At 44.0% G+C, this 72,089-nt stretch overlaps 1 protein-coding gene across 1 annotated transcript; it reads right to left on the bottom strand.

Annotated features, from left to right (window-relative positions):
* Positions 1-50,444: 50,444 nt before the first annotated feature.
* LOC148780063 (uncharacterized) lies at positions 50,445-51,137 on the bottom strand. The gene has a single exon (XM_088850541.1). The coding sequence runs from the start codon at positions 51,135-51,137 to the stop codon at positions 50,445-50,447; it is 693 nt and encodes a 230-aa protein (XP_088706667.1).
* Positions 51,138-72,089: the final 20,952 nt, after the last annotated feature.

Raw genomic sequence — 72,089 nt, 5'->3', positions numbered from 1 at the left:
ATGGACCCACCCTTGTCTTAGGGCATTTCACCTTCATATGGATGAGAAGATGAGAAATTAGGGTGATAATAAGAATAGGGGACTTGACAAGGGGATGAGACTAACATGATAGTTGAACTAGTGCAATGACCGACTCGGGGTGGCAGCAAGACGGGCATGATAACTTAGACCGGCACGATGACAATACTACTCAAAACCATGATCGGCATGACTATCATAATTTGTTGTGGCAGCAAGATGGGCATGATACTCAGGACCAATACAAAAAAAATGCTGGTCAACAGCCAAACCGCTATAGCAGTGCTAGACTGAGTCTACCCTCAGTAAAGTGAGGAGAGAAGAGAATGGAAAGAAAGCATGAGATGGTAGGGAAGTGGAATCTTGACGGCACTAGGCATCACCACCCTCAATCATAAAATAGCAGTGTCACAACCCTTGGAAGGCACTAGAAACTACTAGTCACTGCTAGAGAGTGAGCAGTGAATTACAGACGATGATAGGCATCGCTGTTTGACAACACGTGAAGGTAGCACACCCTATTGCAGGTGGAGATAACCTCTCTTGAAGCACACGGCGATAGCCACTTGTGAAGCGCGTGGCGATAGTTCCATCTGAGGCAGATTACGATAGGCACGGGACGCAAGAATGAGGCTTGCAGACGATGATAGGCACCGAGCGCACGAAGGAAGCTCACGAACAGCGACAGGTACCGAGAGTGCAAAGGAAACTCACGGACGACGATAGGCACCAGGCAGGTGAAAGAGACTCGTAGACGGCGATAGGCATTGGGCACATGAAGGAAGCTCACGAATGGTAATAGGCACCAAGCGTGCGAAGGAAGCTCGCAGATGGCGACAGGCACCGAGAGCGAGAAGGAAGCTCGTGGATGGTGATAAGTGTTGTCGTGACCCCTAGCGGATGGCGGTTGACATTACCGTCTCCCATAGCTATGCAATAGGGGGAGACCCCTATAGGCGGTAATAAGTTTTGTCGTATGTGCTCTTCATTGAGACGTCGAGGACACCTCTACGCATGGCGGTGAGCAGCGCCGTCTACGAGCCTCGTTGAGAGATAACGACGAGAAAATAGAAAGGCCATGCAGTTCGCACATGGCGCTTCCATCTCCATGCGCGATCTATGAAACCATAGAAGGGAGAAAAGAGAAGAAAGAGGCATGCATGACACGACCATCACCGTGCAAGGCCTCTGGGAGGAGTTTTGACGAAGAAGATGAAGAAGAAAGAAAGGAAGAGAGAGAAAATTTACCTTGAGCATAAGGGTACCGATCTAAAAGTTCTCTCTCCTTTCTCTCTTTCTCTCTCTCCAAACGTGACTCAACAATGAGAAGAAAGATAAATTTTATTAAGAAAAACTCTCCTTCATCAATGAATGAGCTTGTACAATGATAGTACGTGGTATACCTCGAATTGTGCCCAAACTTGGGTGGATTGAACAAAATTAAATCTAATTGCTAGAAAATAAGATTTAATTGAATTAAAAGAAATAGCAAAATAGGGTGCAAAATGATAGATTTGCCCCTTCTTAACAATTTATAGAATTTCAAAACAGTCCCTGTGCTGCCCTAGAACTTGCATGATCTTTCATGGATGATCCGGGGTTGTTTTGATGCCCCGTTTGATTTAAAGATGACTGTTTTCTTGTAGGGCTCGGCATGACGATCGATTTGATACTAACTTCGAGCCATGGATCATGTTTTTAAGGCACGATCATGTGTCTTGAAATTTGGATGACTCTTGAAAATTTGGATCGATAGTGTGCTCGTTCCTTGATGGTTTTATGTGATTTCTTCATTGGATCACATTGCGCATGTTGTCACAATCGTGTGGCAACAAACATAGCTCGATTTTGTGTTCAGACAAAGATTTTACAGCTTTGAAATTTTGATCGAAATCTTGAATTCGGTGCCAGAATTTGAAGTTAATTCATTGGCTTCGTGTGTGGAGTCCGACTGTTCATCATGTATAGGGTTCGGGCTAGAGATAGCCCTAGATCGGAATTGGTTTCACGTCGATCGGGCTCGAGAGCTGTGTGATTTAGTCTCTTGAGTGAGGTGCGATGCTGATGATTTTCCTGCACTTTCTTCATGGATCGGCAACTTCTCTCTAGATTTCGTTTTGCTAGGGCATCATCATAAGGCGTGTCACATATCAAAATGCTCGTCTTGACTCCATCAAGTTTGAGCGTGATCGGATCTCAGACGAGGGAGATATAAGCATCGAAAGTCACTGTTCATGGCTGCCCTTTTAATGGAGTTGAGTTGCAAGGTGGCCGCACGGGAATAGCGTGCGGCTCCTCCTGTTTCACTCTTTTGCTAATAACTTCCTATCCTGGAATGTTCGTTTACGTTGAAATTTGACCCTTGTGGGTTTTCAACCATGCTGGATCCAATGGCAGTAGTCCTACAACAATTTGATGCATCAAAAATATAGTTCTAGTTATAGGGGTTCGTTTTAGGGTGCTAAAGGTGGATTCTACAGAAACTATTTCTTTGTCTGCACTGCCTTAGTAATATCGAAATGAGAAAAAACTTGATAGGATAATTTTAGGAGTCCTCAAGATGATCTTGAGCAGTTCTAGGGCCATTCTAGGACTGTTAAAATTTCCACTATATGTTAGGCTTTATTGACAGGGGACCCATAATGATGAAAAATATCTTCCAATAACATTCCCTATCGAATGTGACCTTTTGGGGTTTCCACCATGCTCGGGTTTTTGTTTTCATGGAACTCTTTTACTCATGATTTCGTGATCATGCCCATTCGTCATTTTTACTCATGGTGTTCCCTTTGTCCAGGTGTACACCGTTCCCTTTTTTTGTAAAGGCATGTTTAGGGTCATGCCTTCGAGACCTGTGCGAAGCCTTGTAATGTCATGTGGCCAGGACATGTACTATAGTTCAAGGCATACAGCTGGACCATAGTGGTGATGAATGACAGTCAGTGAGTATGGTGATGGTTTAGACTCACTTTTGGGAGATGGTACGAGGCTACTTATGAAAGATGGAAGATGATGAATGGTAGGTGAAAAGTGGTGACCCACTAGCTGATGGTGAGTATGGACAGTGGAATGGTTTGCCGTTTTATGAGTGTGGGTCAAATTCACTGAGGAATGATGGATGATGGTGATGAAGTGGATGGACTCACTAGGGAAGCAATGAAGGTGGTGTGTGCGAATGAGGGGGTCGGTTAGGGAAGGCGTGCGTAAAGATGCTCGTAAAGGGCATGTGCATACGTGTGGGGGCATCTTTAAAGTCATGCCTCCTGGACCTATGCAAAGCAGTTTATCGTCATGCGGCCAAGACGCACATTATGGTTTAAGTTCATATAGCTTGAACTGAGGTTATGCACTTTAAAGTCAAGCGACTAGGACCATGCAGTTTAAGGTTGTGCAACTAGACCTCCACTACAGTTTAAGGTCATATAGTTTAGACCATGCAGTTTTAGAGTCATGCACCTGGACCATGGCTGCGCAGTTTAAGGTCATGCAGCACAGACCATGGCTGTGCAGTTTAAATTCATGCAGCATGGACCATTGCGTGGGTTATCATGTAAGTGAAGCTGCATGAGGATAGGCCTGTGGATAACAATCTGACTCCCTGGGGATAAAGATAATTGAGGCTATACACAAGCAGAGAGATTTAGATGAAGATGATGGCCCTAAAAGAAGTGGCAAGGGAAGAGAACTTCATTGGGGATTAAAACGGTAAGTGTGACTCCCTGAGGATGATGAGTAATGGTGTGCATGTAAATGTGTTGAGAATGATAGGTTATAGCTGGGGGTTGAAAAGATAAGAATGACCTTAACTCCCTGGGGATAGTGGGTCATAATACGATGTGATTTCTATTGGGGATGAGGGACAGTGGCCTGTTTCTAACTCCATTAGGGGTGACCAGTCACGACCTAAGTGGAACGGTTGGATGCAACTTGACAAAGGATACGACTGTGGTGCAAATTCACTAGGTATAGTGGTAGAATATGCTTGGCTGTAACAGTGTCTTGCATAAGGGTACGCATGACAAGAAGTGGGTCATGAGCAGTTAGAGGTGTAGGATGGAGGCGTAAGAGGGCTATGAGTGGTGTGACTCAACTAGAAAAATGGAGGCCAAGAGGGTCTCGAGGTAATGGTGATGCGTGAAAGGGGTACAATGGGTGGTGAAAGCACCTCATCAAGTGTAGGGATATACGGTGGAGACTGTGGTGCACCTCTTTGAGATATTGCTTTGTAGAGGCTGGCGCATGCCATGCATGCTTTGCTTTAAAGCCTCACAGGCAAAACTGTGGTACATCTCTTTAATATATGGCTTTGTAGAGGCAAGCGCATGCTTTGAAGTGCATGCTCTGCTTCGAACCCTCACAGTCAGAACTATGGTACACCTCTTTGATATATGGGTTTGTAGAGGCGGGCACATACCTTGACGGTTTCATGCTATGCTTCGAAGCCTCACAGTCGGAATTGTGGTACACCTCTTTGATATATGGCTCTGTAGAGGCAGGTGCATGCCTTGACGATTGCATGCTCTGCTTCGAAGCCTCACAGCTAGAACTGTGGTACGTCGCTTTGTGATATGGCTTTGTAGAGGTGGGAGCATGCATTGAAGTGCATGTTATGCTTTGAAGCCTCATAATCGGAACTGTGGCACACCTCTTTGATATATGGCTATGTAGAGGCAAGCGCATGCTTTGAAGTGCACGCTCTACTTGGAAGCCTCACAGTCGCAATCGAGGTACACCTTGATTAGGGAGGACATGTCGGAGGGGTGGTGTCCTTTCATCGGGGCTAGTAGAGAAGGATGTAGTATGGGATGTGTAGGAGGGTGTCATGCGGTGACCCCATGGAAACATGTTGGAACAGGAAGCAGTTTATAATCATGCAAGTGGACTATATGCCGTGCAGTTTAATGTCTTGCTATAGGGACGTTTGACATTTTTACTTGTGATTACCTGTAGGAGCGGATCAACACGCTTATCGTTTGAGAGTGAGTGCCCCGAAGGGTTTTCACCACGCCCCCTTTAAGGTCATCCACCGAGACCTGAGGGCATGTTTAAGGTCTCGCCTTTGAGACCGTATGTTATGTCGTTTACTGTCGTGCCACTAAGATGTGTTCTATAGTTTAAGGTCGTATAGCTTGGACCGTGGCTTATGCAGTTTAGGGTCTTGTAGCTCGGACCGTGTAGTTTAAGGTCTTACATTTAGACCTCCACTACAGTTTAAGGTCATGTAGTTTGGACCATGCAGTTTAGGGCCGTGCATCTAGACTGAGGCTGTGAAGTTTAAGGTCATGCAGCACGAACCATGCAGTTTAAAGTCATGCAACTAGACCTCTGCTACAATTTAGGGTCATATAGTTTGGACCATGGCTATGCAGTTTAAAGTCATGCAACGACCTAGGCTGTGCAGTTTAAGGTCATGCAGCACAGACCAAGGCTGTGCAGTTTAATGTCATGCAGCACAGACCAAGGCTGTGTAGTTTAAGGTCATGCAGCACGGACCAAGGCTGTGCAGTTTAAGGTCACACATCATAGACCATTGTGTGGGGAGAATGTTACTCCAGAGGGGGAATAGAGTCATAATTGGCGACTTGACTCCTCGAGGAGTGAGCCTATGGTGCAAGGAATGAACTTCCTGAGGACATAGGACGAGGGTCCAGATGGGAGTTCCATGGAATGCACACAACAGTAAGTCTTGGATGGCTCATGTGACATTAGGCCTTGAGTGAAGCACACGGTGTTCACCACTTGGTGAGGCGCGCGGCGTTAACTTCTTGACGAAGCTCGCTATGATAGATCCTTGACGAAGCCCTCGGCGATAGCCCTTAATGAAGCATGCGGCGATAGCACCTTGACGAACTTGACGAAGCGTGCGACGATAGCCCCTTCCAGGTCTCTGGCGTGACCCGCTCTGGCCTGGTCTTATTTCCGTCGGAAGCTCAGCATTAGGGCATCCTTCCGGTTTTGTCAATTTGTGGCACTGTCTAGTATAAAAGGGGGAAAAACCCCATTTCACAGTTTTGCTGAAGGGTAAATACTGTTGAAGAGATTTTTAGAGAGAGAGAGAGAGCCGGAGCTTCCGTCAAGAGTTTCTCGGCTAGAGTTTCGTGGCCAAAATTTGTAGTACCCAGGCCTTCATGAGCTTTCTGACTGGGTTGAGCAAGTCGTGCGCCTTCGCAACGTGCTTGCGAATGTTTCAAGAGAGTGTCAAGGTTCTCTGAGAAGCGAAGAGGGGCGCCTTAAAGCTTCACCGAGACCTTTCAGGTGTCGCAGTGGTGCTTTGCCGGAGTTCGAGAACATTTTCGGTATCTCCGCGATGGCGGGCAAGTTGCAGAAGGGCCAGGGGGCTCTGACAGTCCTTTGGTTATCAAAACAGATGGAGGGGGAGCAGTTGTTCTAAAGAAGAGAACCCGCAGGGTCACAGGGGAGCTTTCTAGGGATTCTGGTGGTTCTTTTGATATTTCCGATTGTTGATAAGGGGAAAAACATGGTCATAGGGGATTCTTGACGGACGGAGGGAGTTTTTGACGAAACCCGATGGGTTACGAGGTGGAAAAAGGTCAGACTGTCGGCGAAGAGTGACGATTGGGGAAACCAAAGAGGCGTGGGAGTTAATGCCTCCCAGGAATTGGAAACAGTGGGAACCGAGGCACCGCAAGGGCATGAGCGAGGTTAAGTGGCATGCAGTGGTTCTCACATGCATGTTTAGGCTACGTATAGTAATAGCCACGCCCGGGAGCTTGCCACTCACGACAGTGGTCTCACGCGACGTTGGGCTACCTGTGATGGTGGTAGCACACGACATTGAGCTACACACGGTGTGGTCACCTACGGCGTTAAGTCACACACGACGATGATCACGTACGGCATTGAGTTGTGTGTTGCGATGACCATGGACGGTGATGCCTTGTTGGGGTCAAGAGTGATGCCAAATGAGAAAGCTCAGTTACTGTGGTCTGTTGGGAGCCAAGTCCTCCAGCACAATAGTGAAGTCCATGTTGTTTTGGAGGAAGGGAATCCATCATGGGCCAGCTCCATACCAGAGAAGTCTGCTTTGTATGTTAGATGGATTAAAGCTGACTCAGAAATGGTTGGCTTCTTCTTTTGGCCTACAACCATCCTCTTTAAGAACACCCATCAGGTTAATTGAAGCTGACTTCCAAGTGGTTTTGCTTCTTCTTCATGATGAGGGCGTTTCTTTTTTGCCTGCAACCGTCCTCTTATCCTCAGATGCAAGAGCTTTGTAACATTTTCTAATGTAATGAAAGAAATGAACTTCTTTTGAACCAACTTAATGCTCTTCTTTTCCATTTCCTTCTTTTTACTGTATGTGCCGCGTTTTAGGGGTATATCAGAAATAATACTTCTTTAAGTATCGCCCGTTGATAGGGGGCATCGTCTCTCCTCCATCCGAGTTTCTGAGTATATAGGCCTCATTTGGTGTGACCCTTTTAACTATGGATGGACCTTCTCACTTGGGTTCGAACTTCCGTTTGCGGTGCCCACGCATGACAATTGGTCGCTAAGACTAGATCTCCATGGGTGAATGAGCGAACCTTGACAGGTTTGTGAAAGGCTCTCTTCATTCTCCCCTGATTGAGCTCGAGGTTCTGCTGGGCCTTTAGTCTCTTTCTATCAAGGGCATCCAACTCCTAGTAACGGAGCTTAACCCTCTCTTATTCGGCTAGTCCTGGATGTATAGTGACATGGAGTGAGAGTTTCTAAACTTTGAGGGGTAAAACTGCTTCCCCTCCATAAACCAAGGAATAAGCGGTAGAGTTTGTAACATTGTGAGTAGTGGTGCAATAGACCCACAGAGCCTTGTAGACACTCCATTTTAAAACTGGAAAATTCTATGATTCCTTGGACTCTTAAGATAACACTTAACCTAGTAAACCCAAATCCATAGTTCACACAACCTATCTTGTGACCTGGAAACAATCTGCCTGCAAAAGAACTGTTTTTTACTTAGATTTCTGTAAACGCCGTATTTTACCAAAAAAATCATTAAAAATAATAAACAAATCCGTTTTGATCTAAAGTTTCTTGGAGAGCTTCATAAGAGGCTACAAAAAGCATCCAAAGTGAAAAAATGACATTTACACAAGTTTTGTGTTGGACGACACTAGCAGTGTCGCTCGAGTCATTTCAGTAAATGTCATGTTTTACCAAAACAATCATTAAAAACACTAAATAAATCTGTTTTGACCCAAATGTTTTCTGGTAGCTTCACAAAAGGACAAGGAACATATATAAAATAAAAATATAAATTTGTAGCATTTTTGAGTTGACACTGGTCGTGTCGCCCAACCTGGACTCGACGACACGCCCAACTCGCTCAAATTTGGGAAACACTATCAGTGTCACCTGGGCGACACAGGACCCGGGGGACAAGGGACACGGACGACAAGGGACTGTGTCGCCCTGACCATTTTGTCCGGAACCAGAATTTTTGCCTTTTTGGATTATTTTTTACCTTTTCTCGGGTGACACTAGGTGTGTCGCCTGGGCGACAGGGCCCCTGTCTCCCAAATCCGTGACCCTCAAAAGGTGGATCTTTGACCGAGGGATTTATTTGTTATGGGAAGATATTCTCCCCAACAATTTTGGCCCCCTTTCTAGCATCTTTTTGGGACTATTTAGAGGGGCACGGAGAGAGAAACAGGAGGGACTTCAGAGATAGAAACCCTAGGAGAGAGAAAACAACCTAGAAGATAGAAAAACCCTAAGAGATAGAGATCAGAAACCCTATAGAGAAAAAGAGATAGAGACTTCAAATATAGAAACCCTAGGAGAGAGAAAAAATCTAAGATAGTGATGAAAAACCCTAGAGTGCTACAGGAGATAGAGATATGCGAGAAAACCTCAGAGAGAAAACCCTATCTAGCCTAAGCATGAGAACCCTAGTTCTAAGCCATTTTCCATGGCACTACCACCCTACTCAATCAAAATTTGTTGGCTAACATCTGGATAAGAGAGGCAAAAGAGGATCGGTTCTGATACAGGCGAGCCCCAGAAGGCTCGGGAGTCCCAAGCCATCCGGCCAAGTTCGATATCATTTCTTTCTTTTCTTATTATTTTATTATTTTAATTTTATTTTGATATTTTTTGTTAATTTTATTTAAGATCACATTTTGGATGCTTTGGATCATGCTGGCCCTACCACAAATCTGAAAACAAATGTGCTGGTTTTCAGGTAGATCTGGCCTCGCATCTGATTTGTCCCACTTTCTTTACCATTTTATTTCTTGATTTTTCATTTAGTTTAAGGTGTTAAAATCCATAGATCTTCATTGTAAGATCTGTTTGATTTTCGTCATAAACAGTTTGGCGCCCAACGTGGGGCATTTCGAGATTGATCTGAGCGCCAAAGTACAATTTTATTTCACTATTTTTCACTGTGATCAACACAAAAAGTCCCAGGAATCTACGGGGATCAGGATCCAAGGTTTCGGTGCTCCGAAACCCTGTCTGATTTAGGCGAGACCACTAGTGACGCCCAGATTCAGGCGACACGAATTCAAAAGTTTCATAATTTTCGGAAACATTTCAAATATATTCTAGGTCCATTTTTATGGCTGTTCACAAAATTTCCGAGCAAAATAAACTTTTTAAAAATACCAAAAAAATATTTTACTAATCTATTTGCATTATTTTCTTTACTCTGTTTTAATTTATTTCATCATAAATATAATTTTTTCCTACTTCTTAAAATTTTAAATTAGGCTTATTTCACCAATTTTGATGAGAAAAATATATCAAACAAATAAAAAATAATAAGTTTTTGGGAGACACTAGTAGAGCTACCCTGGCGACACCAAACATGTCGCCCAACTGAAAAGGTCTCAAAGCACATCTGAGACCCCACAAAACCTGTTCTAAATCCTTTGGGATTCTTTTTCACCAAATTTTGGCTCAAAATAAAAATTTTAAAAATATAAAAGAAATATTTTTCCTAAGATAGGTTTTCTCTGTTCTAGCTATCTGATTTTATTTTAGTTTGTTATTTTTCATTTAAGTCATGGTTTCTTTGCTTTCACCATGCTTAGTTTAATTGTGATTCATCAAAGTTAAAAAATACAAAAAAAATGTAAATATATATATATATATATATATATATACATCGAGGGCTGCTTGCACCCTCCCTGAACCATGTTCTATTCAAGTCACCCTCAACTCGGGCAACACTCGACTTCACACGAACTGTGTCTGGTCTCATTGTTTTGACTTTACCTTCTTATGGGTTGCTTATCCCTCCATTTAGACCGTGCTTCAAGCAAGTTTTGCCTCGAATCGCGCATCGTTAAGCATTATCCTTAACTTATTTCCCCCTGAATTGTCTCGTTCGAGCCACCCTCACTCGGGCCGTGCTCGACTTAAGTCCAAGTCCAGGCTCGTACCCAGCTTAGACTAGGTCCGAACCAGGTTCACACCCAGGTCCGAACCTAGGCCCCCTCTTGGTCCGAGCAGAAAGCTCATTCCTGGCTCATCTTTGATCCATTCCAGGTCCTGGTTTGATCATTAAAAATCTTTGGGTCCAAGTTCTGGCTTGTACTCAGCCTAGCCCAAGTCCGAACCAGGTTAACACCCAGGTCTGAACCTAGGCCCCCTCTTGGTCTAAGCCAATGGCTTTCTTCTCGTTTGATCTTGATCCAGTCCAGGTCCACAAATGGCCTGAGTTTCAAAACCCTCTAGGTCCAAGCCCAGGCTTGCACCCAGCTCAGTCCAGGTCAGAACCAGGCTCACACCTCGGTCTGAACTTAGACCCACCCTTGGTCCTAGCCGAGACTCATGCACCATCTAGTCTAGATCTTAGTCTAGGTTCTAGCATAGATCTAGGCATAGAGTTTCCTTTAGAGCTAAACTAGGCTTACCCTAGTTTAGGGTCCGGACAAAAACCCATTGGGTCTAGCAAGTTTAGGTTCCAATCTAATCATATCTTAAATCTTAGTTAGGGATTTTCCCCTAAAGTTAGGATAGGTCTGCTTTAAATCATTGAGTTTAGATCTTACTTATGTCTAGATTCTAAAATGCCACCAAAGAGAATCACCATGTCTGTTATCAAAGTGACTATGACGATCACTCCATGGCCGACTCTAAGTCTAACCTGCCTAAACCTAAGGACCAATATGCTGCAATCCCTTGGATTATCAACAAACCTCAGGCCAATCCATTATCCAGTGCCCAGGTCTTTAGTTAGAGACAGAATCCCAAGCATCTAATCTTAATCTTGAAATTGGTGTGATCTGAAAGGCTGATTAAACCAGAAAGACTCTGAATAGTCAAGGGGTTCGACCTGGAGTTGTCTTGGAAGGGGTCTTAGGCAACCAAAGTAGGAGTCAAGTGGGGGAAGAAATTCATGCAGCATCTAATGCCAATTCCCACAACTCGAACCGAGATAACTCTGGGGTGCAGCGGTCTGAAGACAAAGACCCACCTATGTCTAAGGGATCCAACCCTACCTCGAGTTGTCGTAGTACAGCTCATAATGTCCTGAACACTGCACGAGGTAGAGGTATCAACCCAAACCGACCCCTAGGCGAGATACATATCCAAGCTGCCCTTAAAAGTCTAATTGACTTAGGTTACACTTTTCATGCCCCAACTTACCGGTCGAACCCAAATCAAGTCAGTGGCATAGGTCTACCCTTAGCGCAATCGAGTCAACCGATTGTTCAATCCGTCCCTCTAGTTCATCCGGTTCAAAAACAGTGCAATTTTTGCAATCGGTGACACTCAATACAATAACCTAAGGCGAGAGGATAATTTCACTCCACTCAAAGACTTACTAGAAAAAGTGCTAGAATTATTCCTGGCAAGAAACATGGTTTATCTACTGCCACCATCTGAACAAGAGCAGGTGGTGCAACTGGCATCAAAACCATGCACATGATACCCAAAACTACATGTATTTGTAACGGGTAATTCAGGGGTTAATCAATAGGGGGATATCACTATCGCACCGAGAAATCAACTCGTTGAAGAGCCTAATCAAAAGATGGGTATCTTCACAAACCCTCTGCCTAAAAATATGATCACAACTACTGAAAAAGCTGGGAGCTCAGGACAAATCAAAATAAAATGTTGTCATTCACATGGTTGAGAGTGGAGACGAAGAAGAAGATCCCTGTCAATTCATATTGTCTTGTGATCATCACTTTCAAGAACTTGAAGAAGATCTATTAGATCTTTTAAGAGGAAGCTCTTCATCTCCAAACCCTGACAACCTTCCCAAGTGGGACCAATATGATGAAGAAGACACATTAGAGATCGATATGGTTAGAACCCATGAAAATGCGTCATCTCCCAAACAAGGGGCCAACACCCCAAAATCTTCCATTACTCTTGCTAAGGTTGACCCTATCAAGCTTCAAGCTGGCGAGGTTAGTTCCCTAAACTGAAGAGGTCGATTGTTCAAACCCATTCAATTAATGGCCGACACACTCAATGAAAGGACAGGAAACTCCTCAAGAGCCAGACAACCAACAAGGATTCTAGATCACGACTAGCACCAGTGAAGATCCAGGCTCAAATCTCCATCTTGGAGCTACTCGCCAACTCACCAGCACACAGGGCCCAGATCGAGCAACACACATCCCGAGCAACACACAGTCGGATGCGTTTTGCGGTATGATCAACCAACTAATGGCACCAACGCCAATCATGTTCACGAACGATGACATCCTGGTCAGCTTCAACCGCTTTCATTTCCAACTTATGCACATCACTGTTTTCATGCAAGGATATGAAATACGGAGAGTGCTTGGTGATAATGGGGCATCCCTAAACATATGCCCTATGAAAACGGTGAAGTGGTCTCGGATGACTTCGAGCTGTGTTCAAGTGATAAAGTTTTTTGTCCTATACATAAAACCTTCATTCAACATGCTTCTAGGAAGACCGTGGCTGCACAAAAACCTCGTGGTCGCCTCTACGCTCCATCAATGCCTCAAATTTTCAACGAAAAATGGCACCGCGAAGGTATGCGCTAAACCCCCTGCTTTTCTCAATCCTAGCATACCGCTAGCCATAGCGGTCGAGCTTGGAGAAATCCCACTCTCTTCCTTCGAGCAAGCTAATTGTGCCACCTTACGCCTAGAGGCCGGTGACCCTGTTTCATCAAATTTTGCAAACTTCTGCATCGATGTAGGACATTATCCAATGTCAACATCGATACGGTTTTGGGTCCCTCGAAGCTTTGCACATGCTCCTCTCCCAAGGCTTCCAACTAGGCCAAGGCTTGAGGAGTCGAGGGCAAGGCATAACGGAGGCGATTTCTAAATCACCTCAAGCCAAAACTGAAACTGAGGATCAAAGAGAACTCGGGTGTTCTCTCACTTTATTCCAAAGCCGGATGAAGCCTTCAAACTATCCAGGCTTTGTATCCGAAGGCATTAAAAGTATCGATCCTCTCGATGCCCGTCCTTCAAAACGGATAAAGGTGATCCTTGATTCCCCAACAAAGAATAACTCTTCTTCCACATCTCAGAATACACAAGAACTAGGAATTGAAGACCTTTTCGCTGGCCTGGATTTAAAGGTATGCACAATCGGCTCTAACACAGCCAAGCGTACTCATCTGCCTACTCAAACTCAGGAACAGAATTGGTCGATCACTCCTCTTTCTCGAGAATCGCTGGAAGCATACCAGCGGCACCTCCACGTCCTGGTGCCAAAAAATGGATAGGTGCATGGTGGCCATCTAACCGCCCTACGTGTCCGATCCCCAACATTCTCTCTCGAGTCCCATAAGGTACACCACTTGTGACATTTCAAAAACTATGGAAAATTCAAAACATGATAAAGATGATAATAATGAAAAAGAATTTTAAAAAACGACGCTCACTTAAGATAGCCCAATAATGGTGCATAATACTCAAGACAATGAATTGGATGACCAAGATGAAGATCAAGAGTCCTAAGAAATCTCTCAACTTGAGGAACTTACTTCCCATGTTGAGCAATTCAAGAAGAGGTTCGATGGTGACCCAACAACTATCATTGAAGAGACGATTGATGTAAACCTAGGAACTGAGAATAACCCAATGTTAACCAAGATTGGAACGTCCTTATCTTTTGAGGAGCGGGAAAGTGTGATTTCCTTTCTCAAGGAATATCGCCATGTCTTTGCCTGGTCATACGATGATATGTCAGGGCTAGATCCCACATTGGTGCAACATCACCTAATATTCAATAAAGGGGCGAAGCAAAACGTCATTCTAGTCAAGTCAAAGACCAAACCAGGACGTCATTCATAACGCAATGGGGAACCTACTGTTACAAAGTCATGTCCTTCGGTCTCAAAACCGCAAGAGCAACTTTAGTATCTTCCATGATCTAATGCATACCATTATGAAAGACTATGTTGACGACATTCTGGTCAAGTCAATGACCAGGTCTAATCATCTTACCAACCTGAGAACCATTTTCGAAAGACTCTGGAAATATCAACTCAAACTCAATCCTCAAAAATGTGCCTTTAGAGTTGAATCCGATAAATTACTAGGCTTCATAGTAAGCCATAGAGGCATTAAGGTGGACCCATCCAAATGCTAGCCATCACTGAAATGTCTCCTCCCCGGAACATCAGAGAAATTTGTGGGCTTCAAGGTCGCATACAAGCCATAAGGCGTTTTATTTCACAGCTGGCAGACAAGAACACGTCGTTCAATAGACTCCTTAAGAAGGATATCCCATTCATATGGGATAATGAATGCTGTGAAGCATTCAACCATTAAGGAGTACCTCACCAAACCTACCATCCTTAGTCCTCCTAGTCAAGATAAACCCTTATTCCTATGCATATCTGTGAAAGACAAGACCAAGGGGGTAATGTTAAGACAATACGATGACCATGGAAAAGAACGATATACTATACATCAGCAAAACCATGGTTGACTATGAGACAAGATACACGGATGTGGAGAAGTACTGCTTAACACTTGTGTGGTCTATGAAAAAGTTAAGACACTATGTCTTATCTCATACAGTTAAGCTCATCTAAAAAATAGACTCACTCAAGTACCTATTGGAGAGACCAGTCCTTAACGGGCGTTTGGCGAAGTGGAGAATGCTATTGAGCGAGTTTGAGATCGAGTACGTCACTCAAAAATCAGTTAAAGGACAAGCCATTGCTGACCATTTACTTGAACACGTACTGTCAAATAACACTCCCATCGACACGGATCTCCCTAATGAGAACCTCTTCACAATTGAGGATTCAATTTGGGAGCTATACTTTGTGGTGCAAAGAACAAATACAGGTCAAGTATAGGAGTCATACTATGCTCACCTGAGAAGAGTTTAATGCCAATAGCCATTAGGTTGAATTTCCCATGTACTAATAACAATGATGATATGAAGCCTTGATAGCTAGGCTCGAGAATTCCATGGGAATGAAAATCCAAAAAATACGAGTGATTGGTGGCTCTTTACTCGTCATAAACCAAGTTCAAGGGATTTGGAAGGTGAAAGAAGAAAATCTCAAACCCTATCAAGAAAAAGTGGAAAAGATGATTCCATATTTTAAGAAAATCACCTTTTAGCATGTAACTAAGGAAAATAATCGATTCTCCGACACCCTTGATATTCTTCCTGAAATCACCACAATGTCATTCTATGTCAAGAACAAACATGACCCTTTCCCACCGAGGATCGAAAAAAGAAATAGAGCAAGAGAATGAGAACGATGGGAAGGCATCTTTCGTGGTTTTAGATGAGTCTAAGCAAAACCGTGGTTCCATGATGTTTTGTCCCTACTAAAAGATGGTTTATACCCCGAAGGAGCCATCAAAAAGGATAAAGAAGCCCTTCGAAGGTTTTCTATGGGATTCTTAGTAAGAGATGATCTCCTATTCAAAAAGTTCTTCGATGACATCATTCTACGGTGCCTCGATCAGTCAAAAATTGAACAAGTACTAACAGAGTTGTACAATGAAAGAGGTCATTCTGAGGCAGCGCCTTAGCTCAAAAAATCAGGCGCCAAGGCCATTACTAGATCACCATTACTGAAGATTGTTAGAAGTTCGTTAAGAGGTGTCCCAAATGTCAACTCTATGGAGACCTCATCCATGCATAGTCCATATCACTCAACTCCACACCATCCGTATGGCCCTTCGCCATGTGGGGTCTTGATATCATTAGAATGATATCACCAAAAGCCTCAAACAGCCACCATTTTATATTAACGGCTACAGAATACTTCACCAAATGGGTAGAGGCCCCATCATTTGTTAAAATTCAAGGCCAACATGTTTCCCATTTCATAAAGAACAATATCGTATTCAGATTCGGTGTTCCTGAGTCAATCATCACTGACAATGGATCCAATCACAAAAATGAAAAGGCCATTATGGTATGCAAAAGGTTTGGTATAACACATAAATTCTCCACACCTTACTACCCTCAAGGAAACGGACAAGCAGAAGCCACAACTAAAGGACTTCTCAGAATCATAGACAAAATAATAGAAGGTGGGAAGGATTGGCACAAAAATCTAAATGATGCCCTATGGGCTTACCAAACAATTGACAAGACTCCTACTAGCATGACCCCATACTTATTTGTGTATGGTATGGAACCAGTGCTACCCATTGAAGTTGAGATACCATCTCTTCGAGTCCTTATTCATAAAAATTCAGATAAGGAACAAAAGATCGAAGCACGAATCGCTACCCTCATTAATTTGGATGAAAACAACTATGAGCAATACAGAATATCATTGCTTATTAGCATAGAACCGAGAGGGCATACCAAAGAAAAGTTGTTCCTTGACAATTCAGAGAAGGAGACATGGTACTCAAGAAAATATTCCACACTCCTATAAATCTGCACCCTTAAGGCAAGTTCAAACCTAATTGGGAGGGGCCATTCGTGGTTACCCAAGTGCATGCAGGCAATTCTTATAAGATAAAAAATCCTGAAGGGTACAAAATCAACGAATGTATCTCAAAAAATACTACCCGTAATGGACTAAAAAATGTGGTGAAAAACTAAAAAGGCATCACAAAGAAAAAAATAAAAATAAAGAAAAAAAACAAAAAAATGGATGTGATGAAAACCTGAAAAGGCATCATAAGTAAAAGGAATAAAAAGATCTCCAAGAAGGAGCTTTCAATGCAAAACACTCAAGTACAAACAAGTACTTGCAAGTTCCAATAATACTGCACAACCAGAGCTTGAGGATGAAGACTCTTCCTAAACCCTACAGGTTTCCAACAGAACCAACTCAGAAAGATGCAGGAGGGTGACATGAATGGAAAACCAAAGTGATTTCGGTGAACCCTGAAAAACATCTAGACCCTCTAAGATGGAAGCCCTGTAAGAATCTAGAGGGCTCTTCATGGATCCTTGAAGTAGAGGATGAAAGCGCCAAAGGTAAAAAGACAACTTCATGATTTCTGAGTTTTCACGATCCCACAAGGGAATCTTTCATCATCTTTGGTTAGAATATAACAAAGAAAATGACCACCAAAGGGGCCACGGGTGGCAAAACTATAAGGCCCATCCCTTTTGAAAATGTTATTTCAATTTGAATGTTAAAATCGTCCATTTTCAAAAGCTTTCTCCTTTTATAAGGGACTTCCTCCATCACTACAAGAGGTTAAATTGTTGGTCAACCTGGCCTCCTTCTCGAACCCAACATCCTATGAATGTTATGAAGGCTTGAAACTCGCCAGACACTTCATGGTTGTGTGAGTATAACTATCAACTATCACATATAGGAGACGGGTGAACCTCACCGATGATGAAATTGGCTAGTCTGGGAGTGTTTTTCTCTCGACTGGGTCTCCTGAGGCAAAATGAAGCAAGCTCATCCCTTTGTGTGCATATCATTACCCAATAGCCAGAAATTCAAAACGAAAACCCTACTATTAGGGGGCTGAATTTATAAAAATTTAGTTTGAAAAGATGTGTGCTAAGAGAATATCTCGCCATGCTTCGATAAATCAATTGCACACATACAAGTTAAGAGACCCCCCACAGAGGCAATAAAAAAAAAAAGAGAACAAGCATAACAGAAAACAAAATTTTGGGTATCTCAAAACTCTGATTTTATTCATCCATTAAAATGGGCTTCTTACATGCATTCACGTCATTAAACGTGGTCTTATGACGCAAATTCCTATTGTCTTAATAGACTTCAACAAAAAAAATAAAACTACTGAAAAATAACGTTGATCATGAGTTCAAATTACTCATGCCAAAAAAGAAATAAAGAAAAAAATATATATTTTGGCTATTCAGTCTTTGACTTCGGATCAACATCCTTCTCGTTGAGTTCCGCCACGAAGGCAGCCCATGGAGCCAACTCGATTTCAGCCTCTTCCAAGCTGATGTCACATGTGTCCTCATTGGACTTGATTCATTTATTAGAACAAGAGGCACCATTTCCATGATGAGGCATGAGATCTTGTGTAGGAGCAAAAGACTCGCCCCGAAGTCTCGAAGATCTGGGGCATAATGGAAGAGGACAGGCAGGTTCCCACCAAGAATCATAGTTCGAAGTGGTTGTGAGCTTGTCTTGCTTAGCGACGTCACTAGAATAGGACTTCTTCCCCTTCCATGACAAACTTTCCTTTATCAAAAGAGCTAAAGAGTGCCAACGAAGTGGAAAGATAGGGCGACGATCGATTGCCTCTCAGGAAGCAGTGTAATTTTGAATGTGGCGAAACTGGCGAAGAACCCTTTGAGGGAAATGCCCCTCTGTGAAGAATTGCCCCGCCAGTATAACACATGAATGCCCCATGGCAGATAGAAATAGGGACATGTTCTCAAGGCCCCTAATCATCCAATCGAAAGACGACAACTCGTCCAAAACTCGTCGACAATAATTGTCGTCGAGTGGAGTCATTAACATATGCTAGTCCCAAAGCAGCATATATAGCCATCGTTGATCGAGGAGGACAGATAATGGCGATGTGTTCATAGGCCCAAACTTGCAAAAAACAGAGCTCAAAATTACCCCAAAACTCACACAACAGAAGCCCTGAACCCCGGAATCATCGGGGGAAGCTTGGCTTGGGAGACACTAGTAGTGTTGCCCAGCCTATGTGGGCGACACTGATAGTGTCGCCTAGCTTGTATGGGCAACACTGGTTGTGTTTCCCAACTCAGAACGTCTCGGATTGAGCAGGGAGTTTTCCAATAAATTCCTATGTTAAAAACATGAACTCTAGAGCCCAAAACAGGACAAAATATTGAGTTTTAGGAGAAAAATAAAATAAAATTGTGTTCAAAATATACTTGAAAAATCATAACACTGCCCTCAATAAATCTATCACCTCGTGTGACCCGGTCGTTAAGACCAGGGTATATGCCCGCCAACAAGGTCGAAACCATGGTGTAACTTACTGATTCTCAAAAGGCATGGACTAAAGGAATAAGGGAGCTACGAACCGTCTTGCGACCGCATGGAAAAAGGATGGAGCCCAACAGTACGAAAAGAAAAATACGGATCTGTTCCGCAGCTCGAGATTTCTCTCGATTCCGGACCAACAACTCCATATCAATCCACTGGCCATGAGAAGAAGAAGCAGCCCCCAATAGTCGTGCACCCACGATAGAATGGTCCTCGGTGGCAGTGGAAGGTTGATACATGATCCCAACTAGGTTCAGGTAAGAAATCCATGAAACGTCCTCCACGGTGGGCGTTGTCTCGCTCGTAGGAAGAAAGAAGGTATCTGTCTGATGATTGAACCTTTCAGCGAAAGCTTCGAGGAGAGAAAATTTGACATGGCAAGAGGCTATGTTCAAAATACCCATCATCGAAATTGAAGCCAGAAGGGCCATGAGCTCGGGCCACTGTCGAGCATAAAGAAACCAATCTCGAAACCAGGGTCCGATAATAGGAAAGCCATTGACGTGTCAGGGAACTTCACTTGACCGAAGGCCCTGAGAAATATGAGAGGGTAGAATTTCAGGGAAGTGTCTAACCCTAGGGAAAATAGGGGAATCCTCCTCCTCTCTTCCGTTGTCAACTCGCTCGAGAGCCTTCCCCTTGCCCGCAGAGATTGCGTTGTTCTTTCTAGGAGCCATGAAAATCAGAAGATGAGAGCAAGAAGAACCTGTAAAAATAGAAGGAAGATGATGAAGAAGGGAGAGGATGAAGATGAAAGAATAAACATGAGTTTGGAAGATGAGAAAAGAATGGGAGGGGGATGATTTTTATAAAAAAAAGAAAAGAAACCCGACCCAAACCCTGCCTTATAGTTATCTACGTCGTCCAACAGTGGGTTTAGATAACCCCAAAACCAAGAAAAAAAAAATTTGAGGGTCGAAGGTCAGGGCTACCCGCCCGTGTCGCCCATTTCCGTACTCAGACTTCGGTGAATCTACCCGTGTCGCCTCAGCATCACCACCCGTGTCGCCCACATATTTTTTTGAAAAAACCCCTTTTAATCCCTCAAATTTTCCAATATATTTTTTCTTTTCCTTTTTTTTTTTTTTTTTGGCGACACTAGCCGTGTCACCTAGCCTGTGAGGGCGACACCACTAGTGTAGCCCATACATTTTTTCCAAAATTTTTATTTTTACGTTTTCCAGCAAAATACACTTAGTAAATAAAAAAAGAGTTTTTTTTAGGTGGTCACCATCAGCCGTGTCGCCCAAAAATATTTCCCCAAAACATTCCCCACTCAAATTTGGGGGGCTTCCGGGGATCAAACTTGGTTTGTCATGGTTTTTTATGATCACTTTCAAATATTTTTATTAACTTTTAAAATAAAACGCTCCTCGGTGGCATGAGCCTAAACTGCCAACCAATTTTCCAAAAAATTTCAAAAAAATCCAAAACAATAAAAACGCTCCGCTGTGGCATGAGCTTAAACTGCTAACCAAGTTTCCAAAATTTCAAAAAAATTCAAAAAAAAAAAAAGAAAAAAAGAGAGAACACTCCTCGGTGGCATGAGCCTAAACTGCCAACCAAAGTTCGATCTAAGGTACAACCACCCTATTTCAATGGAAAGACATCAAACTCGTGCGACGTTAAAGAGTCGAGGCAGGAAACGTCAAACTCGTGCAACATAAAGAGCTGAGATAGGTAACGTTTAGCCCCATATGACATAAAATGTTGGATGTGTTCAGGGCACAATCACCCTGTTCAATGTGATCAAGGCACAACCACCCTGTTCAATATGTTTAGGGCACAACCCCGTTGTTCAAATGTCTAGCCTCATATGACGCTAAAGGTCAGGTATATCCAGTTCAATGTTACACTTGTTCTACGTAAAAGAGCCGAGACAGGTAACGTCTAGCCCCGTATGACGCAAAATGTCGGATGTGTTCAAGACACAACCACCCAGTTCAATGATGTGTAGGGCACAACCACCCGGTTCAATGTGTTCAAGGCACAACCACCTTGTTCAAACGTCTTTCCCCGTATGACATAAAAGGGTTAGGTGTATGGTCCATCATTGTATGACGCTAAACTTCTTAGAGGACTCTATGGTTGCAGGAGTTAAAACTGTTAACTAACTTTGTTTTTCAAAATATCTTTCTCTTTTCAAAATTTTCACTATATGTTTGTGATTTCAAAAACTTCAATTTCTTTGTTAAAATTGTAAATTGTGCCTGCTCCGAGTTCTATTTCAAATCTCCCCCTATTTTCAAAATTGATAAGGGACTTTTAAAAACGAAGGAGATTGGACACTCGTACATGATCAATACCACGTTGCCGCGTTTACCACATTCCTGCCTCGTCTCTCTCTTCAGATTCAGCCAAACAAGTCTCTTCCTATAGAAGCCGTTTCCTAAAGATAGCCTTAAGAAACCCTAAGGAGATCAAAGAAAATGGCAGGGATAAAAATTTCAAATGAAAAACCCCTAAAGTTAAGTCGCATAGCTAGAAAATCCAACTCGATTTTCAAGCTTGTGTAACTCACCGACAACATCGGAAACCCTACAAGAAAAAATGCCCTAGGTGGGTGAGTTCGGTGAGTACAATGACTTAGAGGGATAGTTGGTGTGCCCTCTGAGCACGTGGTGTCCGCACAAAATTTAAAATGTCTACTTTATCTATGATCTTCACTTACCCCTTGAAGGATAGGGAATGCCAGAGTGTCTACTTCTTTGCCACTCGCCTGTCCCTCATAGGACAAGGAGTGCCAAAGAGGGCAACTGTAAAGACCCCATTTTAAAACTGGCAAATTCTATGATTTATGGAACTCTTATGATCACACTTAACCTAGTAAACCCAAATCCATAGTTCTCACAACCTATATTGTGACCTGGAACCAGTCTACCTGCACAAACCTTGTTTTGACCTAGATTTCTTTAAATGCCCTGTTTTACCAAAAAATAAGTAAAAAAAGTAAATAAATCCATTTTGATCCAAATTTTCTTTGAGAGCTTCATAAGAGGCTAAGGAAAACATCCAAAGTAAAAAAAAAAGGAAATTTTGGCAAGTTTTGAGTTGGGCGACACTGCCAGTGTCGCCCAAATCATATCAATAAATGTCCTATTTTACAAAAACAAATCATTAAAAATAATAAAAAAAACTCCTTTTTCACCCAAATGTTTTCTGGTAGCTTCACAAAAGGGCAAGGAACATACTACAAAATAAAAATCTCAATTTGAAGCTTTTCTGAGTTGGGCGACACTGATCGTGTCACCCAGCATGGATTGGGAGACACAGCCCGTGTCACCCAGACCATTTTGTCCCGAACCAGAATTTTCAGGTTTTTGGATGATTTTTTACCTTTTCTTGGGCGACACTAGGCGTGTCGCTGAAATCCGTGACCCTCAAAAGGTGGATCTTTGACTGAGGGATTTTTTTGTTGCAGAAAGATATTCTCCCCAACAATTTTTTCTCCCTTTTAGCATCTTTTCGGGACTATTTAGAGGGGGACGGAGAGAGAAAAGGGAGGGACTTCAGAGATAGAACCCCTTGGAGAGAGAAAAAAACCTAAGAGATAGAGAGAGATAGATATCATAAGCCATGCAGAGAAAAAGAGATAGAGACTTCAAAGATAAAAACCCTACGAAAGAAAAAAAACGTGGGATAGAGATGAAAAACCATAGAGTGCTGCAGGAGATAGAGATCTGAGAGAAAAACTCAGAGAGAAAACCCTATCTAACCTAAGCCTGAGAACCCTCATTCTAAGCCATTTTCCAGGGCACTATCACCCTACTCAATCAAGATTTATTAGCTGACGTCTGGATAAGAGAGGCAAAAGAGGACCGGTTTTGATACGGGCGAGCCCCAAAAGGATCAGGAATCCCGGGCCATCTGGCCCGATTCGGTATCATTTATTTCTTTTCTTCTTATTTTATTATTTTAATTTTATTTTAATGTATGTTTTTAATTTTATTTAAGATCGCATTTTGGACTCTCTAAATCATGCTAACCCTGCCACAGATCTGCTCGTTTCCTGGAAAATCTGGACTCAGATTTGAATTCGATTTGTCCCACTTTCTTTACCATTTTATTTCTTGCATTTTCATTTAGTTTATGGTGTAAAAATCGAGAGATCTTCATCGAAAGATCTGTCTGATTTTCATCATAAACATGCCTTAGATAGCTTCTCATGCCAATTCTTCCTTGACTTCGAAATCAACTTCCGGAGCCTCTAACAATGGGTTTTGTTGAATGCCTCAGCTAAACCGTTGGCTCGAGGGTAGTACATGGACGAGTATTTCCACTAGAAGACGAACTGATTGACTAGCCGATCAACGTGATGGCTTCTTAACTGAGGGCTATTATCAGAGATTATTCGGTCCAGAACCCCGAACCGGTATATGATGTGGTGACACACAAAATTGGCCACAGTGGTCCCTGAAACCTGCTTGAGAGAGACTGCTTCAGCCCACTTGGGAAAGTAATATGTCGCTGCTAGAATGAAGGCATGACCCAAAGCAGAACGGGGGTCAATAAGTCCTACGATATCCATACACCACTGGGAAAAGCATCATGATGTCACTGTAAGATGGAGAGGCTCCGGGGGCTGATGAACGAGGCTTGAGTGAATTTGGCACACTTGGCATCTATGTCAGTTTGAGAAACCCTTTGAGAAGGAGAGCTGTCTTGGGAGATCGGTGGAGGAGTTTACCTGGGAACAGTGTCCTCACCAGACGGAGGATCGGTCTCATGGTGAGAAGAAGGGGACCTGGAGGCTTCTAGGCATTCCATCTTTTCGAGGATGGGTTGCATCATTACCTTGAACATGTTTATTGGCTCTTTTGAGCATCTCCTGGCTTGTTGATTACCATGATACTGACCATTTCTTTTGGAGGGTCAGAGCCAGGTGGAGTAGTGGATGGTTGGGGTTGGCGAGTCATCCGTAGAAGGTCGACCTGCCGGGGCTCGCATGCCCTGACTGGACTCGATCCTTGTGAGCTGACCGTGTGACGATCGGTTATTGACGGTCTTGGGACCGTGGCTTCTTGACAGTGATCACTGAGCAATATTCTTGGACTTGCTCGGGTTCTGAGATGTTCAGAGGGAAGAAGGGATTATGAGGGAGGAGGTTACTAAAGGTGGCAACCTTCAGTGCCTTAGGGGCTTCTTTGATTAGGATCTGCAAACCGTTCTTCTGCTTAATCTTGTCACAACTATGGACTTCACTCCGAAACCGAACCTGAGGCTTAGACTGCCCCATATTTCTTAAGCTGGTGAGGGCTGTGTCAATTAGCTGGAAAAAAGAATGGGGAAGAAGGACAGAGGGAAACTGGGTCGCTGCCTTGGAGGCTGCAAGCTCCTGTCTGACATTAGGCCATTGTCATGGATTCCCTTGTGAGGCCCGGGTGCATGCCGGACTTGGGGCAGCTGACTCAAGATGATACTCTTAGGGAAAACCTTTGAGTACTAGGCCTCGAGGTGCTTGCTTGGTGCAGGAAGAGCGACAAAAGAAGAAGTTGGTTCGTGACTCCGCCTGAGCCAAGATCGAGGAGGAACCTACAAAGTTGGCGTGTGTGCACCTTTAAGGTTAGCCGTCTGGGTGACTTGGGGGTCAGCCTCGACTCGGTCACCTAGTTCGACCCTAGGACGTCGAGACCCACAAGCTTGTGTCAAAGAAGGACCGGGTAGGAACCTATCTCTCACAGAGTGAAGCTGTGTGTGGTGAGAGGGAGGATAGAGCAGTCGACACTCTTGTGCGAGCTGGTGCAGAACTAGCATTGCCATGAGCTGTGGGATGCATGGTGCTCACATGGTTTAACCTGAGAAGGCCTAGCCTTGAACGCGAGTTTGAGGCAGCACGAAAGTTGCCTCCAGGTGTGGCTCGAGTGGTTGGACCACGAGCCTTTAAGTGTGTGCGAGAGGTGGAGGTCGTAGGGTCTCCGCCTCTGTTTGTCGAGCCTCCAGGTATAGAGGTTCGGAGTGGTGAAGAGGTTCAGAGTGGTGAAGGAGTTCGGGGGGTAGCCTTGCGGCGACCCTCTGAAGCGATGGAAACCTACTTTCCTTTTGTGAAAGTGGTCGGTGCAGCCTTCTGGCGTACCTCAGCAATATGACCAGCAAGGGACTTGCCGGTAGTAGGCTGTGTGTTGTGTGCGGCAGTAGTTGTGCTACCAATGCAAGGGGTCTTAGGGGAGGGTCCACTTGGGCGAGGAAGCGGGGAGCCAGGGACCTTTAAGTTCCTTCTCACATCAACCCATGAAAGAACTTGAGAGCTGGACTGTGAGTCCCAACTCAGAAGGAGCGCAGGGAAGGAAGCTTCAACAATTCGCTTCCTTGGGACAACCAAGAGTGCGGAGATAAGAAAGTCCCCAACTCGGATGAACAGGTTGAATAACCCAGATGCCATAGAAAGTAGTGCAGAAAGTAAAAGGTGATACTGATCAAACAAGAGCGAACCGAAGAAGGGGAAATAAGTCCCCAATGGAGTCGTCAAGCTGGTTAGGTGCCTCGATCTCTCGTCCCCGGATCTAGGTGATCGAGTGATACGTATCTCTGGTTCGAAAGACTTGGGACCTGAGATCGCTTTCTCGGGAAGCTCGTTCACAGAATAAGGGCAGGTGTCCAACTAGTGAGAGAAGAATTTTGGATGTGAGTTAGGGACCAACCTCACCTGGGTCTATGACTTACTCGGGCTAACTCGCATGGGTGCCCTCTTAGATCATGATGGAAAGCCCCCCAGCTGGTTCAGAATCGACTCCCTTGACCTGCAATCTCCTTGTTTTCTGCACAACATTACTATGGTTAATTTGTAAGACAAATGAGCCAAAAGACCTACCCTTGTCTTGGGGCAATGTGCCTTCATATGGATGAGTAAGTGAGAAGTTAGGGTGATAAAAAAAAAAGGGGACACGACAAGGGGACGAGACTAGCATGATAGTTGAACCAGTGCAATGACTAACTCAGAGTGGCAACAAGACGGGCACGATAACTTAGACTGTCATAATCTGGTGTGGCAGTAAGATGGGCATGGTACTCTGGACTAACACGACGGCAATACTGCTTGACAGCCAAACCCCTATAGCAGTGCTAAACTAAGTCTACCCTCAGCCAAGTGAGGAGAGAAGAGATGGAAAGAAGGCACGAGACGGTGGGGAAGTAAAATCCTGATGGCACTAAGCGCGCGAAGGAAGCTCGCTGATCGCGATAGGCACCGAGCGCGTGAAGGAAGCTCGTGGACAGCGATAGGTGTTGCCGCGACCCCTCACAGGCGGCGGTTGGCATCGCTGTTTGCGATAGGCGTGCAACAGGAGGAGACCCCTACTGGCGACAATAAGTTTTGCCATCTGTGCTCTTCATTGAGACGTCGAGGACACCTCTGCGCACAGAAGTGAGCAGCGTCGCCGTCTGCGAGCCTCGTTGAGAGATAACGACGAGCAAACAGAAAGGGCAAGCAGTTCACACATGGCGCTGCCATCGCCATAAATGATCTATGAAACCACAGAAGGGAGAAAAGAGAAGCAAGAGGTATGCTTGGCACTGCCACTGCCGTACATGGCATCAGGGAGGAATTCAGACGAAGAAGAAGAAGAAAAAAGAAAAGAAGAGAGAGAAAATTTACCTTCAGCCATAGGGTACCAATCCAATAGTTTCTCTCTCCTTTCTCTCTCTCTCCAAATGTGACCCAACAATGAGAAGAAAAAGAATTTTTACTAAGCAAAACTCTTCTTCGTGAATAAATGAGAGGGCCCCCGTCTACAATGATAGTACGTGGTATATATAGAATTGTGCCCAAACATGAGTGGATTGATCAAAATTAAACCTAATTACTGGAAATTAAGATTTAATTAAATTAAAAGATATAGGAAAATAGGGTGATAAATGACAAATTTACCCCTTTCTAACAATTTATAGAATTCTAAAACTGTCCCTGTGTTGCTCTAGAACTTGCGTGATCTTTCATGGATTATCCAGGGTTATTCTGATGCCCGTTTGATCGAAAGATGATTGTTTTCTTGTAGGGCTCAGCATGGCGATTGATTTGATAGAAACTTCGAGCCATGGATCGTATTCTTAGGGCACGATTATGTGTCTTGAAATTTGGATGAATCTTGAAACTTTGGATCAATAGTGTTCTCGTTCCATGATGTTTTTCTGTGATTTTTTTGCTGTATCACACTGAGCATGCCGTCACGATCGCGAGGCAACAAACGCAGCTCAATTTCATGTGCAAAGGAAGATTTTGCAACTCAGGAGTTTTGGTCAGAATCTAGAATTTCGGTTCCAGAATTTGCGATTATTTCATCGACTTCCTGTGCGTAATCCGACCATTCATCTTGTATGGGGTTCGGACTAGAGATAACTCTAGACCTTACGCATGCAATGCAATTAGTTTCACATCGATCAGGCTCGCGAGCGGCATGATTTAGTTGCTTGAGCGAGGTACGACGTTGCTGATTTTTCTGTACTTTCTTTACGGATCAGCAACTTCTGTCTAGCGTTTCTTCGCGCTCGGACGTCGTCACAAGGCATGTCACATATCGAAACGCTCGTCTTGATGAGACGAACACGCTTCATCAAGTTTGAGAGCGATCTGATCTCGGATGAGGGAGATATAGCATCGAAAGTCATTGTTCATGACTGCCCTTTTAATGGGGTTGAGTTGCAAGGTGGCCACATGGGAATAGCGTGCAACTCCGCCTGTTTCGCTCTTTTGCCGGTAACTTCTTCTTGGAATGTTCGTTTAAGCTGAAATTTTATCTTTAGGGGTTTTCAACTGTGACGGATCAAGTGGAGGTGGTCCCAATGTAATTTGACGTACCGAAAATGTTGTTTTAATTATAGGGGTCTGTTTCAAGGCGCAAGAGGCTGATTCTGCCAAAACTGTTTCTCAGTCTACACTGCCTTAGTCATGTCGGAATGCGACGAAACTTTGCAGGAGACCTTTTGGAGTTCTCATGAAGACCCTGTGCAGTTCTAGGGTCATTCTAGGAGTGTCAGAATTTCCACTGTATGTTGAGCTTTATTGACTGGGTACCTATGATGATGAAAAATGTCTTCCAACAGGTGCCTGTACACATTTTATAATTACAAAAGTACATATTTCTCACACTAAGCACATGGACTTGTGAGAATAATATCAAAGTTTAAGAATCACCTTGGGCCAAGTACTCGAGATAATTAGGCAAGTGAGCCAAAGGCCCTAGAAGAAATAAGAAAAGAGAAAAGAAAAAGAAAAAAGAAAAAGAAAAAGAGAGATAAAATAAAGGCGGTAAAAGTTAGTAAAAGTAAAAATAACATTAAGAAAAAAAATTCAAATAAGCTTTAAAAATTTACAAAAATAGATTTACAAAAATTTTATTTACAGTTGGGCACGTTTTAAAAGTTCCCCAAAATAGAAAATATTAGAATAAGGATTATGGCAAAAAAAAAACTTACCAATCCTTTCCAAGAAGATCTAAAAAAAAATTTCTAAAAACATGTTTCTAGTTGAAATTATTAAACATTGATGTAAATATTATTTTTTTATTTTCTAAACAAATGGGGGTAGTGCATTATGAACTTTTAATATTTGGAAAAAATACGTGAATACTGAGATAAGGCTTTTTATCTGAGTGTTTGTTGTTATTGATTTTGATATTAATTTTTTAAATTAATTCTAATACAATACTTTTACAAAATAATTCGATACTCATTCGTGATTTTTAGTGAAGAAAAAAGGGAAAAAGTGATTTTATGATTTTTTAAAAATCTTTTATGAAAATACATACATGATTTTAAAATAGATCCCAAGTTATCAAATACAAAATCTCCATGTTAGTTGCCAATGGAAGTAAATTCATCTTTTTGCTCCCTCAACACGTGCCATGTATAAAATCTAATGTCAATTTGCTGGTCAGATAAACTTAATATCATTTTAACACATTTGGGTTCCGATTATTGTAGTTCACACAATCAATAACATGAAATAATATACACAATTGACAAACAATAAATAAAGATTAAAAAAGATGAGGATCTGTTAAGAGTTAAAAAATAAAAATAAATAAATAAAATAAATAAATAAATAAAATAAAAAAAAGAAGAAGAAGAAAGAAAGAAGAAAAAGGTCCTTAATATCATAAAGTTGTACAGCAATCACCTCCAGCCTCATAACACACAAAATTGGATGATGGATATTGTACATTCGTTTGTCCTGTAAGCTAAACCATGATGACAGTAAAAGGACAAAAAAAAACATGATGATGAATAGTTTCTATTCCATATATATTCTTTTTTATGTATGCTAAAACATGACGATCGTTTAAAAAAAAATGACGATGAATAGTTTCTATTGCATACTTTCTCTATTACTCTAACTAAGAAAAAAACAGAAAAACGAAAACATAGTTTTTGTTGCATACCTCTCTCTTAGACTCTTAGTATCTCTATTAGACTCGTATAAGGAAAAAACGAATGGGATTATAGAAAATGAGACCATTTATCTTTAAAACAATGAGGTCGCAATTATTTACAGCCATCCGATGTGAAATCTGATGGCTTGGTATGTCATAAAAGTTTGAACAAATTGCTTTTGAAGTTTGAGCTTGGTCAAGAGAATAAATGCAACATTCAAATTTCACATCCAATGGTTAAGATTAATTGTGACCACCTTGTATAAAAAACAAATGGTCTCATTATATACTTTTCCAAAACAAATATCCCGTATCGAGGATTTGATATGGAGTTCTGGCGCAAGGGTCAACAAAAGAAAGGGAAGTTGTGGAGGCTTCCCATGGATGATGTATGCGCCCCATTAAGACAAAATCATGTACAAGTACTTTTTGTATCCATCTATTACTTGATGGATACCTTTTTGGCAAAAATTACGAGGAGCACCTCTCCTTGTAGGGAAACAACAAATGGCTAGAAATCCAATAGTAAAGAGCTCCAAAATAGAAATATCTTTAATGGAAGTACAAAGCACTAAGGGATCGGGGGTTCGGTGAGGGATCTCTTCAGCTACGTTATTTGAGGTGGCCTCTTTTTAATGGTGGCTTGAAGCACCATCACTATCATTCTCTGGTGGCAAAAGTAATTCGTTAGATCAGGACTTGGCAGGAAACATTCTTATCTTAAATAGGCCGTCTTCAATTATTGAAGTTTGTTTTCAACTCTTCAACAATCTTTTGCCATTTATCTTTTGTTCTTCCCAAACGCATATGACATGGTAGAAAGGCTGCAATAGAATTTCCTCTAGATAGGTTCTGCTAAAAAAAAAAAGATTCACTTGGTGAAGTAGAAGACAATATCAACCCACGAAAGAGGGTGGATTGGGTATTCGCAATATCCTAGACTTCAATATTGCATGTATGATGAAACTGGTTTGGAGATTGGTTGATAATCCCTCGTCTCTTATTTCTTGTTTTTTCAAGCATAGATATTTTAGAAGTTAATCAATATGTGATTCAAAAAACAATATTTTCTCTTATGCCTGAAAGGGGATCCATATGGGATTATTTTATCTTAGACATAATGTTAGGTGGATCATTGGAAAAGATTGGATAGTTGATTTCTGGCATATCCTTGGTTATCAGAAAGGACGATTTGGGTGTCTTATACTGCACAGTAGTTGTCCCTAGCTTTTAGTGTGGAAGAACAATTTCTTAACACCGAGAGTTCTTCCCCCTCCCCCCCCCCCCCCCCCTGCCCCCCCTTAATATTATTATTATTATTATTGTATTTTTAAAGACGAGAAGAAAACGTGTGTCGTTCCTCGCGTAGGGTACATGCATGTGTGCGCACAAAGGTGACCTCAGTGCCTGCTAGGATAAGGGTTGGGCGGTGCATCGTGTGCAGTTTGAACCATCAAAAGAAATATGCGAGGTAAGGCTTATCTCGCGATGGTGGGGTTGGAAGTACCCAGGCAAGTGGGCCCTCTTAGCCCGATGCTTGTGGAACCATCGGTCTTTCGGCTCGGTTGAAGTTAACTCCTTCACAGACTTCGCTTCATGTGTGTACTTGGATGGTTCATGTCATGTAGGATTTTAGGTTAGTCCCTTATTCTTGGAAAGGTATGTGCTTGTATGAGATGAGAGGCTTGGTAGGGTTAGGGATGAGTTTAGGTTAGATGGGTTAAGGTTTTAGTAGGCTAGACTTGGTGGGTCAAGGTTTCATAAAGTAGAATTAGTGGGTCAAGGTTTGGCTAGTTAGGCTTGGTGGGTCAAGGTTTGGTGAGCTAGGCTTTGTGGGTTAAAGTTTGGTGAGCTAGGCTTGGTTGAGAGTTAGAATGGGTCTAGGTCGGGTTGAGGGTTAGGAATTGTGGGCTAGACTTGGTGAGTCAAAGTTTATTAAGCTAGGCTTGGTTGAGAGTTAGAGATGGGTTTGGGTGAGATGGGTCAAGGTTTGCTGGAACCACTCAAAAAGGCCACCAAGCCTTCCGGCGTCACCTCCCCTATGGAGGCAATACCAGATAATAAAAAAAGGTACAAGGCACAAGGTATAAGTACCCTGGAGATGAGTTAAGGGCGATCACCGAGGTTTACCTTGACGTTTAACCCAAGAGTAAGTCTCCTTAGAGAGTGAGGACTAGATAGGATGATGAGAGGGCTAAGATGTGTGAGAGGGGCGGCAATGAAAGAAGAGGTGCTAGTAGAGAGGGAGAGGCAGAACTAGGTTAGAGGAGAGAGGGGCGGCTAGGGTAAGTGAGAGAGGGGCGGCTAGGTTATCGAGAGAGGGGCGGCTAGGGTAAGTGAGAGAGGGGCGGCTAGGTTATAGAGAGAGGGGCGGCTAGGGTGTAGAGAGATGTAGGGCGTTGGGAGTGGGGAGTAGCAATTAGTGTTGCAAGGGGTGTGGTCCACCTAGGGAGCACGATAAAAAGGGGCAATTGTGTTGATTGTAAAGTTCTCTCACCTCACTCAAGGGTAGAATATTTTCATTGAAGCTCAAAGACAACTCTCTCTCCTAGATTAAGCCTCTTTCAATTCATTTATAGCCAATTTTTCCAACCGTTTACAATTTTCAATGCATGGGTTTATATATAGTAACCCCTTGAACATGGGTATGCACTCATAGCTCAAGAGAATTGCCTAAAAATTAGAACTAAAGTTAATAAAAGTTAAATCCCGAATTTGAAGAAAAATGACCAATTATGACACTAAGAAAATATGAAAATGACATCAAAGTCCCCAAAAAGGCGCTTCTTCCCATCCACATGGCTTTAAGCCTTCTTTCTATGATTTCCGACGATGTTCGGGGAGATCTATCACCATGAAATTGTAAATCATATCGAGAAGATCATTTTGATAAATGATTTGCATGATGTCGTAGAGTTTTGCTCATGTTCTTGATAACTTTCAATTTTTTAGTCAAACTTGCCACTTGAACTTTTTTTGTATTAGATCTTGTTCAAAATGTTGCTTCTTTGGTCTTCTTTTTGTTAGAAAATTGAAAGAGAAGTTATCGTGATGTTTGCATACAAAAACCACGTGATTTGGCCTCCAATTGACCATTTTGTGAGTTTTGGTAGTCGTTGATTTTATACGTCATTTTGACGTACTTATATCCCCAAGGCAAATATAGAGGGAGCCAATAGTAACCTGGTCCTGTCGGTGCCCAAGATGCCGCCAGACCATGTGAACACTAATGCAATATGCCTAAAACTGGGCAACCTCTTAAGAAGTATCAGAGTGGCTTCAAATTGCATGAAAGGGTAGTTTTTGACACCCTAAGGATATCTGCAATGTTTCTTCGCATTTTGATAGGTTTTGATGCGATCAGAATGAAACTTGGTTCTCAAATCCAGTTCCTATCATGTTAAAAATATACCCTATAACTACAACTCTACCTTTTGGGTCTTAAACTAGTACCAGATCATCGCCATTGCACCAGAAACGCTGAAAAACAGTTTAAGGACCTAAATTTGGGCTCAATCAGATCTTCCAAGACCATTCTGCACTTAACTTACCATTAAGGGGTGGACCAGTTTCCATTTATGGAAATTGTGTTTTCTCATTTTAGGATGATTTTGTAAATTCTTATAACTCGCTCATTTTGAGTCCAATCAAGCACAAATTTGGACATGTGCTAGATCTCGACGACACGATCGTTTTGACATATGGTATGCGTCATGGTGTGACCCCAAACGAGACAATTTATAGAGAGAAGATGAGCTCGAAAGCATGAAAATTCAGATTTTTTACAAGAGAACATCTCCATATTTTGAGAGGTCATAGCTCAAGATCCCGATGTCAGATCATCACAAACATGGGTCCATTGCGACCGTTTTGCGACAAGCTATAGTTTGGTTTAACTTTTATGCATGATCGGAGACCGGATGACATGAATTTCGATGTTGAAAATGGCACGATTTTCGGTCTTCGGAATACCATTTTTTGATAACTTCCCAAATTTGGAATATGCTTAAACAAAAACCAAATCGAACGAAATTTATTGCAAAATGATCGTGCCAATGTCACTTGGAATGTCACAAATCGTGCCAGATTGGTGGTTGAAGAATTGCAAAGTTTATGGTGTTGGCCAGATTTTGGGTTCTTCCTAAAAAATTCATTTCAAGATGATCAAGGGGTATCAAAATGTGTGCAATAGCTCAAGCATCGATTCTACGACGATTGATCGTTCGAATTACCACCATAAGCTTCCGAAAGAACTCTCGAAGTCTAGCAATGGCAAAATACCCCTCATAGAGGGATCATTTTGTCATTTGTTAAAAAGTACTTAAAGGCAATTTGATCATTTGGTCAAAAAAGTGGGATTAATATTTTAATTCATTAAATATGTATTTTTTGACAATTTTGGAGTTTTTTGAGCATTCCACCCTTGTTTAGTGGTTGCTCTATATAAGGAAACCCACCTCATTTGTAATAAAACTCTTGATCATTAGTAACACTTGATAATTTACAGTGAATTCATGCTTATTCTTTTGCTCTCTTCTCAAGTTGAAAATCAAGTGGAGAGGAGAGATACACATTTTCTAGGGAGAGAAAATACCCCTAAACCACCATACACCATAGCCCATTTCGTATACCATACATCATAGCCCATTCCCTAGACTACTGTACACCATAACCCATTCACTATACCCCACACCATAATCCATTCCATATACCATACTCTTTAAAGACATTTTTCAGCACCTTGGGTCCTCGAGGCGGAATAAAAGAGAAATCAGTGAATAAAAGTCTGATTTACAGTGGAATTAATGACAGTCTCAGAATTGCCCCAGAATGGGTGAAACTGATCCTAAGGACTTCAAAAAGACACCTGCCAAGTTTTGTCACAATCCGACATGTCTAAGGCAATGCAAACAAAGAATCAAGCACCCTGAAACGGACCCTATAACTGAAACCCCATTAATAGAGCGTCAAATGGCTATTGGACCATCGCCATTGGATTCGGCACGTCAAAACCCCTAGGGGTCAAAATTTTACTTAAAAAGACATTACAGGATAAAGTTATGGGTAAAAAACTGAAAAAGAAGAGGTCATTATGCGCCCTCCCTGCACTAATCTTCATTAAAGGAGACTGGTTTTCATAGTCACGAACAATAACTTTGAAGACTCATATCTTCCTCACTTTGAGTTGAATCGACCTTAAATTTTGAGAGCATGCTCGTTTCGTCAAGACGAGAGATTTGATATGTGACACGACCTGTGACGACGCTAGAGCAGGGAGAAATGCTAGAGAGAAGATGACGATTTGGGATTAAGGTGGCAGGAAAATCAGTAGTAGCACGATCCACTGGAACGGTCATATCACGGCGTTCGCGTACGCGATCAACACGGAACTAGTTGCATTGCATGCGTAAGGTCCAAGGGTATGTCTGGTCCGAACGCCGCTCGTGATAAACGGTTAGATTTGGCATACGAATATGTTAAAATTACTAAAAGAATTCGGCCGTTTGAATTCAAATTTCGGCCAAAACCCAAAATTATAAAATCTTCGTTCAGGTACGAAATCGAGGTTTGTTTGTTGCAAATCGATCGTGACGACATGCTTAGTGCAAGTCAATGAAGAAATTACGAAAATACATCATGACATGAGCACGATATCGATCCAAAGTTTTCAAGTTTCTTACAAATTTCAAGTTGCATGATTGTAGCCTAAAAATACGGTTTGTGGTTCGAAGTTGGTACTAAATTGATCGTCATGTCAAGCCCAACGAGAGAACGATCATCTTTTGGCCAAACGGGCATCGAAGCAACCCCGAATTGGCATAGAAATATCGTACACGCTCCATGGGTGCAACAAGGACTGTTTTTGAATTTTATGTTGGGCAATGACAAAATCTTCATTTTTTCCCTATTTTTAGATTTTTTTTTAATTCAAATAAATTGTATTTTTTAGCAATTAGAATAGATTTTGATTAATCCACCCATGTTTGGGTGAAAATCTATATATATCATGTTATACCTAATTGTAATGGACTCCACTTTACTTAATAAAATTTATATCTTTCTTCATTGTTGGGTCATGTTTTTTTAGAGAAAGGAAGGAGAGAGAAATTTTTTTTTCGGTATATCTAGGTTTAAAGTAATTTTCTCTTTTCTCTATTCTTTCCTTCTTTCCTTCTCTATTTCTCTCTCTTCTCTCCCTTTCTCTTTCTCTCTCTTCTCTCCCTTTCTCTTTCTCTCTCCTCTCTCTCCTTTTTTTTTTTGTTTTTTTTTTCTCTCTTTTCTCTCCCTCTTATTTTTGTTTGGCTCGACGATCCCCACCGTCGAGGACAATATTTTTTTTTTCTTCTCTTTCTCCCTTTCCCCTTGTGGTCCTGTATGACCACGACCTTCCTCTTCCCTCTTCCCTGTTGGTCCCTTACGACTACAGCCTTCCCTTCTTCCCTGTTGTAGTCCCACGGGACCACCATTTCTCTCTTTGCCTTTTCCTCTTATTGCTGCACGGTCACTTGCTCCCTATGCACCGTCAACCTTTTTCTTCCTTCATATTTTTTTTTTGGTCATCGCTCTTGTCCACCTCCCATTCCCTTCTTTTGCTATGTACCCTGACATTACCCCCGGTGTACACTCTCATGTTCCCTCTCTCCTTGCAATTCGTGGTTCCACGTAACTACCATTTCTCGAAACATTTCTTCTCATTGGAGTGTGTAACCAATCCTATGGCCGTGTGCAACCAACCCCAACGCCGTGCACGACTCTAATCCCACCGCCGTGCATGACTCCAACCACAACATCATGGCTTTTACCCTATCGCCGTGCACGACTCCAACCACAACATCATGGCTTTTACCCAATCGCCGTGCACGACTTTCACCCTATGGCATGCGCGACAACTCCCGTACGCCACCACGCCATATCGGAGCCCTCACTACCATCGCCGCACGCCACTCTTCTCTTGCTGAGCCACTCCCCTCCTTTTCACTGTACCCAAAAGTCAGCCCCTTTCTCCTCCACCACTGGCCTCCTCTCTCTCGCCACACCATCCACAACCATCTCCCCAACTAGCTATCCATCGCAGCCACCCCTGTCTTTGCCTTCTTCAATCACCCACGACCCAAACCAGCCATCACCTCTTCCACTTCCTCTGCCACACCTACCCAGCTCTCTTTCCCTACTCTTCTCGCTGCAACAACCAGCAGCCAATCACCACCTGCAACTAACGACCCAATTTCCTCTTCAGTTGTGCCCCTGTTCTTCGCCCTTCTTCTCTCGTCACCACCTCACACCAGCTACGACTACCCTCTTCTTTCTTACCTGCGACCAAGCCCCAACCTTGCTGCTCCCATCTCCACTACCTTACTGCTCCAATCTCCACCCCCTGATTGCAACCTCCTCCATTCTGCTGCTGGCCCTTCCTTGCTCCTAGCATCCTTCGCCTCTCTTAAATTTTAGCCTTGTCTTCTACCGCCTGGGGCCAAACACCCGTTCCTCCACCCTTGCTGCACCATCTTTGCACTGTCCCTTCTTCTTGTCCGCCACTGAACCCCTGTTTTCACCATTTCCTCTCGCTCACCAGCCCCTCGTTGTGCTCTCTCTTCCTCTCTAAAAAAAAAAAACATAAGACAAAAGAAACCCATGAACGAAATCCTCACTCTCCCTTCCCTATTCGTTTTGAAATTTCGTTACTTGCACAATGTTTCGTCCCATTCCATTTCATTTCACCTCAAGCAGCCCTCTCTGCCTCTAAACCAAAAGTACTTTCTTTTGTTATTATTATTTTATTCCCCCATTTCTCTTCTAATACATTCGTCCTATTCCATCTTATTTCTTATTACCCTTTTATTCCATCTTACTTCATTATGTACCTTATTTCATTTCAACTTATCTTATTCTATTTTAGTTACCCATTTCATTTTATCTCATGCACCTCCATTATTTTATTTTTCTCACCTTTTATTTCATTTCTCTTTATTCCATTTTATTTTATTTATCTTATTTCACTTATTTCATTCACCATACCTTACTCTATTTCACTCATTTATTTTATTTTAATTATCTCATCTTATTTTAGTTTCTTCCATCCCTTTTATTTTCATTTTACTTAACTCCATTTTATTTTTTATTCATCCCTTGACCCACTCTATTTTTATTTTAATTCCATTTTCTAATGTTATTTTATTTTAATTCACCTCTTTCATTTTCCTTTCATCTCATTATCTATCACTTTTATTTCCCCATCACTTTTATTTTCACTTTCGTCTCTTTCAGAAGACCTAGTGAGAGTCGAGCTAGTCCTCACTTCCTCTCTTTCTCTCCATCACTTGTTTGACCAGAAGGCAGGTTGAGCCTTGTGCTCGTGCGAGTCTTGTCGTCGAGCAGTATTGCCGTCATGTCGGTTTTAGTTACCATGTTCGTCTTGCTGCCACACTATATTAGCCTTTGTGCCAGACTGGTCGGTGTTGATTTTGACATCGCGTAGTTATGCCGTCGTGCCGGTCTGAGGTACCGTGCCTATCTTGTTACCGCGCTAAGTTAGTCACCATACTAGGCTAGCCACTGTGTCAGTCGAGCCGCCCGGTCGAACTTCTTCACTTATTTGGCTTCGTTTATCTCTTTATAGCAAGATGGTGTCCTATGACCCACACCTTTGTATTTTTTATGTGAGTGCGTTTGCAGGAAAGGAGAAACAGGTCAAGGGAGGCGATTCCAAAACGACCACAGGCTAGGGGGCATTCCGACGTAATCTAAGAGGCACCTACGCGAGCCAGCTTGAGCATGTCACGGACCCACTTAAGGTAAGTCCCGCCTCATGACCCTAATTCCTCTCTGACCGGTTGGTACTCCTGCCCGTGTCTTCTTCAAACAGTTCCCGAGAGAGTGATCTTAGGTCTTGGGTCCATCTCGAACCTAGAACCACGCCACCAGGTCATCTTGACCTGAGGGCGAGATCGAGGCACTTAACCACATACACCTAAACCTTGGGCCTTACTCTTGACCAAGCCTAACACTTCTCTCTCATGTGCATGCAAAGGGACCCATGGGTGTGCACCTAGGCTAGAATACACCCTAAGTCCATTTTCTCTCCTCTATATCTCTTCTCCTTCTCTCTTTCCACTATATCTCTTTCTTCTCTCCCTCTTCTTTACTTTCTCTCTCCCTTCTCTCTTTTCTCTCTCTCTCCTCTCTTTCTCTCTCTCTCTCACATCTAGTTTCTGGACTCACGCCTAAGGTGGGCCTAGCATTCTTAGCTTTCCCCTCTCTCTCTTTGCTCCCGTCCTACTCATTAACTTCCCTTCATGCCCTTCCCTTGCACGCCCCAAACCTTGCACTTCCCTTCATGCCCTCTCCCTGCATGCCCTTTCGCATACACGCCCCAAACTCTGCAGGTGCTTGCACGCCCTCTCCTTGGACACCCTTTCCCTATACCCCCCAAACTCTGCACTTTCCTGCACGCCCTCTCCTTGGACGCCATTTCCTAGGCATGCCCCAAACTCTGTATCTCCCTGCACGCCCCAAACTCTACACTTCCCTGCATGCCCTTTCTCAGACATGCCCCTAACTCTGCACTTCCCTGCACACCCTCTCTTTGCTCGCCCTTTCCATGCACGCCCTAAACTCTGCACACCTAGGCATGGCCCAAACACTACACACTTAGGCAAGCCCCAAACTCTGCACACCCAGGCACGCCCCAAACTCTGCATGCCCCTAATCCCAAACCTTGCACACTTGGGCACATCCCAAACCTTGCACACCCACGCATGCCCCAAACATTGCACACCCAGGCATGTCCCAAAGTCTGTACACCAGGGCACACCCCAAACCTATTCTCCCCAATCACCTCTATGTGCCCTATACCCTCACACCCATACACCCCCCTACATCAAACTAAGTCCAACCCCTACACGCCCTTTATTTCATCATCTCTTCTATCTCTCTTTGTTGGTTGCTTCTCTCATCTCTTGAGCACTCAATTTGGGGTTGTCTTGAGATAGCACCTTAGGGTTCTATCTCTTGGATTGTTACTCTGACATCCATTCTGTACAGTAGAGCTGAGTCAGAAGATATATTAATTCTCGTGCACTCGGTCACTCAGGTGGGGTTATCCTGAGTCAGCTTTCTCTATAGTTTTGACTCTTTCTATACTATAGCCACCTGGTCTCATAGTGTTTGAGTCGTAAGAAGCTCCCTTCTTCCTTCTCTCATTTGATCACTCATTCTTATTACTTTCTCCTTCTTTCTCTTTCTTATCCCTTTAATGACCCTATTTTGAACAATAGAGCCACTCACTCATAAAGCCCATTAGAGAGGAGCATTTTCATTCGAATTTCAAAAGCAGTTTGCAAGAAAGAGTTGAGGTGAAATGTTGAGTTTTGAGAGGGGTCCGTGTCAAAACCACTCTGGTGGATAGCCGGAGGGCTTTCGTTTATTTATCTAAGAGGGCAACAACTCGGGCTTATCCCACAAACTCAAACCGTAGTGAGGTAGGTGTTAAAGTCCATCTCTTCATCGCATTAAAATCCTCTCATAGGTTGACATACCTATCCGCAAATGACACATGAGTGGTTAGTTGCCTCGATCTCTCCTTCTAGATCTAGATGATCTGGCAGCACATATCTCTGGATGTTCGCGAACTCGAGATTTGAGATCGCTCTCTCAGAACCTTGATGAGGACCAAGGGCAAATATACCAACCGATGAAAGATGACTTTAAGGTGGGTTTGGGACTTACACGGGCTGGCTCGCATGGGCACCCTATTAGATTATGAAGAAAGGCCCTAACTGCTTTAGCAGGTTTGGAAAAGCCTCCCTTGACCTGCAATCCTCTTGTTTTCTGCGCAACACTTCTATGGTTAATTGGCAAGACAAGTGGGTCAAAGAGATCCACCGTTGTCTTAGGGCACTGTACATTCATATGAGAGGGTGATGAAGCGTAAGGTTCAAATAAAGATAGAGAACGGAAGAAAACTTGACGAAGAGGCGAGACTAGCATGGCAACAAAGAAGTCATTAACTCAGAGTGGTAGCAAGACGGGCATAGTCTTAAGGACCAGCACGGCAACAATACTACTTGAAACCGAGACCGATGTGGCGGTGTTAGGCTAAGTTTACCCTCAATCAAGTAAGAAGGGAAAAGGGTGTGAAAAGAAGACACGAGACGACAGAGAGATGGGTCCCGATAGTGCTAGGCATTTTCAGCCACGACCATGGAGTAGCAAATGTCGTGGCCCTTGGGTGGCTCTACACTACTGGTCCTGGTTAGAGAGCGAGGAATGACCTACAAATAGCCCTAGGAATCGCCGTTAGACACATAAGGAGACAACACACCCCCGACGAGTGGAAGTAGTCTCTGATGAAGTGCGCGACGATAGCCGTTTGTGAAGCACACGACGGTAATCCTCACGAGGTGCACAACAATAGATGTGGCGCGCCGGAATGACGATGATAAGCACTGAATATGCGCGGAAGCTCGTGGACGGTGATAGATGTTGCGAGGCCTCTAGCGGGTAGCAATGGGTATCGCCGTCTACGATCAACACAAGACGGGGCAAGTCCCCTGCGGGTAGTAACAAGGTTCATCGTCTGGGTTCTTCACTAAGACGTCGAAACTACATCTGTGGACGTCTACAGGCCTCACTGGAAAAGGGAGAATGAAGAATGGAAAGAGAAGGAGACTAGCACATGATGTTGCCATTGCCATGCGCGACCTTTGTGACCTCAAGGGTGGCATGCACGACATTGCCACTGCCGTGCATGACCCTTGCAAGGAACCTAGATGGCAAAGAGGGAGAAGAGAGGAGAGAGGACAGAGAGAGGAAGAAGAAAGAAGAGAGAAGATTTACCTCGAACTTAGGGGTACCGATCAAAAGTTTCTCTCTCGATCGGGCTTGTGAGTGACGTGATCTGGCAGCTCGAGAGAGACACGATGCTGCTGAATTTCCTGCACTTTCTTCACGGATCAATAGCTTATCCTTCGTTTTTCTTTGCACTCGGGTATCGTCACGGGGCGTGCCACATAGCGAATCGCTCGTCTTAACTAGATGAACATGCTCACCGAATTTGAGCATGATCCGACTTGGTACGAGTGAGATACAAGCATCGAAAATCAATGTTCATGACTGTCCATTCCATGGTGTGGTGTTCTTGGTGGCCGCACGGGAATAGTGTGCAGCCCCTCCTGTTTCACCCTTTTGCCTATAAATTTCTCCTGGAGTGTCTGTTCGAGCTAAAACAGCAAATTGAGATACTGAAAATGTAGTTCTAGTTATAGGGGTCCTGTTTCAGGGTGCGAGAGGCTAATTGTACCAGAATTGTTTCTCAATCTGCACTTCCTTAGACATGTCGAAATGCGACGAAACTTGGTAGGGGAATTTTGAGAGACCTTATGAAGATCTTGGCCGATTTTAGGGCTATTATGAGACTGCTAGAATTTTCACTGTTTGCTAGACTTTATTGAGCGGGGGTCCCATGTTGATGAAAAGTACCTTCCAACAGCATACCCCGTCGAATGTTGTGCTTCGCGAGAATCGAGAAGTGCAATAATTAGGAAGTTTGAGGGATATTGTCAAAGTCCTTACCCTCAAGAGACTAACAGGCCTTTTTTGAAGGCCAAATGCTATGAACCTTTGGTCAGCATTGTTCGCTGCTACATTAGGTTTGCTTTTGATGCTCAGAGTATCTCTGTAGGTCCCACTTAGCAGGGTCCATTCGAGGGCTTCTTACCCATCTCGAAAGTCTGGTCTCATGTAGGCTAGGGGGTCTTGGCAAGGCATACCCTGAAGCCTGTGGTATGTTAGACCCTGTCTTCGTCAGTTTCTTGCCTTCGTGATGGTCCTTAGCATTTTCGGAGGGATCTGTTGGTCATCGTCCTCACCCACAAGGACTCTTGTTGTTGTTGAATTGGGGAGATCTTATGCGGCTCTCACTCCTTGATGAGCCATGTCGTTGGGAGATCTTATGCGGCTCTCACTCCCTGATGAGCTATTTCATTGAAGTGTGGGGGATCTTATGCAGTCCTCACCTCCTGATGAGCCATCTTGTAGTGTGGGAGATCTTATGTGGATCAAACTCCCCTGTGAGCCATCTTATGTTGCGATTGGATGCTGGCTTCTGAGGATTTTGGATAGACCTCATTAGCCAGGATTGAGACAGTTTGAAAATTGAGTGTCAGCTGAGGCAGTGGTCGTGCGTCGGCCTGTCTTGTCGGTCCAAGCAACCTTTTGCAGGTTTTCACTTGAACAAGAGAAGTGGTGTCGTTAAGATGGTTTTCACCAACTTCTGTTATTTTTGGGCTCTTTTACCCATGACCTCTTAGTAATGTCCACCCTTTTCATCCGTTTTTACTCACAATGCCCTGTTGGGGTTTTCACCGTGCCTGCGTTCTGTTTTCCATGGAAATATTTTACTCATGGTTTCGTGAGCATGCCCGTCCGTCATTTTTACTCATAGCATTCCCTTGTACAGGTGTACACCATGCCCGTTCTTTTCATGTGAAGGCATGTTTAGGGTCGTGCCTTTGAGACCTGTGCGAAGCCTTTTAATGAAGAGTTGATGGCGAATGGATGGTGGGCGAAAAATGGTGACCCACTAGTTGACGGTGAATATGGCTTTTGGAAGGGTTCATCGTTTGGTGAGCACTGGTAAAAGTCATTGGGGGAAGAGATGGTAATGATGGTGAAGGTGGCATGTGCACATGAATGGGTCGGCATGAAGATGCTCGTAAAGGGCGTGTGTGCTGTTGTAGATTCACTTGGGAGGAAATGGAGGTGGTGTGTACACACGAACGGGTTAGTTAGGGAGGACATGCATGAAGATCTATCTAAAGGGTGTGTGCACATATGCGGGGTTGTCTTTAAGGTCATGCATCCTGGACCTGTGCAAAGAAGTTTAACGTCATGCGGTAAGGATGTGCACTATGGTTTAAGGTCATACAGCTAGACCCTGGTTATGCAGTTTAAAGTCATGCAACTAGGACAATGCAGTTTAAGGTCGTGCAACTAGACTTCTGCTATAGTTTAAGGCCATATACTTTGGGCCGTGATTGCGTAATTTAAGGTCATGCAGTGTGGACCATAGCTGTGCAGCAATCTGGACCATAGTTGTGCAGCAATGTGGACCATAGCTGTGCAGCAATGTGGACCATAGCTATGCAGCAATGTGGACCATAGCTGTGCAGTTTAAGGTCATGCAATGCGGATCATGGCTGTGTAGTTTAAGGTCATACAATGCGGACCATGGCAGTGCAGTTTAAGGTCATGTAATGCGGACCATTGCTGTGCAGTTTAAGGTCATCCAATGCGAACCATGGCTGTGCAGGTTTAAGGTCATGCAATGCAACTAGGACCATGCAGTTTAAGGTCATGCAATTAGACCTCCACTATAGTTTAAGGTCATATAGTTTGAACCGCCGCTACAGTTTGAGGTCATATAGTTTGGACCATGACTGTGAAGTTTAAGGTCATGCAATGCGGACCATGGCTGTGGAGTTTAAGGTCATGCAATGCAAACCGTGGTTGTGCAGTTTAAAGTCATGCAACTAGGACCATGTAGTTTAAGGTCGTGCAACTAGACCTCCAATTTAGTTTAAGGTCATATAGTTTGGATCGTCGCTACAATTTAAGGTCATGTAGTTTGGACCATTGCTACAGTTAAGGTCATATAGTTTGGACCACCGCTACAGTTTAAGGTCATATAGTTTGGACCACACAGTTTAAGGTCGTGCTTCTGGACCGTGGTGTGGTGAGGGAATGTGATTCCATGGGTAGCAGAGCCGCCACCGGAGGCTGGACTCCGGGAGGAGTGAAGTTTTAGCTCAGGGAATGAACTTCCTGAGAGTACCCGGTGATGGTTCAAATGGGAGCATCATGACAAGCACATGGCACTAAGGTTGGATGGTGCACGAGGCATTACGCCCCTTGGTGAAGTTCGCGACAGTAGCCTTTGGCAAAACACACTATCGATAACCCTTTTGATGAGGCGTGCGGTGATAGCCTCCTGACAAAGGCACGCGACAATGACCCCTTTCGGGCCTCGGGCGTGACACGCCCTGGCCTAGTCTTCCAGTCGTCAGAGGTTAGGGATTGGGGCGTCATTTTATGATCGTCAAGCGAAGTTTACAGCACCGCTGGGTGGTTAGGTGCCTCGATCTCGCAGTCCGAATCTTTTGACGATCGGGTGGAACGAGTCTCGAGTTTCGAGGGAAGACCCAGGACGTTTTTAAAATCGCTCTCTGGGGAACCTCGTTCGAGAACGGGGGCAAGTGTTACCAACTGGTGAGAGAGGAATTTAAGGTGGGTTCGGGACTTACTCGGGCTGACTAGCGTGGACACCCTCTTAGATCATGAAGAAAGCCCCCTAGTAATAAAACTGGTTCGGAATCGCCTCCCTTAGCTTGTATTCTTCTATTTTCTGCAATCACACACATATGGAAAATGTTATAAGACAGGTGGGACAGACCTCACCCTTTTCCTCTTTGGTGAACGTACACTAACATACATATTTAAAAAGAAGAAGTGAAGAATAAGAGAAGAAAGCTGGGGGAGAAAAGAATTCGACTGAGCGGGAGGATCAAAGCAGTGACTAAGCTGGTGAATAACTGACCTGATGTGGTAGCATAACGGGCTCGGTAACTAAGATCGACTCACCGGATTACTACTAGATGTCATTGCCAATGCCGATTAGTTAGGCACGCTGGTTTGTCTGTCGTGTCAATAAAGTGGGCTAAGTAATCCTGACACAATAACATTACGGCTAGATGATAGGACTACCATGAGAGGCTAACCTCGATCCCTCTTAATCGAATGAAAGAATAACAGAATGAAGGTCATCAAGCAAGAATAATAAATGAAACAAGAAAAGAAGGAAATCGAAAGGAGGGAGAAGAAAGGAAGAGAAAACTATGAGAGACAAGAGAATAATAGAGAGATGGGGAAGGAAGAAACAGTTGGCACTAGGCATTACCGACTGTGTTAAAAGGAAGAGAGAGAAATCTGGTCAGTGCTAAGCTTCATCGACTGTATTAGACGAAGAAAAGAGTAAGATAGAGATGAGAAGAAGAGTGAGAAAGAGATAGAGATGAGAAGAAGAGAGAGAGAAATCGATGAGAATAAGAGAGAAAAAAAGATAAAGATGAGAAGAAGAGAGAGAAAGAGATAGAGATGAGAAGAAGAGAGAGAAAGAGATAGAGATGAGAAGAAGAGAGAGAAAGAGATAGATAGAGATGAGAAAATGAGGGAGAAAGAGATAGAGACGAGAAGATGAGAGAGAGATAGAGATGAGAAGAAGAGAAAGAGACAAAGAAGAGAAGAAGAGAGAGATAGTGATGAGAGAAAGAGGGGAGGAGAGAGAAAGAGGGGATGAGAGAGAAAGAGGGAAGGAGAGAGAAAGAGAGGAGGAGAGAGAACTAGGGGAGAAGAGAGAAAGACAGGAGGAAAGAGAAAGTTACCTTCTCGAAGGGTACCAGCTCTTTTCTTCTCTCCCCTCTCTCTCTCTAAGATGTACCCACAAGCTTAAGCAAAATTCAGAACTTTATTGATTGAACCAAGAAAAATGTATCTGGTCTTTGTACAATGATGCATTGCTTGTTTATATAAAATTGGGCTAAAAACCTGGGTGCCCAAAAACTACTTAGAATTGAAGAAAATTACAATTTAATTGAATTCAAAGAAATTAAAAAAATGGGTGCAAAAGGACTGTTTTGCCACTGCCTAATAATGTGTGGAATTCTAGAATAGTCCATGCTACTGCCCATAAACTAGCATGATCTTCCATGACTGACTCAGGGTTGTTCTAATGCCCGTTTGATCCAAATATTATTATTTTCTTGTAGGGCTCGACATGACGATTGTTTTGATACCAATTTCGAGCCATAAATCATGTTTTTGGACCATGATCATGAGACATGAATTTTGGATGAATCGTAAAAATTTTCGATCAATTGTGTGCTCATTCCTTGATGTTTCTTCGTGATTTCTTCGCTGAATCACACTGAGTATTCCGTCAGGATCACATTATTACAAACGTAGCTTGAGTTCGAGTTCGGATGAAGATTTTATCGTCTTGAGTTTTTTGAACGGAATCATGAAATTCGACAGCCAGAATTTATAGTAGATTTGATGCTTTCGTTTGTGAAATCCAACCGTTCATCGTATGTGAGGTTTGGACCAGAGATAGCCTCCGACCTCACACACATAATGCAATTGGTTTTGTGCCGATCGGATATGCGAGAGTTGTGATCTGGCTGCTCGAATGAGGCATGTTGCTGCTACATTTTCTGCAACTTCGTTCACGGATCAGCAACTACCATCTAGTTTTTCTCCCTGCTCGGGCGTCAACACATGGCGTACTACATATCAAAATGCTTATCTTGATGAGACGAACGCACTCACCAAATTTGCGAACGATTCGAATTGGAACGAGTGAGATATGGGCTCCGAAAGTGACTGTCAGTGACTGAAAAAACAGCCACCTTTAATGGTTTTTAAGTGCAGAGTGGGCACATGGGAATAGTGTGCGGTCTACCCCTTTTCGATATTTTACCCATAGCTTTGTCATGGAGTGCCCAATTAAGCCAAAACTCGACCCATAGGGGTTTCGACCGTGTCGAATATAATGGCAGTGGTTCCATACTATTTGATACACCAAAAGTATGGCTCTAGTTACGAGGTTCATTTCAGGGTGCTAGAGACCGATTTCACTGAAATTGTTTCTTTGTGTTCACTACTTTAGACATGTCTAATCGTGATGAAACTTGGAAGGTAGTCTTTTGAAGTGTTGATAAAGATCTTGACCAATTCTAAGGCAATTCTAAGACTGTCAAAATTTCCACTATTTTGTAGGCTTTATGGACCTGCTTCCTTTCAGGGACCAAGGTGCTGAAAAATGTGTTCAAACACTGGGTATAAAAGGGGGAAAAACCCATTTTTACTATTTTACTTAAGGGAAAAATAGTTGAAGAGTTTTTAGAGAGAGAGAGGGTCAAAGCTTTTGTCGAAGGTTTTTCGACGAGAACTTCCCTGCCAAAATTTGCAGAGACAGGCAGTTAGGAGCTTTTCTAACGAGATTCAGGAGGTCGTAAAGCTTTGTGTTTTGATTTTGAACCTCTTCGAGAAGTGCTGAGGCTTCCCGAGTAAAGAACAGGGTTTCTCGGGACCTTAGCAGGATTTGCAGAGGTGCCCTGCCGGGGTTCGAGCGCTTCTCCAGTCGTTCTGCTGTTGAAGGGGGGGTCGTAGAGAGTTTAGAGGGCTCTTGTCAGTCCTCTGGTTATTGGAGGAGAAGAAGGAGGGACTACAATGAGCTCATCGAAAACTTAATGGAATTCTGGTGAGTTTTGGTGGACTGCTGAAGTGGGAAATCAGGGATAAGGCAAGACCGCAGGGTCACAGGGGAAGCTTCAAGGATTTTCAGTGAGTGGAAGGCGGAGCAGGGTTTGTTTCGATGGCGACAAAGTACTTTTGTCAGGGAGAGGCAATGTTGGTAGGGGAAAGAACGAGGTCAGACGGGTTTTTTCGGCCATGGGAGGAGTATTTCCGATGAATCCCGAAGGATTACGAGGGGGGCGAAGAGTCATGAGAAGGCTGACCGTCACCATAGGGGGATAGCTTGGGAAACCAAAGAAACACAAGGGTTAATGCCCCTTGAGAATTCAGAACGATGGGAACCGAGGTACAAAATGGGCATGTGCATCATTAAGTCCCATGCAGCACCGCCTTCACGTGTCCCTAAGCCATGCTCGACGATAGCCACTTTCATGAGCATGCTGCTCACGGTGATGGTACCACGTGGTTTTGTCCTACCCATGGTGATGGTAGAACACGACACTGTGTTGCGAATGACGATGGTTATGCATGGTGTTGAGTCGTGTGCGGCGATGACTATGGATGGCAATGTCTCACGTGGGTCAAGAGTGATGGAAATCGAGAAGGCCATCGTGATTTGCTAGAAACCAAGTCCCCCAGCACAATCGTGAAGTCCATGTTGTTCGAGCATGGGCCGGCTCTTTGAAAATTAGCCATGCCTTGTCAGATGACTTGAAGCTAACTCGAAAACGGTTGGCTTCCTCTTTTGGCCCGTAACCATCCTCTTTGGTGGCACTGGAGTTAACTTCGCCAAGTGGTTTTGCTTCATTTTTATGAGGAGAGCATTTCTTCGGTGGGTTTGCTTCTTCTGCATGAAAAGAGCATTTATTCCTGGCCTGTAGCCATCCTCTTATCCCCGTACTCAAGAGTTTTGTAACTTCCCTAGTAATGGGATTTTGATTGTAACTTGTAACTCTTTTTAATGCAATGAAAGAAATGAACTTCTTTTGGACGGACATAATGTTCTTCTTTTCCATTTCCTTCTTTTCTTGCTGCGCACACCGCATTTTGGGGATACATCACGGATAATACTTCTTTAGGTATCGTTCGTTGATAGGGGGTATTGCCTCTCCGCCATCTAAGTTTGCCAGTATGTAGGCCTGTTTATGTCACCTTTATTACTATGAACGGACCTTCCCACTTGGGCTCGAATTTTCCTTTACGACGCTCATGCATGACGATCGGTCTCTTGACTGCTAAGACTAGATCCCCCCGAGCGAATGAACAAACCATTACAAACATGTCAAAGGATCTCTTCATTCTCTATTGATTGAGCTCGAGGTTCTGCTGGGCTTCTAGCCTCTTTTTGTCATGGGCATCCAACTCTTGGTAACGGAGCTTGACCCTCTCATCTTCAGTTCCTCCCTGATATATAGCAACACAGAGTGAGGGTATTTAGAGCTCAAGGGGTCGGAATGTCTCACCTCCATAGACCAGCGAATAAGGAGTGGAGTTTGTAGCATTCCGAGTGGTGGTGTGATAAGCCCACAGAGCTTCAAGCAGCTTCTCGTGCCAATTCTTATTTGACTTCAAAATTGACTTTCTGAGCACCCCGCACAAAGTTTTGTTGAATGCCTCAGCCAAATCGGTGGCTCGAGGGTAGTACATAGTCGAGTATTTCCACTCGAAGCCGAACTGGTTAGCTAGGCGATCAACATGATGGCTTCTGAACTGGGGGCCATTATCATAGATTATTCGGTCCGGAACTCCAAATCGATAGATGATGTGATGACATAAGAAGTTGGCTATCGCGGTCCCTGGGACCTGCTTGAGAGGGATCGCTTCAGCTCACTTAGAAAAGTAGTCCATCGCTGCAAGAATGAAGGCATGACCCAAGGTAGGAGGGGGATTGATGGGTCCTACAATGCCCATTCCCCACTGGGAAAAGGGCCACGATGTCACTGTAGGGTGGAGAGGCTCCTGGGGTTGATGAATGAGGTTTGAGTGGATCTAGCACACCTGACATCTTTTGGCATAATTTAAGGTGTTAGCAACCATGGAAGGCTAGTAATAGCCAGACTGCGTATACACTCCTAGAGCTTAAGGCCAAACTGATGCAGCTCGTACATGTCGGAGTGCACTTCCTCGAGCACTTTGATTGCCTCTTGTGTATCAATGCATCTAAGGAGAATTCCATCAAATGACCGTTGAAAGAGGACATCCCTGTCGAGAAGGGTGTACTTGGTAGACATCCATCGTATGCCATTGCGTTCGGCCCGATCCTGAGGTAGCCTTTAATGCTTTATGAAGTCCATGATATGCTCCCTCCAGTCTTCTACTTTCTCAACTGCTGCACTCATCGAGTTGAAGAATTCGGGCTCCTGCTCCTTGACCTTGGATTCTTTTCCTTGAGACATTTCTTGCTATGCCTCAATGAGATCTTTGGCTGCGAGCAGTGCCCCGAATGAGTAAGGTGGGCATTTAGGGAAGACATCCCTCTCATCATCTGCATCAACTTTGGCTCTCAAGTCAACGTGTCTCCATTTGGTTACCCAGACTGGGGTGGGCCTTGAGGAAGACAATTGAATAGTGGCGCTAAGCTTTGTTAGCGCATCAGCCTGCGAGTTTAGCCTTCTAGGTATATGACTCATGGAGTAGTCAATGAACTGCGTCATGTAAGTTTTGGTCGTGTCATGGTAAGGCTTGAGGGTATCCTTCCTTACGTTATAAATCTCTTTAAGTTGTCGGATGACGAGTTCAAAGTGGTCAAAGATGTTCAAGTGCGCAAGGACTAGCTCTTGGGCGATTTTCAGTCTGATTATGAGGGATTCATACTCAGCTTCATTATGAGAAAATGCTTCTGCAAGTGAGAAGGATAAAGGGATTATCCTACCATCGGGAGTTAAGAACACCACTCTGGCTCCCCCTCTATCAGACTGGAATGTTTCGTCAAAGTACATTTCCCATGGCTGAGTTAGCGCCGTACAGAAAACGTCTTCATCTGGGGGGTCACTTGACAGGGGAGATTCAGAAGGGATTGGGTGAGCTACGAGGAAATCTGCTTGGGCTTGACCTTTAACTGCCTTCTGCGGCACATATGTGATGTCGAACTCCATCAGTAATAATGCCCACTTGGCCAAACGTTCTGACAAGCATGGCCAGGTCATAAGGAACTTGATCGGATCTGCCTTGGAGATTAACTTGACCTCGTGATCGAGCAGTAATGGCAGAGATTCTGTATTGCAAAGATCAAGGCTAGGCACATCTTTTCGATGGGAGGGTAATTCTTCTTTGCTTATTGTATTCTGCGGCTAAGATAATAGAGCATTGTCTCTTTCCCTCCATCATTGTTCTATGCCAGGAGTGCTCTAAGTGACCCATCAAGGGCGGTCACATATAGGATGAGAGACCTTCCTAACACTGGCATAGAGCGTACAGGTGGATTCAAAAGTACTGCTTGATGTCATTGACTGCAGCTTGGCACACCTCATCCCATATGAAAGGTGTGTCCTTCTTTAAGAGGTGTGAACAGGGTTTGCATAGCCCTGAAAGGTTTGAGATGAACCTCCGAATGTGGCAGAGCTGTCCTTGGAGGGACCGCAGCTCATGGAGGGTTGTAGGAGACGACATATCTTGAATTGGTTTGATTTTGACTGGCTTGATCTCCAGCCCACGGTACCTCACGATGAACCCTAAGAATTTTCCCGAGCGTACACCAAAGGTGCATTTCATGGGGTTCATCTTAAGCTGGTGACGCCGCAATCGCTCAAACACCTTTTTAAGGTCTTGTGTGTGAGTGGCTTTTGTTTCAGACTTTACTACCAAGTCATTTGCATAGCACTTGACCTCCTTATGAATCATGCCTTTGAAGATGGTCGTCATGGCTCGTTGGTACGTGGCACCGACATTCTTTAACCAAGGCATCACAGTGTAGAAAAAGACACCTATTGGGGTAAAGAATGCATTGGCCTCCTCATCTTCTGGCGCCATCCTTATTTGATTGTAACTAGAATATTCGTCCATAAAGGAGAAGATCTGGCAATGAGCCATGGAGTCGACCAGCATCTCGGTGAATGGTAGGGGGACGTCGTCCTTGGGGTAAGTGGTGTTCAAGTCGCGAAAGTCGATATAGACTGAAATTTGACCTTTCTTCTTTTTGACTGGGACAATATTCGCCAGCCATCTTGGGTATTTGACTTCTCGTATGAATCGGGTTTGCTTGAGCTTGTTCACCATAGTATCGATCTGCATCTCGAGGTCGGGTCTAAACCATCTCGATTTCTGCTTCATGGGTTTGATGGTTGGATCATTACCAAGACGAAGGACAACAATCTGAGGGTCTAGACCGGGCATCACATGATAATGCGAGGCAAAGACGTCTCTATTTTCTCAGAGGAGGGAAATGTAACTTTCTTTCTCTTCTGGGGACATTTTTACTGAGATGAAAGTTGGCCTCAGGTCGGCCTCATCCCCTAGGTTGATCTCTTCAAGCATAAGCCGTGGCGTGACCGCCTTCTTCTCATTCTTTGAAAGCTTCCTGAAGTTCCTCGTCAGGGGACTCACAAGGATTTTCAGTAACCTTGAGTATAGAAACCCATGATCCCGACATCTCGGCCTCTAGGAGGGGCACAGTCTGGGAGAGGACCAATCTTTGGTTGGTCCAGAAGATGGAAGGGTCTGTGTCAAAGATCTCATGACTGGGATCACTTGGTGCTTGCCCCGAGCTGAGTGCTTCATGCATTTGGATCATGTGGCAAGCTTCTTTGGAACAGAAGCCTGAAGATGACTCGGTTTTGGCTTGGGTTAACAAGGTGTCGGCGGCTATCGAGAATCCAGCCACCTGGGCCAGCATCTCTCTGAGGCGCTCTTACTATGGCTGGGTGAGGCTGGTGCCTCCGAACTCTCTATTTAGAGTGTCGAAGTCTGGGAATTGTTGAACTACACCTGTGGAGAAAATAGAAGAGGAGGGCAGAGAGGAAGAATTAGAACGTTTCAGGTAGCTTTTTATGTCATCGTTGAACTTGGACGTCTGCAGGGGATATTTTAGGTCTTTCCTCGGCTTTGACCGTCGTGGGGTGCTTTTAACGCCCTCACTCATATTGCAAGAATCCTAAGCTGTTGGTGACTTGGGGATGTTTGCTTCATTGGACGAAAAGACGAGGTGAGCTACGCCTAGGGTAAAGTCCCGAGAGGTCTTAAGTGGGGGAAGAGGACTGAGAAATTCTTCCTTGACTGGAGGCTAAGGAAGACCATTCCTTCGGCGGGATGATCCAGGTGCTGGCCGTCTCCTTTCGGATCCTTGAGGGGGTATTTGGACCGCCCTCTCTGGCTAGTGAGTAGTCCTAGCATTGATAGACCATTTCACACTTCAGGGATTTGAGCCTACTTCGCCCATGGTAGACTTCCTTAGGCTGAGAGGTCGAGGGTTCCGAAGGGTCCAATGCATGCTCAGGAAGGGCTTGTAGTGTGGCCACTTCTCAAACAGAAGTGACGGCTTGAAAATGTTCCGGGACGATGGCACAAATGATGTGGCCTTGTTGGACTTTCTGCATGACTATAGCTTCGAATCCCGAGCACTCATTTAGCTCTTGACCACATACTTAGCTATAAGGGCACCAGAGTTTTTCCATGCCTTGGGCAAGCCACTTAGGTTGCTTGGCGGGCTTGGGAGTGACAAGGCCTTGTTGGAGCATCACCTCGAAGATGGACTACAGAGGGCCTTGTTTTGCATTTCCATGGGCTGGTGCCGAGAGGTATTCTTGCATAGGCAGAAGAGGGGCTTGAGGGCATCCTTCTGGGTTGCCTTGAACTTCGTGAAACTGCTGCATCTTCTTTGCTATAAGCTTATGGAAGCGGTTGCACTCGCTGATGTCATGTCCTCGTATCTTGTGATATACACACCAGAGGTTCTCAGTTCCTAGAGGCAGGATCTTGGGCTGCCTTGTCGGCTTGGGAGTGACGAGTCTTTCTTCGAGCATTATGGTGAAAAATGCACAGAGAATAGCAGGTGTCTCGTCACCTTCTTGGATAGTGACTATGTGAGAAGCCTCAGTTGCCCCAAACGCTTTCTTCAACTCTTCGAGCTTTATCTGACACTAATTGATAAGGGCTTCAATAGAGTCATTGAGCTTATATCAATCTTAAGTGGGGTGGCTTACTCTTCTGTGATAGGTGCAATACTTCTCATTTGTCTCTTGCTCAGCCAATTCTTTAGTATCGGCCTCTGGCAGCCGGATCATGTTTTGTTTCAATAGCAGTCGAAGCAGTGAAGGAGTCCACTCCTTGTTCAAGGGGTAAACCTTATTCTGGTGCTGAATCAAGTAGTATTTTCGCTTAGTATATTTAGGAGGTGGGACACTGTTGTAAGACTGTTGTTTACCCCTGTCCTGAGGCGTCTGTGCCTTGGAAAGGTCCAGGGTTTGAGGAGTCGCACCCTTGGTGCCAGTCACGGTGACAGACACGCTGATTACTGCCATTTGGTTACCCCGACCATTGGGGCGAGAGTTTGAGCCAGCAAGCTGCTGATGAGGGCATTCGTGGTGCTTGAACAATCCCTCGAAACAAACTGCCTTAGAGATGAGGTCTGACATGGAGGGTAGATTGGATGCCTCAACATGTAAAGCAATCTCAAGAAGCATGTTCTGTATGCAGGTCTGGATCCTTCTCAGTCATGAGAGTGGCCTGAAAGGCTGCTAACTCTCTCCATCGGGTGATGAACTTGTCAAATAGCTCACTAGGGTTTTGCATTAAAGTGAAGAGCTCGATGGTTTCCACGTTCCTTTGGACCTCGTCGAAGCGTTGGTCGAACAACTTCTGGATTTCCTGCCATGTTTGTACCTAGTTTGGAGGCAACCGAGCATACGACTGGAAGGCTGGCCCTTGGAGAGTCTCGATGAACTGGCAAAGGAGTAATCGTCTGTCAGTTGTCGTCTCTCGACAGGCTACCTAGAAGTGAGTAGTATGCTGATGTGAAGACATAGTACCGTTGAATAGGGGGATCTTCCCCTTTTGATAGTTCGGAGGAAACAACACCTGGTCGATGTACGAAGGGTATGGTTTTTTATTGAATGGTGTCTCCTGCATGTCTGGGATCTTGTTCTTGAGGCTATGGGCCACCGTAGCATCTAGGTCGGTTTGAGACACCCCGCGGGAAATTGAACTATCTTGGAAGGCCGGTGGAGGAGTTTGCTTGCGAACTGTGTGCTCACTAGTCGGGGAGTTAGTCAAAGAAGGGGACCTGAAGGCCTCTAGGCGTTTCATTTTTCCAAGGATGGCTTGCATCATTTCCTCGAACTTGTTCATCCACTCCTCCTGAGCATCGTCCAGGTCATTGATCACCATGACACTTACTGTCACTTCAGGAGCGTTAGAGCCTGGTGGCGCAGTGGATTGCCAAGGTTGGTGAGTCGTACATGGCAATTCAGTCTGCAGGGGTTCTGTTTGCCCCGATTGGATTTGAGCCTTGTATGACGATCTTGTGAGGACAGGTTCGCAACGGTCTTGGGACCATGGCTTCTGGGCAGTCATGTCCCAGCAATACTCTCGGACTCGCTCAAGCTTTAGAGTTTGGAGAGGGAAAAAGGGGTTATGAGGCTGGAGATCATCAAGGGTGGTGACCTCGACTGCCTTAGAGGCTCCTTTTGTCAGGATCTTGAGACCTCTCTTTTGCTTAGCCTTGAGACGGCTGTGGACCTCATTCCAAAACTGAGCCTGTGACCTGGTCTGGCCCGCCTTCTTTGAACATGTAAGGGTCGTGTTTATGAGTTGGAGCAGGGAGTGGGGTCCAAGGACAGAAGGCAGCCTGGGTTTCTACCTTGGAGGCTGGAGTCCTCTGTCTGACATCAAGCCGCTGCCCTGAGTTCCTTTATGAGGCTCATATGCACAGCTGACCTGAGGTTGGCTCAAGATGATACTCTTAGAGAAGACGTTAGAGTACCAGGGCTCAAGGTGGTCGACTGGTGTCGGGTGAATGACAGAGGAAGTAGTTGGTTTCTGACTCCGCTTGAGTCTGGATCGGGGAGGAACCTGCGAAAGCGATGCGTGTGCACATTTAGGGTTAGCCGTCCGGGTGACTTAGGGGTCAACCTAGGCTCGGTCAATGGGTTCGACTTGAAGAGGCCGAGACCCACGAACTTGTGTCTGCGAGGGACGTGGCCGAAGCCCATCTTTCACACGGTGACGCTGTGTGTGCTGGGAGGGGAGACGGAGGGGTCGACGCTCATGTGCTCGAGGTGGCGTAGAGCCAGTGCTGCCTCGAGCTATGGGAAGCAAATGCATGGCACCTGTCGGCCCTGGGTGCGAGCTCAAGGCAACGTGAGGGTTGCCCCAAGGTGTGGCTCGAGTGTATGGACCATGAGCCCTTGGGTGTGTGCGAGGGGTGGAGGCCACACGGTCTCTGCCTCAGTGTGCCGAGCCTCTAGGTCTAGAGGTTCGAAGTGGTGAAAGGATATGAGGGGTCGTGTCATGACGAACCTCAGGAGTGACGAGAACTTGCTTGCCTTTTGTGTCCCTGACTCTGATGAATGGGTTGAAAAGCCTAGATGCCATATAGATCAATAAAAAAGTAAAAGAGGATACTGGTCAAACAAGAGCAAACCGATTATGGGGTAGTAAGTCCCCAGTGGAGTCGTCAATCTGGTTAAGTAGCTCGATCTCGCCTTCCAGATTTAGATGATCTAGCGACATGTATTTTTGGTTTTTAGCAAACCCGAGATTTGAGATCTCTCTCTCTTAATCTTGCTCAAGAGCAAGGGTAAGTATACCAACCGATGAGAGACGAATTTAAGGTGGGTTTGGACTTACTTCGGCTGGCTCGCATGAGCGCCCTCTTAGATCACAAAGAAAGCCCCCCAATTGCTTTAGCTGGTTTGGAATCGCCGCCCTTGACTTGCAGTCCTCCTGTTTTCTGAACAACACTTTTATGGTTAATTACCGAGACAAGTGGGTCAAAGAGACCCACCCTTGTCTTAGGGCACTGTACATTCATACGAGAGGGTGATTGAGCGTAAGGTTCAAATAAAGATAGAGAAGGAAAGAAAACTTGATGAAGAGGCGAGACTAGCATGGAAGCTGTGAAGTTATCAACTTGGAGTGGTAGCAAGGCATGCATAGTCTTTAGGACCATCATGGTGGCAATACTACTCGAAACCAAGACTGATATGGCCGTGCTAAGCTAAGTTTACCCTCAGTCAAGTGAGAAGGGAAAAGGGAGTGAAAAGAGGACACAAGCTGATAGAGAGACGGGGTCCCGACTGTGCTAGGCGTTGTCACTCATGACCGTGGAGTAGTAGTGTCATGCCCCTTGGCTGGCGCTCTACACTACTGCTCATGGTTAAAGAGTGTGGAATGAACTACAGACGATTCTAAGCATCCAAGTTAGCAACATAAGGAGACAACACGTCCCCACCCGGGCGGCAGTAGTCTCTGATGAAGCGTGCGGCGATAGTTGGTTGTGAAGCGCACGACGGTAATCCTCACAAGGTGCATGTTGATAGGCTGGGATGCAGGAAGGATGACGATAAGCACCGAATAAGTGAAGGAAGCTCGTAGACTGCGATAGGTGTTGTCGAGGCCTCTAAAGAGCGATGATGGGTATCGCCGTCTACTATAGATGCGCGACGGGGTAAGACCCCTGCGGGCGGCAGCAAGTTTCACCGTCTGAGTTCTTCACCAAAATGTCGAAACTACGTCTGTGGACGACGATAGGCAGCACCGTCTATAGGCCTCACTAGAAGAGGGAGAAATAAGAACAAAAAGAGAAGGAGAAACACGAATGATGCTGCCATCGCCATGCGCGACTTGTGTGACCTCAGGGGAGGCATGCACTACACTGCCACTACCGTGCATGACTCATGTGAGGAACCTAGATGGAGAAGAGGGAGAAGAGAGGAGATAGGAGAGAGAGAAGAAGAAAAAGAAAAGAAGAGAGAAGATTTACCTTGAACCTAAGGGTACCGATCAAAAATTTCTCTCACGTCACTCTCTTTCTCGAACGTAACACAACAATGAGAAGAAAGAGAAATTTTTATTAAATAAAAAATCTCTCTTTTGTGAAAGGTTGAGTCCTCTGATGCATACAATGATGGTACGTATATATAGAATTTACCTCAAACATGGGTGGATGATCAAAAGTAACCCTAATTACTGAAAATTAAGATTAATTGAATTAAAAGTAATTAAAAAATAGGGTGAAAAATGATAGATTTTCCCCTTTTGAATAATTCGTGGAATTTCAGAATAGTCCCTATGTTGCCCTAAAACTGTGTGATCTTACATGGATGATCCGGGGTTATTTTGATGCCCGGTTGATCACTAGATGATTGTTTTCTTGTAGGGCTCGGCATGACGATCGATTTGATACCGACTTCGAGCCATGGATTGTGGTTTTAGTATGAGATCATGTGACTTGAAATTTAAATAGATCTTAAAATTTCATATGGATAGTGTACCCGTTCCTTGATGTTTTTCGGTGGTTTCTTTACTGAATTACTCTGAGAATGCTGTTACGATTGTGGGGCAACAAACACAGCTCAATTCTGTGTCCGAACGAAGATTTTGCATCTTTGGAATTTTTACCAGAATCTGAAATTTTGACGATGGGATTTATAGTAATTTTGTCAGCTTCTTGTTCAAAATCCAAGCATTCATCATATATGGGGTTTGGGTCCGTGATAGCTTGAGACCTTATGCACACGACGGAATTGGTTTGACATCAATCGGGCTAGCGAGTTGCGTGATCTGGCTGCTTGAGCGAGGCATGACGCTGCTGAATTTCTTACCCTTTCTTCAAGGTTCAGCAATTTCTCTCTAGTTTTTCTTCTTTCTCGGGTATCGTCATGAGGTGTGCCACATATCAAATCGCTCGTCTTAACTAGATGAACATGCTCACCAAATTTGAGCGTGATCTGATTTGGGATGGGTGAGATACAAGCTTTAAAAAATCATTCTTTGTGACTGTCCATTTGAAGTAAACTTACACACGTCGCAAGGAATGGCTCAGTCATCACCGTGACAAATCGGGACAAGCAAAAGCTCACCCTTGTCCCCTCACCTATTTTGGGTCTTTTGAGACCCAGACCCACTCAGAGTAGTACTCATGCCACTCATGCATCACATGATATTCACCTAGCTTGGGGTAGTCCAAATATTACACCCCGACAAGCACATGACTCATGACTTGGTCAAGGATCAAAATCAAACGTGCACATGCATGCTAAAAAGAGTTGTTCTAAGACCACCGTAACTACAAAGGTCAGCATTTCAAATGCCAGACCTCTTACCTCATCAAGGGTCGGTTCCCAACCCACCCCAAACACTTATATGGACTGTGCACACACGTGCAGATCTAATGTTGTTGTTGGGTATAAGGGGAAGGGCCAGTTGTAAACGCCCTCATCTACCCCGAAACCCATGACGACATGATACTCGAAGAAATTCCCTTCCAGTACACTTCTGTTCACTCCTTCTTCATACACATGAGCTGGCCCTTGAGGCCCTAAAAGATGATGCGGCTCCCAACTCCCAGGGAACCATACACTGTCCGATTTAATTTACTTCGCTTTGGTCTCCTTGAGATGAGCTAATCAATTAGGATCTCATGACCAATTCCAATTCTGGGAAAGTATCTATTGGAGTCTGCGAATCTAGCAGAAGAAAGGAATGAAGGTGCCACTCATGAAAAAGAAAACAGAGTCTTCAGCTTTAGAAGACCTACCAAAGGTAAACTCATTTTACCAACTGAGAATTATAATGGAGCCCCAAATGAGTGGCATCGTTCAATGCTTCATCATACAAGTGCGAGAAGATGAACCTAATGATCGGGGAATGATTTTCATGTCGGTCCTCCTGTGGAAGGGAGGTGTGGGCGGGGGAGAAAAACCTCTCAAACAACCTCGGAGGGTCCGCACGAGTCACACGTTTGCCAGGTGCGCGTACGCGCGCTCTCATGACCACAGATAGGGACCAACAGCATGTAGACACCCTATTTTAAATCTTGTAAATTCTATGGTTTCCTGAACCCTTAGGATCACACTTAACCTAGTAAACCCAAATCCATAGTTCACACAACCTACCTTATGACCCAGAACCAGTCTGTCTGCCCGTAACCCTGTAGAAACCTTGTTTTGACCCAGATTTTTGTAAACGCCCTGTTTTACCAAAACAATCATTAAAAATAGTAAACAAAACCGTTTTGACCCAAATTTTCTTTGAGAGCTTAAAAAGAGGCTGAGAAAGACACCCAAATTTAAAAACATTAATTTTGAAAATTTTTGGTTTGGGCGACACCGGGCGTGCCGCCTAAGCGACCAGGGCGTGTGGCCCAAGTCATTCCACAATTGCCTTGTTTTACCAAACTAATTATAAAAAATAGTAAAAGAATCCGTTTTAACCCAAATTTTATCTGAGATATTAACAAGAGGCTAAGGAAGACATCAAAATTTTAAAACATCAATTTGGACATGGTTTTGTCTGGGTGACATGGGGCGTTCCGCTCAGGCGATACAGGGTGTGTTGCCCAAGTCATCCTGCAATTGCCCAATCATTAAAAATAGTAAAAAAATTCATTTTGACCCAAATTTTCTCTGAGAGCTTCACAAGAGACTAAGGAATACACCAGAAGTGAAAATATCAATTTGGACGAACATTGGTGTGTGCAACATGGGGATTGCCGCCCAAGCGACATGACCCGTGCCGCCCAAAATTGGGCGACACAGGGCGTGCTGCCCAGGCTACACAGGATGTGCCGCCAAGGCGACATGATTCGTGCCGCTCGATCGATATGACGCATGCTACAGGGGAGACATGCCCCGTGCCGCCTTGATCTGTACCTTTGAAAACACATTTTGACTGGGGGGATTTGTTTGTTGCGGGAGGTCCTTCCCATTGGATTTTGACCCCTAAAAGCCCTATTTTCGTGGCATTTTGAGGGGGAGAGAGAGAAAAACCCTGAATAGAGAGAAAAACCCTAAGATAGAGATCACAAAACTTGAGAGAGATAGAAACCTCAGAAAAATTCAGAGAGAAACCCTAGCCTCCAGAGACATACCTTAAGCTAAAAGAAAGCCTAGACCAAGGGATACCGTAGAACCATATATCGGGCGCAACCACCCTATACCGAAGAGACTTGCTGGCTAACATCCTAATAAGAGAGAAAAAGAGGACCGGTTTTGATACGGGTGAGCCCTATAAGGCTCCGGAACTCGGGCCATCCGCCCGGTTCGGTATCATTTTTCCTCCCATTTCATTTCTATTGCTTTATTATTTTCATCTTATTTTGATATGTTCTTTTTGTTAATAATCGTGTTTTGGATGTTTTTGGATCATGCTGGTTCTACCACAGATGTGCTCGTTTTTTAGCAGATTTAGCCTCATATCTGAATTTGATTTGTCCCACTTTCTCTATCACATTATTTTCATCATTTAGTTTTTATTAGTTTAAGTTTTCCAATCCGAGAGATCTTCATTGGAAAATCTGTCATATTTTTCATCATAAACAGTTTAGTGCACACTGTGGGGAATTTTGGGCTTGATCCAAGCACCAAATTATGATTTTTGTTCACTTTTTTCATGGTTTTTAGTCCAAAATGGGGCCAAAACTCGGCTTTAACAAGGACCCAGGGTTTCGGTGCTCCGAAACCCTATTTTCCTTATGCGACACCAGGCGTGCCGCCCCAGTGGCACAAGGCGTGCCACCCAGGTCCAGGGCGACACACCCTCTAGTGCCACCCATCTCCTAAGTCAGATGTTTTTTGAAATTTGCAGGCTAGGTCTTGAGACTCTCTTCTGACTATCAACAAAATTTCAGAGAAAAATAAAATTTTTTAAAATACAAAAACTAAATATTTTACTATTTTGTCTACACTATTCTACTTTACTCTGTTTTAATTTATTTCATTATAAATAATTTTTTTTCCTACTTTTTCCAAGTTTAAAGTATTCCTATTTCATCGAGATTAACAAGATAAAAATATAAAAATAAAATAAAAAATAAATTTTGTTTAGCGACCCTGATTGCCTTGTGCGACACGAGGTGTGGTGCCCGGGCAATATGAGACGTGCCGCCCAAGAGACACATGGCGTGCCACCCAGGCAACATGAGCTGTGCCGTCTAGGTCTAGGGTGACACGTACTCTGGTGTCCGCCGTCGCCCAAGTCATATTTTTTTGAAAATTTGTAGGCTGGGTCTTGGGACTCTCTTGCGACTGCTCAAAAACGTTCAGAGAAAAATAAAATTTCTAAAAATACCAAAAAAATATTGTACTTGATACAAATCTTTTTTATCTACTTTTTCCTATTTACTCTGTTTTAATTTATTTCATCATAAATATTTTTTTCCTACTTCTTTCAAGTTTAAAGTAGTCTTATTTCATCAAGTTTTACATGATAAAAATATAAAAAAAAATAAAAAAAATATGTAATCTTTTTTGGGCAGAACTGACAGTGTCGCCCACCCTACAAGGGCGCATCAATATTGTCGCCTAGGTGTGTCGCCCAACTGCAAATGTCCCAAAAAATCCCAAGACACCACAAGCCTGTTCCAGGGCCTTTTAGCTCCTTGTTCACCAATCTTGGCTTGAAATAAATTTTTTAGAAATATAAAAAAATTATTTTGCTTCAGATAGGTTTGTGTTGTTTCTGAATTTTTTTATTTATTTATTTATTTTAGTTTGTTAATTTTGAATAAAAAATTGTTTTCCTTGCTTTCACCATCTTAGGTTAACTATGTTCCAACAAAAAAAAAAAGATAGAAAAAATTAAAAAAAAAAATTTCATCGAAACCATAAGGAGGATAGAAGAGAGAGATCGTGGTCAAACGAGACCACAAGAGCAATAGAGAATGAATAAAAGTGAAACACAGACCGTGATGGGCTCCATCGCTTGTGAAAGGGGTGAGAGAAAGACAGAGAGAGAGGACAGAAGAGAGAGAAAGAGAAGAGAGAGAAGAGATAAGCCTAGGGCAACAAATGCAGCTCGATTTCATTCCCGGACAAAGATTTCACAACTTTGGAGTGTTGGCTGGAATCTGGAATTCTAGCGCCAGAATTTGGAGTCACTTTATTGGCTTCCTATGCAAAATCCGACCGTTCATCACGCATGGGGTTTAAACTAATGGTATTCATGAACCTTATGCACGTGCTGCAACTGGTTTTATGTCGATTGAGTTGGCAGGCACCATGATTTTTCCGCTCGGGGGAGGCGTATCATTGCTGGTTTTCCTGCAACTTTTTTCACTGATCGGTTACTTCTCTCTAGCTTTTCTTCTTGCTCGAGAGTTCTCATGGGGCGTGCAACATATTGAAACGCTCGTCCCGACGAGACGAACATGATCCAACAAGTTTGAGCAAGATTCGACTATGGATGAGTGAGTTATGAGCGTTGCAAGTCCCTATTCGTGACTGTCCCTTTAATGGTTAGTTGCAGGGTGGCCACAAGGGAATAGTGTGTCGCTCATCTTATTTTGATCTTTTACTCATAACTTCTTCTTGGAGTGTTTGTTTAAGCTGAAACTTGACCCATGAGGGTTTTCAATCATGTCAGATCCAATGGTGGTGGTCCACGACCGTTTGATGCTCTGAAAGTAGGGTTCCAGTTATAGGAGTCCGTTTTAGGGTGCTAAAGGTTGATTCTACCGTAATTTGTTTCAGAGTCTGCACTGCCTTACACTTGTCGAATTATGACGAAACTTGGCAGGAGACTTTTAAGAGTCTTGATGAGATCTTGATCAGTTCTGAGGCTATTATGAGACTGTCGAAATTTTCACTATTTTTCAGGCTTTATTGGCGGGTTTCTCCATTTTATTCCGCATCGGGGACCCATGGTGATGAAAAATATTTTGAAATAAGAGAAGCAAGGAAAATTAACAAGTCTAAAAGAAAAAGATCTTTTTATTACATTCATAGGAGTTACAAGTTATAGTCAAAGCCCCTTTTGGATAGGGTACATGTATACATTATCAAGCATTGCTTTTGTATCAGAAGAGAAGAGAGCTATCGAGCCCCATTGTTGCTCTTGCATCAAAGGAAGGCAGAAAGGGTTTTAAATCGAGTCTATCAGACATACAACGCAGACCCCTTCTAGTAAGGAATTGGCTTATGATGGAGAGCACACCCTTCTCATAATAAGTACCCTTCTAAAGAACAACATGAAGTTCACAATTATACTAGAGGAGTTGGCTTCCAACAGACTTCATAAGCATTGACCACCACCCTTTGCCTGCCCAAGTCACTACCATGCATGATCATTGCTGGGCAAGACTCATCGTCGTGCCTGATCATTACCGGGCAAGACTCATCATCGTGCATGATCATTATCGGGCAAGACTCATCGTCATACACGATCACTGCCAAGCACGACTCATCGCCATGCACGATCACTGTCGTGCACGATTTCTTGCCGCACATGAAAATATTGCTAAGTGGGTGTGACTGTGAGATTACCGTCATGCACGACTAACGCCATGTGCGTTGTGTTTCCAAGAATGACCTGTTGCCCCACGTGCTCACCCATGACCTGCTCCTGACCTTTCAGCTACTTGCGTCCCTTCGACTTCACCGAGACCCTCCGTCTTCAACTATTCACATTCCTGCAACCCTTCGGTTTCTGATCAGGAAACCCCACACCCAACACCGAAAAAGTCGCAGTCCTTCACCACTATGCTTTCCCTCTCCTTCCTGGCATTGAAAAACCCCTAGAAGTCCCCTGCAGTTTACCCGAAGGATCTCCACTGACCTACCCCAAAACCCTCACCAGACCACCTGCAACTTCTCCCCACAAACCTCTTGTCGGAATTCTCACCTTCTTGTCGAAAAACTCCTTATCTCTCACTGCTGGAGCTTCCACTCTACGACATGATGCAATAAAAGCCTTTGATAGCAATGACTCTCACTGGACTTCCTGCAGCCCTCGCCTATGCACCTTGCGTCCTGTCGGGGAAGCTCTCAACCATTTTATCAAAGGTAAAAGCAGTAAAATGGGGTTTACCTGTAAGGACCCAAACTATCCCGGCTGGTTGAGTGCACGGTGGGATAAATAAAGTGTGGGTCGTGCTGCGATAGAAGGAGAAAAGAGTCGTACGAGGATGGGGAGCGCGATAGTGTGAGTCACACAGTGATATGCCTCGCAACAATGGTGTTCGTGGCAGGTAGGCGCAGGAGAGGCACACGGCGGTAGGCACGTAGTGATAGGAGCGTGCGGCAGAGCAGGCGAGCGCGCGTCAAATATGCGTAATGAAGGTGCATAGTGATAGACATGAAAGAGAGAAGGTGCACGCGGCGATAGAGGGGGGGGTAACACCTCGTGTACGTGTGAGCTGATGTATGGGCAACACCATGTGGGCATCGCCGGCTGAAGAAGGGACAAGGCACAATGCATGGCCTGGAGTGAACGGAGAGTGTTCGGCACTTGTCATGCTTTGGGTGCCACTTGCCCAACCGTTAACACCACTTGGCCACTGCCCCATCACATGAGTATTTAAGCTGCCCTCTCATCCATGCCACTCATCCTTCCTTCCTATCTCTCTCTCTCTCTCTCTCTCTCTCTCTCTCTCTCTCTAAGGCAAGATTGGGAAAGATTGGTGAGCAGCCATTGTTGAGTGGGTGTGAGCTGTGCAAGAAGAGTTTGTGAGAAGGCACCATTATTGACCAGGTAAGTGGATCCATCACCATTGCATAAGGATGCATGGGGATTTATGCATGTGAAATGAGCAATGCAAGTGTATGTGATGTAGAAAATCCTTACTCCTTTTTCACTGAAACTTGAGGCTTTTTTCTATGATAATGGTGGATGTTGAGAATGAATGTATGACTCTTATATTATGTAAGTACATTGCAAGAGAATGGTTGTTATCATGTTCCTCACCATGAAATGAAGGTCATGGAATGTGTCCTTGACACATGTTGTACGCCATTGTGAAATTTTAGAATTATGTCAGTGCTTAGAAGAGGCTTTTGAACAGTCAAATGGGGTCTGATTGGCCCCAAATCACTGCCATTAGAATGATGTATGAGTATAGTAAAATTTTCGTTTTTTCCTACTATTGAATATCTTTACAAAAATAAAGTTAAATTTGAAAATGGGAAGGTATATCACTGTTGACTATTTTTCTTGGATTTTTCACTAATGCCACTGAGGTCACTGATTTTAACTAAACAAACGAAGTTCATTTTTTGCCAAACGATAGCCATTTGAAATATATTTGAATGAGCTAGAATTTGTATGTAGGAATTATTTTGAAACTCTTTTTATATTGAAAGTTACACTTAATTTTATGAAGGTATGTTGTTTTGGGCAGTTTTGATTAAATAAAGAACTATCACCTTGTTTAGCACGAGCTTTTGAACCACCAAATGAAATCCAAATGCTTTCAAGTTAGTTTTGTTAGAAATATGTACGTCTTCGTTCAAATTTTGATTTTGAAACCGTCACAAGTTGCCTCATGATTTTGGAGTAATAGTGATATGAAGCAGGGATTGTCGGTGTCCCCTGTGCACCGCAGAGTGCAACCAATAAACCCTTGCCTCTTTGAACCTTCAAGTGGTCAAACGAGGTATAATTATCTTCAAACCAATCCCGTTTGAACGATAGGTGTGTTTGGTACAAAATTGGATTTGGAATCATCTTCAAACTCTAAACGGTCTAAATGTTACGACCCTCATGGTAAGCACATGTCATTGCCCTTTATGGCAGGAAATTGAGCTATAAAGCTTAAATAGAATAATGTCATTATTACCATGGTATTGGCATTATGATATTGTTTAATATGATGTGCCACTACCAAATGTGATACATGAATAAATACCTACTGTGTGAATGATGGTATCATGCAGCTTATGTGATATGTGAATAGATACCTGGTTAGGTGCCTCGATCTCACCCTCCGAATATTTTAACAATCGGGGGGAAGGCGTCTCGGGTTTCGAGGGAAGACCTGGGATGTTTGAGATCGCTCTCTCGGGAACCATGTTCGAGAATGGGGCAGGTATTACCAACCAGTTAGAGAGGAATTTAAGGTGGGTTCGGGACTTACTCGCGCTGGCTCGCATGGGTACCCTCTTAGATCACGAAGAAAGCCCCCCACTAATAAAATGGGTTCGAAATCACCTCCCTTGGCTTCTATTCTCCTGTTTTCTACAAACACGCATATGGCAAAGGTAATAAGACAGGTGGGTCAGACCTCACCTTTTCCTCTTGGTGAACGTACACAAGCATGCAGATTCAAAAGATTAAGAGACGAAAAATGGGGGAGAGAAGAATTCGATTGAGCAGGAAGATCTGGGCAGTGACTAAGCTGGTGAATAGCTGGTGAATGATGGTATCATGCAGCTTAAGATCGTGCAACTACACCTCCACTATAGTTTAAGGTCGTATAGTTTAGACCATGCAGTTTAAGGTCGTGCAACTAGACCTCCGCTACATTTTATGGTCGTATAGTTTGGACCATGCAATTTTAGGGTCGTGTAAGTAGATTAGGGCTATGCAGTTTATTGTCATGCAGCACGTCCCAGAGCTGTACAATTTAAGGTAGTGCAGTGTGGAAAAAACTGTGTTGTTTAATGTCGTGCAGTGTGGACCAAAGCTTTGCAATTTAAGGTCATGCAGCGCGGACAAGAGCTGTGTAGTTTAAGGTCGTGCAGCGCAGACCAAAGCTATGTAGTTTAAGGTCGCACAGCGTGGACCAAAGCTGTGCAATTTAATGTTGTGTAGCACGGATCAAAGCTGTGTAGTTTAAGGTCATGCAGTATGGACCAAACCTGTGAAGTTTAAGGTTGTGCAACGCATACCAAAGTTGTGCAGTTGAAGGTCATGCAACATGGACCAGAGCTGTGCAGTTTAAGGTCATGTAGCACCGACCAGAGCTTGGATCATTGTGTAGGTGAGACTCCATGGGGAATAAGTCTATGGGCAACAGTCTGACTCCGTGGGGATAAGATAGGTAAGACCGATGAGGGGTCCGGAAAAAACGCTGACCTTATAGGAGAAGCGGTAACAAATGTTGTCCAGAACAACTAAGCATGAGGCAAACCACTGGGGGTTGCAGCAGCAAGAATAACCATAACTCTACTGTGGATCATAAACTGTAATAGAAATGTGGTAGTCTTACTAAAGATAGGAGGCATGACCTGATTTTGATTGACCTAGGTTCCACTTTGCTAAGGATAATAGGTCGGAGTCAAGGTACCACCTCACTAGAGATAATACGATAAGTCACACAAGACTTCGACTGGAGCAGGCGAATAGGCTGCTTCAGATACAGCCAGCGTCAAGTGCAACAATCATTGTTTCTTGAAATTCAACCGGCGCTGGGTTGTTAAAATCCAGCTGGCACTGTTAACGACCCGTGATATCATTTGAACACAACCGGTGCTACGTCAATCAGCGCTAGGGTTGCTTGGAAAGCAGTTGGCACCAGGTCACTTTGACCGCGTAGTCAGTGCTGTGAACAACCTGTGATATCGTTTGAACACAACCGGTACTAATTCAACCGACGCTAAGGTTGTTTGAAACTCAGTCGGTGCCAAGTCACTTTGACCACGTAGTCAGTGTTGTGAACGACCTGTGATATCGTTTGAACACAACCGGCACTAAGATAACCAGCGCTAGGGTATGGATCGATGAGAGTTACCTCGGACCTCGGGTCAAAGCCCGACCCGGATCATCGTCGCTTGGCTTCCCTTGGATGCTACTAGAATTCCCAGTTTGTGAGGGGCATTTGAGGGTAGTGTGGTTTATATAAGGGGGTAAAATCCCATTTTCTTCACTTTTCACCAAGGGTAAAAACTTAAACAAAATTTTTCTTTAACAGTGAGGAGAGGGTTCTCGGTAGAAGTTCTGGCAAGCAGTGGGACTCCAGCAAAAATTTTGCAGGGAAGGCTTTCGACAAATAGTGGGATTTCAGTGAGGGTCTTGCAGGGAAGATTTTGATGAGCAAGAACATTACCAAGGATTTGGTGAATTTTTCAAGGAAAGGAGCAAGGAAAGAGAGTTCTCCAGGGAGTTTTTAAAGAAATAGAAGAGCTCTCGCTGTACTTTTTTTCTGGTAGAAGAGGCCGAAAGTGAAGCAGTGGCCATTTTCTCGAGTATTGGGGGTCTTCTGGTGTTTGAAGGGATTTCCTGACTTTGTTAACGGTGTTGCACAAGTTTTCTGGCGATGGCAGGGGAGTTCTAATGGAAACCGATTGTTCCAGGGAAATGAGCAGTTACTGAAGATAGATCATTGCAAGGAAGGTGTACGGTTGCGGGAGGTGAACCATCACTGGGAAGGTGTACGGTTACCTCGTTCATGTGTCAGGCGGAGCAGCGAGACGTGGTGACGGTTGGCATTCCCTCATGTGCCAGGTGGTGCTGAAGGATGTGGCAATGGTTGTCAGTTGGCATAGCTGAGTTCGAGGTGTCACGACTAGAATTTGTGGCACATGTGAGAGATCCAATCACAGTCAGCGATGGCCTTTGGAGGACACAACCGGTGTTGGGCATTGACAATCTTAACCTACACTGAGTGTTGATAGACTCAGTTGGCGCTAGACGTTGACACACAATCAATGTTGGGCATTGACAAGATCAACCGACGTTGAGCTTTGCAGATGTTGCCGACACTAAGGGTTAGCAAAAGTAGTCGGTGCTATGTATTAGCAGACACAATTGGCATTGGGCATTTAGGAAACATAATCGACACTAAGTGTTAGCAAACTCAGCCAGCAATGATCCAGTTCCTTAACAACTTTTGGGAGTAAGCCACTAAGCCCTTTATAATGGCAGGTCTTTCTTACCAAATTCTTGATGTGAAGAGGCTTCTGAAAGAGAGAGAAGTCGATGCCTGTGAATTTACATGCGAATTTTTATCAAGGGGTGAGCCCATTTGGCTGACTCAGCCAGTATGCAAACCAGAGTGGCCCCTCAATGTCACTTTCGTTACTGACCTCGTCTATTTCAAAGTACATGAGGGCAATGACAACAACGTCAGTGCTGAAGAAGGGATGGAACTTCTTCATTGCATGCATAAGAACAAAGCTTCCGGAGAGAACTTGGTTACCTTAGGGAAACGAATGGTACAAGCAAAGGGACTACTAATATGATTACCAAAAGGCATCTGAATTCAGGGGGAGCATCAATACTTGAAGGGATACTCTTCCTGGACTACCAAGGTATTGATGTCGTACAGAAGCACTTTTGAACGTGCTTCACTATTAGCAGCGGTCTAGTATTCGGGCAGCTACTATGACCGTTGCACCAATACAGTAAAGGTATTATTGGAGACATGGAGACATGCTAGCAATACTGGCTTCTTGGGCATGGGGAAGCAAGAATCTCTTTATTAGATCTTCATTTTTTTTTAGGTCTCTCGATGATCAGAGCTATATATGATGAGTTCATGCCCCTGAACTCGGTCATCTTCGATGGTGCTAACTTTGGGGATAAAGAGCCACCTGCAAGTTTTCAAAAGATCTTCGAGGCCTACTAGTTGATCACTGGCCGGTCTAGCAATGTCAAGGTCACCTTCACGGAATGGGTGAAATTCTTTTGTGGGGATTATCTCAAAGGTGGTAAGGGAATTCCGAAAGGGAAAGGGAAGGCAGTTGCGATGGGGATGCCGCCCATATATCAACCTGAGACCAGCGATGACTGTGTCTTCTTGGTCATGTATTTGGCCTTATTTTATGCAAATTCATGCTCCCTGAATGGGAGGATGACATTCGTCCATACGTACCATATGTGGCATGTGACATGGCCAGAGGGTGTGAGTATGCCCTTGCTCAGCCAGTCTTGTGCAACATATACCATGTCTTGGGGGCCATATCCCGTGGAAAGGCCTACAAGGGAAAAGAGGGAGGGAATGACATTGTAGGAGGAGAGGCATTTTACAGGGATTTTAAAACTCCATTCCCCGTGCATTACGTGTACAGGTGGTTAGGGGCCTATTTCCCTGACACCTATGTCAAGCATCAGGGCTCAAGAGATAAACTGTGGCCCTTCTTGATGAGGATTACCATCCAGACGACAATCTTCCATACCTCAAGGGAGGCTTGGGGTCAATTCGGGAATGACTCTTTAAACATGAGGCGGGTCCCATTTCCTATCGACTGCTTTACCGACCATGCTTTCATTGATGGATTGGGGAAGGAGCTAGATGACGCTTCAACAACCATTAAGGAGCATATGTTCATTCTAAGCATAAGAGGGGGAGTTCTACCTTATCGGACTCCGTACAGTGCCAGATTACAAGGGTATTTCCATCACCACTTAACCCGTCAACATGGGCTTGATCAATGCTGCCCCTTCTCGGTGTTTTTCGAAAAGCGTTGGGGTAAGGTGAACAAGGGGAAAATGGAAGAGTTTGGATCTTTTCATGAGTGATGGATGCCAGAGCATATACAGACCGCTGTGTCTAGAGATGACAGAAACCAGCAAATATGTATTACCTCACTATGGCAGGAGAGTCCGAACAACCAAGGCCTATGTGAACTGGTGGAGAAGCACCAGCAAGGGATATTGGGATGAAGATCACCCTTGGAAAGGGGGGAACACTAACAAGCGTCAGGATATAAGGCAAAGGAGACTAGCGGATGCTCTTACTCTTGGCATGGTATTTATCTTTAACTATCCCTCTAACTGGCGAGCTTTAGGGCTTTCGCGTGAGATGACAGCTGATGAGGCCCCGCCAGAATTTCTTGCAATGAGGATGAGGACTGGGAGTGTCCTTGATAATCTTAGTTCCATCTTCGAGTGGGATGTGGGGCAGCAAGTCCCTGGTTATGAGAAGCAATCCTCACAATACTTGAACGCCCTGATCGGGAGTAGTCCCCATAGTAAATTGGTTGGAGGGCCTTCTCAAGGAGGTGGATCTGAAGCAGCCACTCCTACTCCGATAGAGGGTAAGAAAAGAAAGAGCTCAACTGCTACCGATACTCATGCACGGTCTTCAGTTAGTGGGTGTACTCGGAGGCATAAGAGTGTCAACCTTCTTGTAATGTCAAAACTAGGAGGTAGCTCTTCCTCTTCTGATCTTTTAGTAGCTCCCCCAGTTTCGCCCTCTGTGCTCTCTCAACCACCTTTTATTTTTCCTGAATTGTCTT

This window comes from Amborella trichopoda, chromosome 10 (genome assembly GCF_054954075.1).
Source record: "Amborella trichopoda isolate Santa Cruz 75 chromosome 10, AtrichopodaSantaCruz75HAP2 v2.0, whole genome shotgun sequence".
In the NCBI taxonomy this organism is placed as follows: Eukaryota; Viridiplantae; Streptophyta; class Magnoliopsida; order Amborellales; family Amborellaceae; genus Amborella; species Amborella trichopoda.
This window is presented reverse-complemented; position numbering and strand designations above follow the sequence as displayed.

What these genes read in the sequence shown, in the direction of transcription:
- LOC148780063 (XM_088850541.1), bottom strand. Translation starts at nt 51,137, where the DNA reads ATGGAGTTCGACATCACATATGTGCCGCAGAAGGCAGTTAAAGGTCAA.